The following is a 72,089-nucleotide window of genomic DNA, read 5'->3' on the forward strand; positions in this document are numbered from 1 at the left end:
AACTTCAACCCCAATAAACGGGAAAGTAACGCAAAATGTATCGCGATAACCGATGAACCGACGATGACGATGAAAACGACGATACAATTATCGACGATGACGATGAAGGCGACGATACATTATCGTTAACGGAGTTTCCGATGACGTTGACGGATGGTTAACGTTATCGACGATGACGATTAATTATCGATTAACAACCCTGACTAACACTAAAATAAACAAACACTAAAATTTCTCACTAGGACGAATTTTTTTTTGGGAAAACCAGTCTTTGCACTTGAAGGGCACAAATCCTTACTTATTACTTTAGTGCGCTTTGACTTCATCTCATCAGAAACCGACACTAATTTAGGGATTTGCGTCCAGCCGGCGCTAATCTATTCCGACAAAAAGTTTGTGCCGGTTTCTGATGAGACGAAGTCGAAACGCACCCAAGTAATAAACTAAACGAATTTTATTCATAAAATAAATAAAAATTATCTAAATAAAATAAATGATTGAAATAAATTCAATATTAATTCTTCAAAAGGGCTAATGAGATTTTTGTAAACAAATTTATTTCGCTCATTATTCCGCTGCCGAGTTGAATTTCATGAAAAATACACATGAATCAACATCTTTACCCTTGGTATAATCAATTTCAAATGTTTTCTCTGCAGTCTACTTTCTACTTCTACCCAAGTCAGACGTACAATCGAACTAAGTGAACCATAACTAGCAACCTCTCGATCTAGTGTGCATTGTCTCGAGAACAAAGGAAACAATTAATTTATTCTTGCCGTCATGAGTAAAATTGACGAAAAACCTCTGCTCAGACCCAACACAGCGGTCGTTGACTTTAAATTCTGTTCAATACGATTGAGTTTTAGTGAAGTGGAATATCTGCCGAAGGTGAAGATGCAGCTTAGGCTCAAGGAGGTTATCTACCTCCAGTATCATCATCTTCGCAATGTAGTACTCATATCATTCAACACGTTAGCCAAAGCTGAATGTTTCGTTTTGCAGAACAACTTGAAGCACGTGGCTGAAAGTGATAAAGTTGGAATTAAGATTCCCGTGTATATAGAAAAAGATTATGTAGTTGTAAAGCTACATGACCTAACACCACGTACCCCTCCTGATCTAGTTGCAGAATACATGTCGCAATACGGAGAAGTAGAATCCGTTACACCTGATACGTAGAGAAATTTCTTCCCGGGTACACCCAACGGTGTTCTTGTGGTGAGGATGCGGATCGAAAGACCTATCCCCTCCCACTTGACTATAAAACCTAAAACCCGCGAAGCTACTATTAATCAAACTACGTTATGCACCCATGAGGGGCAAACTCCTACGTGCAAGTATTGTAATCAGACAGCACACCACGAACAACCTTGCGCGAAAGATACAGAGGAGAATGCATCTCAACCGATTGCCAACGAATCCATGGAAAACCAACCCAAAAAAGAGTTTTCAATACCAGTACCCGAACCACAATCGGTTGCCCAATTTGTGGCAGCTGTTCAGTCCATATTGACAACTGCCAAAGCAGCATCCAGCACCCCAAAAACCACTGCAAGCAATATCGGCGAAGAAGATAAAAACAATGATGACGGATTTACACTGGTCACCCGTAAGGGTAATAAGCAGGAAAGAACATCTGATCGCGAGCACCAAGACACCTTTAACGATAGAAGAGAATTAAGTGATCCCCATGACGCAGTAGGCGAGCCGCGAAAGAAGGTCTCCGCTCGCAATAAAAAGTTGCGCGCACGAGATCCAACGGGTAATCAATAATATTTGCTCTTTTATTTTTATTTTGCACATATTGTAAACCCATGAAATGGCGAGATGGACCGTGATCGGTCTTAGCCGTCTAAGGACAACACAAAAAAAACCATGAAAGATCCACGGCTCCGTTAAGCTACCGCTATGAGCCGTATCAAATAAACGAAATAAAAAAAAATGTTTTCAGTGTTGAAAGTATAACAAATTAAGAGAAATCAGCAAAACAAAAGTTTGTTTACATATCTTATTAGCCCTATTCAAAAGTTGATATGGAATTGTAAGAATTCCGAGCACTACCGCGCGAAATTTCTGAAATGTCTGTGAAAATCCCATTATGCGAGAAATGGCTAATTAACATACTATTCACTTTCCAGTTTCCAATTCTTTTTTGTTTTCATCTTTTTGTTTTCGTTCTCCTTTTCATTGCGGTGTCGTTTAAGGGGGACGTCTGGTGTAAAGCGCTCATACCGAAAGTTATATTGTTTCACGATTTTAAAGGCAAGTCAGCAATGGATTTTTTGTGTAATGTTAATATTTATTTATATATTCATTGTAAACGAAAAAAAAAAAATATTTTCGGTCACGCAAAGCAACACATACGAGCGTTCCAAGAGAAAACGTCCAACCATTTCCATGGCGAGGAGCGCCGCGGCGAACACGATAACTCTTGATAAAATTGTACGACACGGAAAATGGCTTCATGAAAACCGAAAAATCTCATATTTTACTGAAAAATTCGCTAATTTTTCTTCAAAATACTAGGATGATTTTTTTTTTTCAGTTTTCTGTGGCTCATCGACAGACTTCACATATTGTGCATACTTATCAAAAAAAATCAACTCAATTCGTTGATTAGTTTTTGAGCCATCGTGTTCGCCAATTTGAAAAACGCTATTTCGAGAAAAACGCTATTAAAGGGTATCCCACATCAAATTGCATCACAGAAAAAACGCTGTAGACAATAACCCATTGGTATTTTTACTTGAAAATTTGGGGAGAAGTAGTTAAGAGTGTATTGTTTACACCGTATTTTTATCGATGTAAATTTTTCGAAAATTGTTGCCGATAGATTGAAATCTGCGCGAGGAATGCATGGCTGTTTAAAACAAAATTAAGCGGATAAAAAGAAGTTGATTTTTTGCCCACACCAGACGTACCCTTCTAGTGTATACAAGCCCGCTCTGAAATGAATGAATATCCAATAAACGACAAATGCTTATCCAAGTATTTATTGTATTAAGGAAAAATAATATCTAAATAAAATTGTTAAAAAAAAACCAATACAAACCACGAGTTATTCGAGATGAGCCACGGGAAGGAATCGAACAAAAAAGCAACCGATTCTACTGCATTTGCTGTTACAAATTCGACTCGAATGCGTTCGCTACGCCAGGTTGCTTTGCTTCATTTTCTACGCAAGCAGAATGCTTCATAGGCGAAGAAAGCTTGAAAATGGTGAACAAATGGTTGCGATTTTTCCCTTGCTTGCGAGCAATGAAATTGTTTTGTTCATTCTCGAGTAAGCAAAAGAAAAAACTACTGGATTATGTCATGAGAACTTTTAGTCGAGTGATTAAAAAGTAGTAGGAAAATTCCTCCTCACAAAATGCAATTGAAACGTCGAAGTGAAACCATTTATAATCAACTGCATTTTCCAAACAACCTAAGGTCATACCGGAATTGGTTTTCCGGCTAATCTCAACATCTCAGATATTTATTTGGCCCAAAAACTGAATACTACCCGCTGAACTGTTGGCGAAAATTCTACAAATGTCACAGAGAAAATAAACAACCCAAACAACAAACAGTGGTCAAAATATGAGCCCGTATGCTGTACAACCAGGTGCTCATGAAACTAAATGGATGTGTTTTGATCGACAATGAATCATATGCGAAAGAAGATTTTAAATAAATCTATCTCGTGGCAAATTTCCTAGCAGGTTCAAGTTTTTTTTCACGAAAAAGAATTAAAAGTTTGGCAAGGGATCTGTTCCTGTTGCAAAAAAACGAGCATTTTCCTGACTGATAAGACTACGAATTTGAAAATGTTAAAAATGGAATACCATGAAAAACAGATTTTACCTTTCATTAAGTGTTATTATGTTGTAGTTACGTTATGGCCAGATCTAGCCAGTTGCCATTTTAGCAAGGACGTGCGACAATGGATCAGCGGCAATGGAGCTTATTATTCGCAGTTTCGTTTAATAAAGCAATAATAAAGCGGCATCAACACAAAAGAACGAGAATTTCTCTGAAATAAGTATGAAATATTTGTTTCTGCGATTTTCAAGAAAAATATGTGATCACTTTCGTTTTATTTTTCGTTTTTCGATTGCATGAAATATGTGGACATTTGTAAGGCCCCATATTATCAATGAATAAATACTATTTTTCGTTCTTTGAGGAATATGTGCATCAACAATTGAACAAGAAACGTGCTGAGAGTTTAAAAGTATTGTAACTATGTTGCAAAATATTTCAAAATACATAGTTTGCTATGACTAATAACATCAATTCTCATAATAGCTACATTATCCAGACACCCAAACCTCTTAATGCGTGCAAATCAACAAATTCTATCGTTTAGCTACACACTATTTAAAATTCGATACATTATAAACGTTATTGGCATACACTGGAACCATTAAATCTTCATTCGTGAAAATTTACTTATATTTAGATTAAAATGTCGGCCATTTTGCATGCGCCATTTTGAATTTTGAAAATCTGACATCAAAATCGTAATCTGCGTCCCGTGATATGCACCTTATCAGATCAATCAAAACCATTTTTGACTTTTGGCCAGGTTTTTAGGGAAATCCGCCACTGTGCGTCGTTTAAGGGGGCGTCTGGTGTAAAGCGCTCATACCGAAAGTTATATTGTTTTACGATTTTGAAGGCAACACATACCGGCGTTCCAAGTGAAAACGTCCAACCATTTCCATGGCGAGGAGCGTCGCGGCGAACAAGATGACTCTCGATAAAATTGTCTGACACGGAAAATGGCTTCATGAAAACCGAAGCATCTCATATTTAACTGAAAAATTCGCTAATTTTTCTTCAAAATACTAGGAAGAAATTTTTTTTTGTTCAGTTTTCTGTGGTTCATCGGCAGGCTACACATATTGTGCATACTTAAAAAAAATCACGTCAATTCGTTGATTAGTTTTTGAGTAATCGTGTTCGCCAATTTTGAAAACGTTTTTCCAGAAAAACGCTATTAAAGGGTGTTCCACATCAAATTGCATCACAGAAAAAACACCGTAGAAATAGTTTAGAGTGCGTTGTTTACACATTAGTATTTTATCGCTGTCAGTTTTTCAAAAATTGTTACCGATAGATTGAAATCTGCGTGTGGAACAGCGAATACGCGCGAGCTTTTGTTTAAAACAAAAGAAGTTCAGCGTAGCCACCGGTATTGCGGGAGACTATTCTAGAGGTTCAAAATTAACATTTAAGCGGATAAAAAAGAAGTCTATTTTTTGCCCACTACACCAGACACCCCCCTTGCTAATGATATTACCATTCTAGTGTATACCGGCCTCTCTGAAATTATTGGATATCAAATAAACGACAAATGCTTATCCAAGTATTTATTGTATTGTGGGAAAATGATATCAAAATAAAACTGTTGATAAAAAAAACCCAATACAAACCACGAGCTATTCGAGATGAGCCACGGGAAGGAATCGAACAAAAAAGCAACCGATTCTTCCGCATTTGATGTTGCAGTTTCGGCTCGAATGCGTTCACTACGCCAGGTTGCTTTGCTTCATTTTTTATGCAAGCAGAATGCTTCATAGGCGAAGAAAGCTTGAAAATGATGAACAAATAGTTGCGATTTGTTCTTTACTTGCGAGCAATGAAATTGTTTCGAGATGAAACTACTGGATTATGTCATGAGAACTTTGAGTCGAGTGATTAAAAAGTAGTAGGAAACTTTCTCCTCGCAAAGTGCAATTGAAACGTCGGAATGAAACCGTTTATAATCAACTGCATTTTCCAAACAACCTAAGGTCATACCGGAATTGGTTTTCCGGCTAATCTCAACATCTCAGATATTTATTTGGCCCAAAAACTGAATACTACCCGCTGAACTGTCGGCGAAAATTCTACAAATGTCACCGAGAAAATAAACAACCCAAACAACAAACAGTGGTCAAAATATGAGCCCGTATGCTGTACGACCAGGTGCTCATGAAACTGATAGGATCAACAATGAATCATATGCGAAAGCAGATTTTAAATAAATCTATCTCATGGCAAATTTCCTAGCAGGTTCAAGTTTGTTTTCACGAAAAAGAATTAAAAGTTTGGCAAGGGATCTGTTCCTGTTGCAAAAAAACGAGCATTTTCCTGACTGATAAGACTACGAATTTGAAAATGTTAAAAATGGAATACCATGAAAAACAGATTTTACCTTTTATGAAGTTCATCATGTTGAAGTTACGTTATGACCAGATCCAGCCAGTCGCCATTTTAGCAAGGACGTGCGACAATGATTCAACGGCTATGGGGCACTAAACGAGCTTATCATTCCCAGTTTCGTTTAATAAAGCAATAATAAAGCGGCATCAACACAAAAGAACGAAAATTTCTTTGAAATAAGGATGAAATATTTGTTTCTGCGTTTTTCAAGAAAAATATGTGATTCGTTTTATTTTTCGTTTTTCAATTGCATGAAATTTATAGACATTTGAAAGGACCCATAATATCAATGAATAAGAAATCAAACAACGCGTTACTGAAAAAAATCCGTTCATAAGTTCATGAAAACAAGATCACGATTTCATAAACTGAAGGATTTCCGAAAACCGTGACCAAGATCCCGAAATTATCAATAATAAACCTCGTATTCATGAAACTATTTGTGTTTCCAAAAAACTAGTTCGCGCGGAATATATACAATGGTGTTAAATTCGAATGTTTGGTAGGGTTACTGAGGTTGTTCCCAGGACATGTTTAATTTTTGTTGTGACCCTTGTTCATAGTTTGAGAATACACAGCCGAAAGTTAAACGATGTTCATGATTGAAAAAGCTTATTCGCGATTTTTGTGATTTCTCCTCAAGTTACCGTGATATTTTATTCATTTGCTATCGGATGTTTCTGTCAGAATAGCGTGATTTATGTTCATGATTTCAGGATCTTAGTCACGATTTTCATGATTTCTATTCACGTTATCGTGAGATTTTAGTCACGATTAGAGTGATTTATGTTCATGACTTCAGGACCTTAGTCACGATTTTTGGTATTTTTATCAAGAGTAATGTGATTTATATTCATGATTTCAAGATCTTAGTCACGATTTTCGTAATTTTTATTCACGTTATCTTGATATTTTAGTTACGAGTAGAGTGATGTTATGTTCATTATTTTGAGGATCTTAGTCACGATTTTTGAAACTTTTGTCACGAATAGTATGATTAATGTTCTTGATTTTAAGATCTTAGTCACGATTTCATTTGGACGTTATCATGATATTTTCGTTTCAAGCTTACTTTCGTATTACACCCATGGAATGATGTGACTGATGTTTACGATATCAGCAGTTTTACAATGATACTCGTAATTTCTTTTCGCCTTATCGCGATCTGTTATTTTTTGGTTATTATCTGTTTTTATACTCGGAGTATCGCGACAATATAAACAGGAGCGTAAATGTGTGACTAATAAGCAGGATATTGTACTATGAGCTTTATCACGAGCACGATTTGTCGCTCTATAATGTAGTTTTGGTGCTCAGCGCAGTTTTCTTTTTCTGTCTAGACCTCACACTGAACCGTATCAAATGAATAACGATGTTCTAAGTTCTAATAGTTTTCTTATATTTACTGCTAGCAACCAGGCATTTCAAGGAATAGTGCAAGGAACAAATATGATAATACGAATAATACTCTAGATTTTGTGAAATAGTTCCCGTGAAAACTTCATGACCATGTAGCACGAAAATGATTAAAGATGTCTTCTAAATATCACAAGCTCGCAAGATAGATCGTAGGTCAAGTGCTAGGAATCATGGAACTAGTTCACGAACCCATGAATAATATTTAATGCATCATCATTTCATGTATTGTGAAATATTATGAATTATGAACCAATTCACGAATACATGAAAAAATTTTAGGATTTCGAGAACTATTTCACGAGCACGAGTGGTAATTCGTGACTTTCAGTTCATGAATACATTAATAATATTCTATGATTTTGTGAACAGTTTCACGACCACGAATGGTAATTCGGGACTAATATACTAGAAATCATGAACCAGTGGACGAATTCGTGACTAATATATTAAGAATCATGAATTAGTTTAAGAGGATTTTATGGATTTATGAATAAAATTCCAAGTGTCGTGATATAGTTCACGAGAAAGTATCCAGATTGTTTTGATTTTGTGGACTAATGTTTCTAAATCTATGAATAACACCATAAGTCAGCGTTGGTTTAATGAATAATTTTCATAAAGTTGTGTACTGGTTCACGTACATAAAATCGATTTGGTGATGGCATGACAGAAAGCATGACTTTAGTTTACAAAACAAAAACAAGTATTTCCACTAATAAAAGCGTTACGCGGGCGTTACTGTAAAGGAATTCAACGAAGATCCGTCCGAAAATCTCTAAAATCATGACCGACCATCTTAGATTCCGATGAAACTTTACAGGTTTAACTGGCATGGAAGACAAAACATTATCCACAGTAAATAAGATTATTTTGACTCAAGCACAATTTTTTAAAAGGGCGTAGACGTTTCTACTTGCAATAATTTCAAAACTTTTTGATTAGATTACACTATTTTATACAGTAAAACTATCTGAGAACGAGTTACAGGTAATGAATACTTCTGCACGAAAAAAAATATACACTGAAAAATTTTTTTTGTCAATTTTCACAAAAACAAAAAATTATGATAAAATTTCAAATTGCAAAAAAAAACAATTTTGTTACAGAATATAATTCTAAGTCTCATTTTAAATCAAAATGCATTTAACAAATGTCTTCCAAAATGCGATAGTTTTCGAGATATTTGGAATTTTGCTCAAACAAAAACAATTAATTCGTGTAATTATGTCCTTTTTAAAAGTTGTTCGCGTTACCCCATCATAAATTGTCAAAAGTCTCATGTTTATCGTTTTACAGACATAAAAGAAGCTTTTTCAGTCTGGATCATGGAGAAGCTTGAATAAAAAAAATTTCCTAACAACAACTTTTGACAAATTTTTACAATAAATTCTATTTGCAGTCAAAAGTAGAATTTTATTTTTGAATATGATTCTAAATGCCATTTTATATCAAAATGCTTAAAACAAAAATTTTCTGAAATGTAGTAGTTCTCGAGATATTTTAAATTTTGTTTTAACAACACAATTATTTTGTTTTATTACGACCTTTTCGGAAGTTATTCGCGTTTCTCCACCAACAACTATTAGTTTATCGTAAGGCCCATAATATTTCATGTAACTTTCCCATTGACATTAAGGCGATACGGAAAACTTGTTTATTAAAAGCTTCTCCATGATCCAAATACACCGAAAAAGCTTCTTTTATGTCTTTAAAACGATAAACATTAGACAACATTTATAATGGACATTAGACAACATTTATGATGGAGTGACGATAACAACTTTTAAAAAGGACATAATTACAAGAATTAAATGTTTTGTTGGAGCAAAATTCCAAATATCTCGGAAACTATCGCATTTTGGAAGACATTTGTTAAATGCATTTTGATTTAAAATGGTACTTAGAATTAAATTTTGTAATAAAATTACAGTTTTGTATGTCAATTAGTATGAAATTTAAAAACATGTATAAAGTTATTGTTAGAAAAACTTTTTTGCGGATAATTTCTCCATCATGAAATCACATTAAAAATATTTCTTTTCTCTTTAGGTTTTTGTTGACAAAATATAAAAAGTCATAAAAAATTTTTTTTTTGCAATTTGAATTTTTACCATAAATTTTTGTTTTTGTGAACAATGACACAAAAATTTTTCAGTGTATATTTTTTTCGTACAGAAGTATTCATTACCTGTAACTCGTTCTCAAATAGTTTTACTGTATAAATAGTGCAATCTAACAAAAAAATTGAAATAATTGCAAGTAGAAACATCTACGCCCTTTTAAAAAATTGCGCCTGTATCAGAATATTGCAATTGCCAGAGAAAATCGTGGAGATTCATAAACCGAACACAAATTTAAAGTTTCGTTCGATTCCATGAGAAACCGGCCGAGTGCAAAATATGACCATCGCCGATGGTCATATTTTGCGATCGGCCGGTCTCTCATGGAATCCCTCTTTAGGGAAATTGAACATAATTTTAAAACCCTTGTTTTTTGTTCATGGTCCTGTTTTCGTAACGTAAAAACGCGATGGTTCCCGAATTCATGGCACTTTATTCACTTTATTTCGGGAACAATTTTTTCCGTGTGTAGAATGCATATTCTAAAAATACTAATACAACGAATAAAACTAATAAAATTGAAGTAGCACAAAATTTAATGAAATGAAACGATTGAATTGAAAAAATAGATTAAATGCATATAACTAATAAAGTTGAACATTTGATAAAATTGATCAAACTAAATAAAATTAATTAAATTGATAACAAACAAACAGAACAAAAAAAAATGAATCATCAAATTTAAATAAAAATTGAAAATTATAAAACATATTGTCTGCCATAAGTAAATACATGGTCTCCTTTTGCAGTGAGACATTTACCAATAACACGGTGCTACAGAGATTTTGTGTGTACAGGTTTCAATTGATGTTGCTGGGTGAAAAAATGTAATAAAATTATTTCTGCTATTGACGTTTCAGCCTACTCATTCTTCGGCCATCTTCAGAACTATTTATTAAGTACAAAAATACAATTTTTTTCGCAAGACATTTTTATTTGTTTCTACAAGACCACTTACATTTAAACCCGTTTGCTTCACGCTCGCGGGACCGTCCAAATAAAACTACATTTTAATTTCTCTCTCACGTTGGTGGCGTCTCCCTTTGCTGACTGCCTCTAAGTCTAGCCCCTTTTCACGTTACAAAGTAGCAGATTAATAATATTTTTGGAAAACGCAAAACTGAAATATATTAAAAAATATTTGAAGTACCTGGAGAAGCTCTTCAAAATCTCTTCGCAGGAATATTGAACCTCTGGATTACCAAAAGTATTTTTTCTGATGTTAATAATACTCGAGATATTCATTTATTTTTAGATGGTTGATTAAACTAATTTTATCTGTACCTTTTCGACTACAAAGAAAAGCTTCTGGTCGTCATTCTGCCATTAATTCCACATGATTGACAAAAGTTTAAATCTTCATTCGACTACCAATTATCGTTAGAGGTGCTCACTTTACCTTTACTAAAATAAATTTAAAAAAATCTTTTACTCGGGATCCTCTTAACTTGCCTCGAAGCAACATCGGCGCAATCCGGCGGCTTCTTTTGCGCCGACCCGCGAATGGGCAGAAAACAATATCGCGCCGCAGCCAAACTGGGCATCAAATACGACGTGTGTAATCGATATATTTTCCGACCTCCTCTTGTTCCTCGGCCAATTGGTAAGTGGAGTAAGCGGAGGTAAGCGCAATCTTGATGCATTATTTTTTGCTGCTGAGCTCTTTTATGTTTGGAGGCTATTTCACCATTGCATTGCCGCCACCGCCGCGCGCCGGTGCAATGTGAAATATGTCGCATGGTCACGGCACGGTAGCAGTTTTGTTTTTCTCCGGTTCACGCTTGGGTTATTGGCAAGCATAGGAAATTCTATGAGCATTTCTGTTTTACCATTGGAGGTTCCATAGGGGGGTTATTTAATATAATTTGTGATATCTCTTATAAAATACAAAATGATTCAACATATTGCGACAAAATCCAGAGAATATGAACTATCTACCATTAGATTCAACTCGTACCTGAATTATTCGGATTCGGTCACCCTCAAGTCAAATGACTCTCGCTTGGGAACAATATCTGAATTATCTGATAATTCCACCTCGTACTTCACCGCCTGGAAACGCCTATGCTTTTTCCCTTCTAGTCGCAGCCCAGCATCTGACCCGTCCATAAGATAGTAGCTCTGCGTTTCCACAATCGCCAACAAATCGCTGTCATTTGATGACTTAACCCTTTCGGATTTATATCGGACCGTTCCGAGCGAGCAACGTACGAGGACACGTGTGAGGTTGCGAATGGGATGGATGGGGACATAACCTTCAACAGATACGGTTTCCACTGTTGATCACGACCGTATAGTATATGTGCGAGTACGTCGCGGCATCGATCAAAGGAAATTGTAGATGCATGAAGAAAAATTGATTTCATCAGCCCAGATTCCTCCCGATAAAGGTGAGATATGTTTGAAATTATTGTCTCTGTGCATTGCGCAAACTGCATGCACAATAGGGTGACTCACCAATTACGTTGCAAGTTGTCGAATTTGAATTCAGTCAACTATGCGACAGCGTTGTCCGGGTTAATCGATTACTAAATAAGTAGATACTTAAGCTTAATCTTGTTTCCGTTCAGTTTTTTAAGGAATTATAAACTTTTATCCTTTGAACAAAAATAAACTAAACATTCGTTCTCAAAATTTCATCAGGATTAGAACCTTAGAGATTACACTATTTCTATTCATGACTCGTTAAGCACATTGCATTTAGAAGACTATCTTGAACATTGGAAGGGGCGCATAATGTTCGATATGCGGTTCTGTCGCCTCACTGTACTGATCATAACACTCGAAGATCTCGGAATCGTATATTCTTCAAATATGCCAATAGATTCAATTTACCGAACAATCTGTAATTTTGAGAAGTGTTCCTAATGTTGTACAACAACCAGTTTGTCAACGAATGGATTTTAGTTCGATTTAAAATATTTTTTTGACCGATAGGCAATCACAGTTTTGTAATCCGAAAATTGGCACTCGAAAAAAAAAAGTTACAAATACAGAAAAACTTATCAAAAAACAGACACTTTGCTTAAATCTTCATAGCTACAACTGATCATTACGAAAACTAACTCAATTTCTGCACAAAACCACTTTATTTACAATTACACTAAACTAAAAAATACCATCCTCAAAAATTACGGCGTACAATAAAACTCAAATATAATATTATACCGTAAGTGAGAGCTTCCGAGAACGTTGAAATTCACTGCACTCGTCCCCACATTACCACTTTCGATTTGCACGCTGAATCCGGTGCTGGATTCCCGGTCGGCATTCACTGTTACCATGGAGATAGTTTTTGTTGCCTAGAAATAAGTGAAAATTTTCTCATTCGTCCATCAAGCGCCCGGGATCGGATCCGATAAACTCACCGAATTTGTGTTGAATCCAACTTTCGCTGGAGTGGAAGTTCCTTTGGTAAGCGTTTTCTGTTGGCACAGCACATCCGTAACTGCCCTGGAACCGAAGAAATAGCTCTGCTCGTCGGCACCTCTGGCAGGTGTCATCAGCATCAGCAGCAGCAGTAAACAGCAGACTGAACTGTACAGCACGACGGAGGACATTTTTGGTGACCTTTGATTCGCTTTCGCAGATGCACCGAAACTGATAGGGCGACTGAACCGGTCAGGAGCAATGCAGTTACTCTTATATTGATTTTTGCCAGTTATGTAAGACCGATCTTTTTGGAGGTAATTTAGTGTTCACAATTGACATTTTTATGTGCATTATCACGTCATTGCCATTGATGATGTGGTTAGTGGTGTAATAACTGGAAAGTGAAAACTGTCTTGCGCAAAAAATTACTACTACTTTTATTACTTATTATACTACTCTCTTATGGTGCCGACGTCATGTCTAAAATAGGAACTTACCGGAAATTTTGCGATTAGGCCAGACATACTACAAACTAGGTTTCGATTTATCTCATCAGTACGTGGCAGCCGACTTAATCAACTTTAAGTTAAAAATGAAACACTACTTGTATTCGTCTGTGTAGGATATAAGCGAGTAGAAATAAAACATAAATAATAACTTATCGAGAAATCGTAATCTATATACGTTATAGTGTACTGGTTAAATTTTATATAAATTTTCTAGACCTTTCAATTGTATTTGTCTTGATGCTATAAAATCAAATGGAATAAACAATTTTAGATGTGCAAGCCTTGATTGTTGTGACAGACAACCAAGCTTGGAAGGATTTCGGCGGTATTGGCTATAGATTTTGAGGTACTGGACGTAGCCGAGATTAAATATTCTTCGCAAGCATTAACTGAGCAACTGTTAGCTGTTGTGCAGGTTATGCCGTTGGCTGTATGTTGTTTTTGATTGCTGTTGATGAAGTTTTCTTCACAACTACAGTGAGTGGTAACTCAAACCAGTGTTTTTAATGCAAGTAGAAACGTCTACGCCCTTTTAAAAAAATTGCACTTGAGTCAAAATAATCTTATTGACTGTGGAAAATGAGTAGTCTTCCATGCCTGTGCATCTTGTAAAGTTTCATCGGAATCTAAGATGGTCGGTCACGATTTTGGAGATTTTCGGACGGATCTTCGTGGAGTTCGTTTCATGTAAGACCCATATTGACGATAGTTTTCATTGTATTGTAGTTTTCGGAAGTCGCCATCTTTGTTCTCAAATTGACGTCAATCATCGAAATTGGCGCCAATTATCGAAATCGCCCCACTAATTACCATCGTTCATATGACACCCATATTGATGATAGTTTTCATCATTTCGTGGTAACCGTGAGCCGCACATGCTAAACAAATAAAACCACATGAATGGCGTCCTAAGGGGGCTAACCCCACATTGAGTCTTAAGGGAATTCAAGTTTTCTCGTTCATTTTCCGAGGAAAGTAGTCAATCGATTCGCAATCAATAAATTTTGTGTTGTAGCTTACATATCGGTGAACTCAATATAATACTGTTTTTAGTTGGATTGCATTGTACGTTGACGTTTCAGCCCACACAGTCGTTCCTGAATGTAAGGGCCGCTCACACACTTGCTATGTATGGCTATTTCCTAACTAATATATATTTCATGCACAAATATATATTATTGAGTACTCCAGTGAAGGTGTCATGTATCTACATTAAAAGTTCACCGAGCAATAGGGGATTAAGAGAAAAACGGTAAATTGTGCTCAAAAAGTTAAAAAACGTTGAATCAATTATTATCTTTCGTTATAGAGTTATTGTATATTCGGAAAAGTTGCTGTATGGCACTTAGCGCTTTATTTGGTTGAATCATACTAGTTCGGAATTCAGTCGCTAGTCAGTAGGACCTACAAAGTTGGTGTCTTCATATATACTTACACACTGCAACCTCCATTTACGAACCAAACCGGGGGTTCGTAAATTGAATTAGTTCGTAAAAAAAAGTGTTCGTTATTTGGGATTTAGTTCGTGAAAAAAGTTTGCTCCACATTCTTATTAAAAATATTCTCGATAACCCTAACAATATGGGCATTTTTGGAACGGACTTTACAAGTAGATGATGAACAGATGGACAATGGGAACCTGTTTTGAAATCCAAGTTGTCGACTTCCGGTTGAGCAATATTCTCGATAACCCTAACAATTTAAACGGGAATTCGCCATCTTAACTATAAAAATAGCTTCAGATATCGATTTTCGTCATGTACTAGTCCACCCCGTGCTGAAAATACCCATATTGTTGAGGTTTTAGAAAATTTATCTAAACCGGAAGTCGCTATCTTGGATTAATAATGGCTCAAGACATCGATTTCCGTCATGCACTCGTTAAGTCCCATATTGTTAAGGTTATAGAGAATTTTTCTGAACCGAAAGTCGCTATCTTGGATTATAAAATGGCTCAACAAAGCGATTTCTCTCATGCACTCGTCAACCCGATTCCAAAAATATTCATATTCTCGAGGATATAAAGAGTTTTTCTAAACCGGAAGACGCTATTTTGGATTTCAAAATGACTTCAGACATCGATTTCCGCCATTAACTCGTTAGCCCCATTCCGAAAATACCCTACTTGTATTGGTAACTGTTAGCTAAGGATATGTAAAATTGTAAACAACTTCTCACTCAAACTTTTTTTACGAACTTGGTTCGCAAAAAAAGTTCGATATTTCGAATTTAGTTCATAAAAAAAGTTACGTAAATCGAATATTACGTAAAAACGCTTTTAATCCACCTAACAGTGTGATGAGACATCTCTTATAACTCTTATCACTCTCTTCGGATATTATATCGTTTGAGAACATTTAGAACTTGATGTTTCGCGATGTTTTTGATAACACATACTACATGGGATTTTTTTATTTTCACTTTTCGATTTCGACTTCCGTCACTTGCGTTAATGCACTGGGTGCACAGTGCTCTGAAAATCTAGCGAAATCGTCTTAGGGCACCAGCGGGTCTAATTCAGAGCTATCTGCGCGGCGAGTTAAATCTGTAAAGAATATTAAAATTTAATTTCTATTCCATAATTTTCAGTTCAGCAATTCGAGAGATCGTGTTCACCGCAAGCCATGAAAAATAGACTACTTTGTGAAGCGATGGTCACTATTTATTAAAAAATCACGGTTAAATGAAAAATAAAACTATTAAAAAATTTCAAATAGTTTATAATTTTCACAAACTTATTAGGAAAAATTGTTTAATAAGCTTTCGTAATATTGTGTAGGAAAAAAGCTGAAAATTTCAGTATTTTCTCTATCTGCAACATATAAACCCTTAAGTATACCAATTAATTGGTATACGAATTGGAACAGGTTCGCCAAATTTTGGAAGAAGTCTATGAAATAACCCCTTGAAAACTACTTAAAAATTGTTGTAGTTCGATGCAATAAAAAAATCCCCAAAAATGAAATGTACCTATTAATGTGAAACACAGTGAATAATACATATAATAAAGACCCATTTTTATCAATTTTTTTTTTCTTTATAATAAACTGAAGCTGTTAATTGTTGCTTCAGTAGTCTTGATGTAGTCTGATAACTATTTCTGATTATGATGAACTTTTTATTTTAGCATATTTCCATCTTCATGATAAAGAAAAACATGCTCAAGAAAGGAGTTACTCGAATTCAGTCTTGTTCGTCTGCTAGAGCCCATCAAACATATGTTCATATTTGGCTGATAAAATCGGGGTTTCAATGTGTTATAATATATTCAGCATTCGAAGAAATTTCTTGTGAATGAGTGTAGAACGACTTTGTTTCCACTTACTTGAAGTCAGCGGCGTAGCCAGAAATTCGGTTTGGTGGGGGTTTGGTGAAAATCGATCTTTCTGTTAAAACGGCATAATTCCGAAACCGTAATTTTTGAAGTTTTAAAATTATGCAGAATTAATTTTTCAGAAAATAGTAACAGAGTTCGTGTCTTTAGCGAATTTGTTGAGACTTTATTGTAGTCATGAATATTAACCTGAGAAAATTCACCATAAATACTTCTTGGACGATATACCGTCAAAATTATTTTATCAAATGATGCGCTGTTTAACGTTTGTAAAATGGCCCTCTCTTGTATATTGAAGCTTATTTCTAGCCTTAAGATAGCTGTAAACTTTCTTTTCCGTTATAAAAAAAATTTCAACATTATAACCTCCTAGTTTTAAGATATCCAAAATGTAAAAACAAAAGCATTTGGCACCGCCAAGCTAACGGATTTGTGCCTATCAAATAAACGAAATGAATAAAAAAAAACGTTTGTAAAACTCATCAAAGATACTAAACCTCCGAAATTGGCGGTTTCAAAATGATGCTATCTTGACCTTAAATTACTGTTTTTCAACATTTGACCTATACATATAATTGGTCATACAACAAAAATCAAAATCGATCAGGACCTGCTAGAGTCGAATATAAATCGTCATTTTTCATAAATTTCTCTCTACATTCGGAAAGTGTTATCCACGTTATTAATCATATTACGTTTTCATCTCAACTCGACGCATTCCCAAAATAAAAACCAGTTTTAATTCACCTAGTGGTGCAATTGTGCTTTTCTCATTTGTCCAGACTACAATTCCAGTGCTGGTTATGTTCAATACAATGGTGGAAATGAATATTACATGTTCAGTACAATTTGCACATACGTACAATGGATCGACAGCCACGATCTTGAGATACTATGTGATATTGAAACATCGCTTGAAACCAGCGGCGGATCATGGAGAAAGATCCGGGAGGTCCGGGTCCTGCCGAAAATTTTCAACTTGTTAAGAAAATTTAAACCAGTTTTAATTTTAAAGTAGCAAACCCACACTGCATACTCCCTCCGGGCCGGTATGATTGACGATTTTTAGAGTGATTGCATAACCTTTCTATATGAGAAAGGCAAAAATGTACCAAAGTCCAAAAAAATCAATTTTTGTCAAACATTATTTTTTTCGAGTTTACATCAAATCTCAATGTTTCATTCATTATAAAGCCATTTGGCATCAAAAATACAAATTTGATTTTGAAAATGTTTCATTTCAGTTTATATGGGAATTTGCTGTGTGATTGCACTCTTCAACTCGTAACTCCGGAACCGGAAGTCCAATCAATAAAAAATTCAATTGCAGCCGATGGGGAGGTTGTACCTTTCATTTGAGACTAACTTTGTGCAAATGGATCCAGCCATCTTTGATTAACAGAGGTCACATTTTTTTCCACTTACACACATACACGCACAGACATTTTCCGATCTCGGCGAACTGAGTCGGTTGGCATATGACACTCGGCCCTCCCGGTCGGGATTAGATTGACAAATTTTAGAGTGAATGAGAAAGGCAAAACATTTCTAGCAAATGTTGAAAGTTATGCATTTTTTGGTGAGCAGTTCTATGTTTCATAGACATTCAATCAATGTTAACTTAGCTTTCTATTAAATAAAGACCCTTATTACAGTACATCTCTACAAAAACGAGCTCAATTTGAAAATAAATATGAGAATTATGATTGATTACAGAACTCTGGAATTTTCTATTGGAATGTTTTCAAGCAGGAATTTGATATTGATGCTATTAGACAACTGTGAAATCAAAACCAATAGATAAGTTACATATCAGGACCCCATTCCGACAATTTATCAAAAGTCCTCATGATGTTTACAACAACAGGTTATTAATGTACGGATCAGATAATTGTTATTGTAATATTGGATTAAATCAGTCAGCATCAATAAATTTTCAACTTCAATCCAATATTTTGTTTATGTGGTTGGGGTGGGGGTTGTATGGTGTTAAACCCCCAAACCCTCTCTTGGCTACGCCGTTGCTTGGAGTAATTTACTCCGCTTTCATTTTCCGGTATGTTTCAGATCGATCCGATGGTCATAAGTTAGAAAAATTGCAGTCAGAAGGTTCGTACAAATGAACATTTTTGTACTGATAAGTTATCAAGTTCCTTCCAGACAACTTGGAAGTGTTCGGTGATTATTTCTAGCGGTTGTAGATAGAAAAATGAAATACAAAATTCGTTTTATCGTAATAATGCTTGGCTTATTTAAATGGATTATTACTATATTGAACAATGAATAGGCGACAAAGAGTAATCCACAAACAACAAGCCATAACTTTTAAAGTATTCAAAATAGATATTTGAAGTCTTCAGTAAAGTTATTCACAAAAGTAAGAGCTACAAATTTGCTGAAGACATTATTTCGATATAATCACTTCCAAGAAAATTTGTGAAAATATCTCACTCATAGGGGGATTAATCAGCAAAAGCACAATACCAAAAGAAAGGGCATATTACCTCCATTAAATTCTCCGAAGATACTATTGACCTAAAATAAGCCGTTTTGGCGTTAATAATAGATTACATGTTTTTGGCCATATTACTGGCTATGGGAAATGATAAAAATCTTTCGTCCGCATTTAATGTTAAATATCTCTTTTGGTAATAGTCCATTTCATCAAGCTATAGCTTGTTCGAAAGGTATTCCTATAAGCTGCCTAGAAATATATAAATTATTAATCTATGCTGTCAATTTCATTTTTACACATTCAAACATTAATATCTTGGAAACTAAACATTAGAACAAAAACGTTCTTACTGTTTGATAGTTCTTTCATTTAAAATTGGTTTGGATAAGATCGGTTCAGCCATTGCTAAGAAACACGAATGAGAGTTTGTCCGTTACATACACACACAAACAGACACACACACAGACATTGTCCCAAATCGTCGAACTGAGTCGATTGGTATATAAGACTCGGCCCTCCGGGCCTCGGAAAAAATCTTGAAAGTTTTAGCGAATTCTATATATTTCTTTTATAAGAAATGTAAAAGTGGGCGTAAAAACATCAGGATATGACGTATTATGCTTAGTGGTTCACCTGTCCCCGTGGTTCATCTATTTCCACTTTTCCTTCTCCTTTATCTACGCCCAGCACATCGTCCACCTTTCCTGACAATATTTAGAAAATCACTTTTTAACCTTTTTAACTACCATAGACATGGAATATTGTAGTTTGTAATGGTTGGAAATGTAGTGCTCTATTTTCTTTCGACACAACTTTTTATCATTTTTCGATTTCAGTAATACGGAAAACAACCTTACTAGTCCAGAATTGAAGGAGGAAACCAACAACCAACGAATCAAAACTGTGCATCACCGCTCGTAATGTTGTTCAATGAAGCAAATAAACGAAACTCAAGAATGAACAAATCATTCAATAATCACGAAAATAAAAACCAGTTCCAGGTCCAGTTTGCTTTCACCTCAATTGTGAACAACATATGCACTCACCCCAATAGCCCCATCAAACAGATGCATTTTACTGTTACAAAAGTCTGGTTTATTATTATTATTTACCAAAAAAGCACTATGTAGTTCCGTTTGTTTTTATCTTAAGCCGCACACCAATACTGAAAGACCACGTTGTATGGTAGCACTCGCTTTCCGGACATCTGGAAGGATATCGCTGTCGTCGCCACGGCTCCTCGCTCAATGTACACGCGAAAACCATACTTGGAGTACCTGTCCGCGTTTATCGTCACAAAGTTGATTACTTTGGCATTCTGGAATGAGCAAACACCATTTACGATACATTTCACAGCGAAGCAAGCTTTCACTATATAGCAAACAAACAAAAACTCTCCTCACCGGATTTGTGTACTGCACTTGAATCGGTGTTACGGAACCTTTGGTGACGGTTCGCTCGTAGCAAAGCGTGTCCGTTGCCAATCGGGATCCGAAGAAATAGGTTAAATCCGCTGTCTGTGCCCCGGTAAACTTATTGTATCCATCTGCCGTTGGATATGCACCGAGCAACACTAGCAAAACGAGTCCCACGGACCAATAGGAAAAATTACAGACAAAATTAAGGCTCATTTTAAAAACGCTACGCACCAGAAACTGTTCCAAGGGCATTGGCCCTCAATGGTTTTTATAGTGGTCAGCTTGGTGCGCCCGGTCCTTCAGGAACAAGGACTCCCCGTCCAGAGCGAAGCTGGGTCATGTTCGATTAATTGCTTGTCATTAATCTAATTATTTAATTTGGCGGCCTCTTTGCTAGTTTGCGAAAAATTGAGGCGCAGCGGTTTCATATCCTGATATGCAAATGAATTAATTTTTCGGGTATGCCAAAGTATTTCCCGGAATATGTGTGTCACTGGGGCAACCTAATTTTAGGCACCATAATGAAACTTTCGTTTATCGTGGTGATGTTCAGTGAACGGTTTTCAAAATGTGATGTACGACTTATTTCACGGTAGACTTTAAATCATAAATCTGAAACCTGAAAACAAAAAAAAACTTCAATCAACTATAATGACTAGGTCTGAATGAGGAAAAAGTCATACATATTATATACTAATCAGATTCAGTTTCTAATAACGAAGAACGAAAGGAAAAAGCACGTGACAAATTTTATAAAACTCGCCTACTGGGCGAACTAAAACCGAGTCATCAATGCGGTAGTATTCCAAACGGTGTTTGAAATGGGTCAATCTATTGGCGTTTTCGTTTTTTCTTGATGCTACACCGGTGTAGTGCAAAGAAAGAGATAGACTGATTACACCCAAGTTTGAATGAGTGTAGCACCGACTACACCGGTGTAGTGCACTGTCAAAAACGAATATGCCATATGAAAACACAATTGTGATGACCCCTAGATCCCTAGATGGTGAAAGGATGGTTGTGAAATTTGAAACGGACCATATTCATAATTTTTTCAAGTGGCTGTGTGATGTTTGAACTCAGGATAATTTACTCGGGTAGACATGAAATACGTGATTTACTTGGGAATCTAGTGTTTCTTAAAATTTAAAAAGATTTAAAGGATGCACTATAGCTACCTTAAACTCTTAAACCCTGAGTGCACCAGTGCTTTGCGTTTGCCTACGATTAAATCAAATGCTTTCCTAGTGAAAAACTTACACAGGAACTTGCATAAATACTTAAAAAAAAACAAACAGTACCCGCAGTTCGTGGGTAAAATTTCGGAGCTCCACAGAGAAAAAAATCCTACCAGCTGAAGTTTAAAAGCAGCACATTTCCCTGTATGTCCCAGATGCATGTTACCCGGTCTCGACGTCACTCGATTTCGACTTTTACGCATTTTCACTGTCTTGCCATTTCACCGAGACATTGCCAAAACTGAGAACAAGCTGCGATTTTTTTTTCGTTCCTGGTATGGAATCTGGGTTATGTGTTCGTTCGGTGTTTATTTTCAGCCCAACCTGATCCCGGTTCTCATGCGGGACTCACAAAAGCCAGTTTCCCGGCGAAAGTTGGCCAAATTAACAATTTTATAAAACCTGCTAACTGAAATGCAACACTTTTCAGTGCAACATATGATCTTCGGCAGGGATCATCACTATCATACATAATCGCGGTGCCCAATGATGGCCAATGTTCGGTATCTGTTCGGTGTTACTTTACTGGTGCTACTGTTAGAAGTGCGGTGTAATGTGATCTATGACACTCCGGATTACCAGCTGTTGGAGTTTGGGCAGTATAATTCGAACAATAGGATTTGTTTCTACCAAAAAATTCTTGCTGGAAAATCAAGCCCCGTGGTGCTAAGTTTTAACAATGTAAGTGGGTAAGTGGTAACACTTGGGAAGTGCAACATTTTTCGATGGAAATCACAGATGTTTATGTTTATTTATCGTTCAATATTTTGAGTGCAAAGTATATATGATAAACTGTCGAAAAAGTCAAAAGATTTGTCTTACTATTGAAGCTTTGAGCTATAAAAGTGAATCGAAATACACAGGCCAGGCACGTAGCCAGTAGCCCGCCGAATTTTTTGCCAAAATGAATTATAGAAAAACAAATTTGTACCTCGATTGGTTTGAAAAAAATAATTTGAAAATGCTAAAGAAAAATGCTGTTTCCAACCAATAAGACTGCTATCCAGTGCGAAGCGAACGACAAAAACAGTTGCTTTTACATTGTGAGCCTTGTCGGAAGAACGCAAAACTAGTTACTTTTATACTTGCTGACGAGAAGAGTGAGTCGCAGAAGCAAGAAATGGTGTTCCGGCTACATACGGATATTATTGACTTTTCGCATAAAACCGACTTTTTGTCAGGTATCCTGCTTATAACATTTAATAAATTTTTGCCGAGACAAAACTATTTGTATTGCATTAGAACTTAAAATACGTGGTTGTGTATATCAACGCTATAATCAAGATCATCATATAAATGACGGTGATAAATTCAATCTTCGACTATAAGAACTGACACCACTTACCGGCACCGTGCCCTTTTAAAAGCTCTTGTTACATTTGGAAGAATTACGATGGACACATATAGTAACTACTACCCAAATTCTTTGCACATTCACAGTCTTCGATATCGTTATACCCGATCAGAAGAGAATAACAGATTATGGAGTTATTTATTTCAAAAATATTTTGAAACAGATCCTGTTATAAATCCGGCTGGGTAATTGTGAAAATAACAGAAAAAAAAACAAAAAACTGGTTAATAATAACAAAATTGTAACAAAATTTGATATGATTTGATCAAAGTTAAAACAAAATAAGATATAGTTTTTTTTTCCAAAACGTGAGAGACTAGATAAAAACTGTATTAGATCTAGTCATCTATTGACAGTGATCTAGTAACAAACTATCAATTCATAAATTGATCGTTTCATAACAAATAATGTTATAATATTGATAGTATAGAAAACTGTCCGCAATCCACTTTTAGTTCCTTTATCTGAATATAACCCCAGTTGTTATAAATATCAACCATAGTTATAATTGTGATATTGTTTTGTTATGCTCTTCTGATCGAGTATTGATAAAAGCAAGAGCTGCGTCCAGTACCTCAAAATCAATGGCCAGCAACACTCATGACTCTTAAAAGGCAAGAAGTAACAAAGAAATTAGATGTTCGCGAACGCGAAGGCAGCAACCACGATGCCGACAAAAAGGCGTACGAGATAGAAAGAAACGATCCCTAGGAGCTAATGAGAAAAAATTTCCGCCGCATCATAAATAGGTTTCCACACGAAATGGCAAGTTGGTTGCTAGAGATCTGCAGGACATGCCTTAAAACTCGTTTTGTTATTTTTTTTTTGTTTAAATGATCCACATTGAACCGAGTCCAATAAATAAATTATTTAAAAAATAGAAGATGTTTTATAGAAGCACCTAAACTCTTCAAAAATGAGCACTTCATCGAGTTTAAAAAAAACTCGGATGTAGTACTAGCCAGAATAAAGCTAATTATTAAAATGTCAAATTAGTTATGAGGTTTGCGTTTTGACTTCGTTTCATCAGAATCCGACACTAACTTGGGGACAGGACTAAGCTGGCGCCAGATTGACGCCAACTATAAAATGAAAACACGATTTGTATTTCTGGGTAAACCCCTAGTCCTACGTGATGTGCCTGGGTTGCTCAGCAACACAAATCGTGTTTTCGTTTTTGGAGCTAGCGCCAATCCGGTGCTACACATCAAAAAATTATGAATTTTAAACCACATGTAAACCAATACGAATGAAACATATAAACCTTGAATCAAAAATTAAATTGAGAATTAAGTTGAATTCGAAGCACTCAATGGGAGCATCAAAAAGCATATGATTTTACACTTTCGTTCGTGTGATATTACATGTCGTTTATTTTACAGCAATATTGGATTAAAAATACATTAATGAAACTGTAATTTTCAAACAACGTGCAAAATTATAATAAAATGCGTTGAAGAAAGCACGACAAGTTGTGTGTATTTGTGGTGGAACTTAATTTTACATTTATATTCAGGCTCCAAATATGTGCATGAAAATAAATCTTAAAAATACAAAATATTTTTTTCTGTGTAGCTTCGTCCTGCCACTAAGTTAGTGTCGGATCCTGATGATACCAGGCCCCGTTTGCAGAAAATTCTCATGGGGAGGGTTTTGAATTTTTACGTGTCTTATAAAAGAAAGGTATAGAAACCCTTGAAATTTGAAGTTTTTTTTTCGAGATCTGGAGCGCCGATTCTTGTATACCAATCAACTCAGTTCAATAGATTGGGTTAATTTCTATTATCGAGAAGGAAGCTTCAATGGACACCACTGCTTGCTAGCTCGTAGTAGTGTCGGATTGGTTTGTAGTGATTAAGCCAACCAAAAAGCTAAACCTCCTGTATCGTTAGGTACTACTTCAGTAGGAATTGTGGTTTTGCTCTTGTGCTGCTAGTTGATTGTATTAATTGTTCATATTTTTTCATAGATGCTTTTTCTAGCTTACTGCAAATGTAGTGACCTGTTAAGACACGAACCGATTCGGATGTGTCGACTATAATGATTTGCATCTCTTTACAACCATCTTTCTTCTTGGCTATGCGTTCCTATTTATCTGTAAGCTGGTGCTGAGAGTTCCTCGGTGGCAGTATTTCTCCTGATACCGATGCCAACTTTTGTAAACCATTTATTTTTCAGCCACTCCTTTCCAGCCACCTTCGCACGGTTTCTTTTTGGTTTCTGCAACGACTTGTTTCTAGAATGACTGAGCTCTAATGACATTTTATATGTCAAAACAGCTCGCAATATAATTTTTTCATGAGCAGAAAGTTAATAAAAGCAATTCATAACCCTCATGGGAGAGGTTTTTTTAATCCCCAAAATCCTCCTCAATGTGCGAATGTGGTTTTAAACTATTTTCTCCTTAGTGGAGAGGAAGTAGTTTTTACATAGATTACACAAATATAATAACGCTTAAAATGACGAGTTTACATAATTTTAATTTCTGTTGTGGGTCAGCGCACTGTACTCTTAGTATAAACACCAGAGATCACACGCAAACGTGCTAGGCAAAAGGACAATTTTCTGAGAACGAGAACATTTTCGCGTCATTTTAACCCAACCATATTTTTATTGACACTCAAATTGATACTCATACAAGAAATGCTTCCCACACTAAAACACTTAATTCGGAAAATCGTGATATTATTAGCAATCGTATAATAAACAAAAAAGTGTAAAATTGAACAGAAAAAAAATGGTATCTACGACCAACATATACTCGTATATTATAACCGCTCGTGATTTTGTCCGTTCTTTAGAATATCTCGGAATCACCATATGTTAGGATTTTTTGTCATGCACATTTTGATTTGAAGTGGCATTTAGAATATTCAACAAGCAAATAGCAGTTTTGGCTGCAAATATCATGAATTATAAAAATATGTTAAAAGCAGTTTTTATTCAATATTTCACCCAACCTAGCCCACCAACATGCCCATCACATATATCAAAATCCAGCAAATGCCACGAAGGCGCGCTGGAATATTAGCGGAAATTTCCAGTGGCGCAATCGGTACACCATCGGTCGCAGTGACCGTTCAAGCATCGCAGAGTCGACATTCCTTCGGTGGCGATGTTCGCGTAGAAATGATGTGCACTCCTCCACCCCCCACAACTACAATCAGTATAACGCCGACGATGACACCAGTAATGACAACTACAACAACCGTAACACCTACCTCATCTACGACTCCTGGAAGTACAACAACCGTTTCTGGAACCACTAGTACTACAGCCGGTACGACAACAACCGTTGCTACAACATCAACGACCGGTACTGGCACTACTGCTACCGTAACACCAACGCCATCAACGACTTCAGGAAGTACAACAACCGTTTCCGGTACCACTAGTACTACAGGTGCGACAACAACAACAACCGTTGCTACAACATCAACGACCGGTACTGGTACTACAGCTACCGTAACACCAACGCCATCTACGACTTCAGGAAGTACAACTACCGTTTCTGGTACTACTAGTACTACAGGTGCGACAACAACAACAACCGTCGCTACAACATCAACGACCGGTACTGGTACTACAGCTACCGTAACACCAACGCCATCTACGACTTCAGGAAGTACAACTACCGTTTCCGGTACCACTAGTACTACAGGTGCGACAACAACAACAACCGTCGCTACAACATCAACAACAGCTGCTAGTACGTCAACCACAGCGGCACCCACAACATCAACGACCGTTGCTAGTACTACAACCACAGCGGAACCCACAACATCAACGACAGCTGCTAGTACTACAACCACCGAAGCACCCACAACATCAACGACAGCTGCTAGTACTTCAACCACAGCGGCACCCACAACATCAACGACCGTTGCTAGTACTACAACCACCGAAGCACCAACGACATCAACGACAGCTGCTAGTACTACGATCACAGCTGCACCCACAACATCAACGACAGCTGCTACTACTACGACCACCGCAGAACCCACGTCAACGACAGCTGCTAGTACTACAACCACCGAAGCACCCACAACATCAACTACAGCCGCTAGTACTACAACCACCGCAGATCCCACGTCAACGACAGCTGCTAGTACTACAACCACCGCAGCACCCACAACATCAACGACTGTAGCTAGTACAACAACCACCGCAGCACCAACAACATCAACGACTGTAGCTAGTACTTCAACCTCAGCGGCACCCACAACATCAACGACCGTTGCTAGTACTACAACCACCGAAGCACCAACGACATCAACGACAGCTGCTAGTACTACAACGACCGCAGCACCCACAACATCAACGACAGGTGCCACCGGCAGAAAATATCCTAAATAAAGCCAATAATAATAAGCTTCTGGTACTATAATTACCGCTGCAGATACTGCTACTACTACTACTACTACAGGGTCTACAACTACCACCGATACCACAGCATCCACTACAGCTTCTAGTACTACAACAACCGAAGCAACGACAACTACTACAGGAGCTACAACAACAACAACCGATGCTACAACATCCACTACAGCTTCTAGTACCACAACGACAGGGGCAACTACTACGACAGGTGCTACAACAACAACCGATGCTACGACATCGACGACAGCTTCTACTACTACAACAACCGATGCAACGACGACTACTGCCGGTACAGAGACAGATAATGCTGCGATACTGCATTTTAGACCGGCATAGCAAACATCGAACATATCAGATCCTAACAAAACTTTTATCATGTTGCAGGAACAGTAAATTATGTATTTTCCACAGATGAACAGACCCTTGTGACACGAAAGCTAACAAAGGCGTGGTACTAAAATTTTCCAGCGGAATGTTGATCTTTTGTTTCTTCGGACCTCCCAGACAACGATTGTAAACGTACATAATTCTTTTTAGGTTTTGACGAATACTTTTGGTATTTTCTTACCAAAAACTCGACAGAGATATGATTGAATTAAATGGGAGAAATGTGAAAAAACAGCTCTCTCTAGGACAATTTTCAATAGCATTTCACAGGTTCAACTCTTTCCTATATTGATATTTCTATTTTTCGTTCAAAGATAGTATTTCCAAACATTTCTTCGGTACAAGAACTAGCATTTCTTATCTTCAAGATTAATTTGTGTTACATCGATCTGTTCACCTGTGGAAAATATAGTATTCCGCATTTGCCTAATTTTGTTCGAATCTGAGGTGATCGAATGTTACTGTTAACCATTCTGATTTGTTATTTTTTAATACATCTTCTACAACAGCCACAACTACTACCACACTGCCATAAGGTACGGAAACGAAATCAGCTACTGCGAATATTGCATTTGGATAAACGTTGCTGGTACGTATTATTCCGATCTCTAATTTTTTTTTGCAGTGCAGCGGACATAAATTGCACCGTTCCGGACAAACCATTCTGTAACTCAATCGGATACGAAATAGGTTGTTGCGTTTGAGCTGGGCTCCATACAGCAATCAATTAGAATTTTGAACCCATTTCCAAATGGTCTACCCGTATAAATAAATACCAACTTTTTAACTAAATATTTCCAACAATTTCAAACATCTGCTATATTCCACTCTATATACTCTGTTATTGTTACTCTGTCCCAAGGATGCAAAATGCCTACCTTTTCTGCGGCTGTAATTTTTCTGCCTACATTCTCATTTCTCTTTCGACGCTGCTGTCGTTCGCTAGTGCAGGACGCCCAGCGCTGTACGGCAGTCTGTAAGCAAAGCAGTAACGTGACAAAAAATACTGCTCCCAGTACAGCTACCAGACGGGAGCGGTATAGCTTCTCTTTCCTTATTTTACACTTTTTAAGATTTTTAATCTATTCAATATTTTTAATCACAAACGACGACAATGAATGCGGTTCGTTTACGCTATGTAGGTGTTTGGCAACTTCGCCAGAATCTGAACAAATTCACTAAAATCTGTAATAGACACAAATCTGGATGACGCATAAAAATCTGGGTGAACTCAGATAATCTTGGCACCCCTGATTCTAGGTTAACTATTCGGAAATTCTCCTCAAAGTGCACTTTTGCTTTCGGCTTTTACGCCCCGGTCATGTGTGCTCTAGATGTGGAATCAAATTTAATTTCACAGTGCAGATCTAGATACTCATATTTTTAAATTGATTGTCCCCGTCTAATACGAGTTATTACATTACCTATTCAATATTTCAGATGCTACTTTTACAACAAGAGCCATAACACGGCTAAATGGTGGATCAAACTGGGATAAATTTCAAATTGACCTTCAGCCGGGCCAGAACAACCAAGTTGAAGGATATGTTCTGCGATAGTGTGAATTTCGTAGCCTCATCAATGAAGAAAATAGTTTAAGTAGGTTTTAATTATTTATTGTTGTATTAATAAAATTCAAGATGCTGGTTACTTTCTTCAAATGACGACTAAGAGAAATGTGATATAGAAAATTGATATACGAATGGATATTCTAAATCGATTAAGTACCCAAGGAAAAAGATCATAAATATGTGCAAAAGGAAGTACTGTTCAAGTCGAACACTGATGAGATTCCTAGGTTGAGCTTCTGTAGTTGAAGATAGGGGCAGATCCAAGGGAAGGGCCTTGGGGGTCCGGATTTTGACTTTGATCTGTGAAACCTAAATCAATTGTTGATGGATTCCTTTCAAACGAATAGCACGTGGGTCCATTTGACAACAAAATTGAATAATAACCAGCAGATCAATCATTAAAAAGTAGTTAGCGTTAAAATCACCGATTATAAAGAATTTCGACCGATTTCTTGCAGTTTCCTTTCAAGAAATTAATTTGCTAGCCAGTACACTGAAATGGCAATTACGCTGCCGCAATAAAAACTATACCATCGGTTTCAACTTCGATACCCAAACTCTCGATTACCTAGGTGTCAAGAGACGGCAGAACGCAATGTTTGATCCTGCGATTAACCACTATTGCGATTCCTCCGCTGAATCCAACAATTCGATCAAATCGATGAGTAACAAAATTAGAGTTACTATTCAATTTAATGATAGGTTTTAAAATAGTTTCGGTCACAACGGCTATATACACATTATGAACCCTCAAGAAGTTTAAAAATTCCTCTTCACACGTTTTTAATAAATGAGCATTCAAATTTAATAAATTTAAATGATTATTTAAAGTCATTTTTATACTTTAAATTCATTACAATTATTTTAGTAAATTCCCAACATGAAGATAGAATTTAGCATTGCAGTCATCAATTGAAGCATTGATTACTGCAAAAAGGCAATCTTTCTTCTAATGCTACCTGGATCGGTTGCAGCAAAGAAAGCGTTGACTGAAAATGAAATTATATGCATGGTAGTTATCGTTCTTTTAGCCGTGTTTCCTGACTGAAGCATAAGATGACACAAAATGGTGTAACAGAGTTAGAAGATCCTTGTATAGGTAGAGAAATTGGTTTTCTATGTTGAGGCGGATTAACACGTTTAAACTTGTTTTCTTGACATGTATCTGAAGAAGTAGGTAAATTTTAAATATGTTGTTCTTGCTGCTTTGGACGAGAATTTAAATTTTTTTCTCGAATAGGACATGCCCAGAAATTCAATTTATGATGTTCGCTACAATTAGCTCATTTGAAACTAGCGTCCTTTGAGTGCGATTTATCACCATAGATCATACATTTGGAATCAAAACAACCATTTTTGTGTGCCGTGTCCAAAGCCTTGGCATCTGACACTGGGTCAAATTTTGAATTCTGCCCCATGTCGTCTATAATGATCCCACTTTACTCGTGCGTGGAATATAAAACGTGCTTTTTTCTAATACTTAATACTAATATTTACTTCATTACGGTTAAAATGAATTAAATAAAGCTCCTTGATAATTCCAGAGCGTGTTAGTGTTGCTAGCCTGTCGTAATTAACCGTTTCATTCCTGCTACTTGATTCTGTACAGCCACTTCGTCCACTTGGCTTGTCGCAGAAAACCAGTTTGCCCTAAACTGCTTCTCTCTTCCAATAGTTTTTTTTTGACTTCCGTCTGTTCCACTTGACAATCCTCCCTTAATTCTCGATTGAACAGAGCCTTGGCGTGCTGAGAGGATTTTTGTTCGTGTACACCAACTTCACATTATTGATGACATACTACACGTGGCCTTTTTCATAATTCAGGATGCCAAAGCTGCCCAAGTAGCATTTTATAGCACACTACAAGTACATGGGAAGTTTTAAAAAAGGTTTCAAAAGTGCCATAAAACCTCAGGTATTACGAGGGCCACCAAAACAGCACGGAACAATCGAATTCCAGGCACTCTTTCACGAAAATTACCTGGTTAACGATCCCGCTTGCTTTTCGCTTTTCAAGCAACAGGTACAGATAGCCTTCCAAATCACACATTTCTAAGTGAATTTCAACAGTTGCATAAGCTAAACATCCACCACCACTTCCTCCTCCGGTTACTGCATAAACTCCTGCCCCAGCAGCTGTTTGAAGTCTGGCTTGACCTATATTTTGTCGTTCATTACACGCAACCGAACTTCGTCAGCATCCTCGTGCACAGATTCCGGAATCGTGTGTTGACCGCCTTGTTTCGTTTATTGTAGCGATTTGAAGTCTCTACCTAAAGCCCGATCTAGGTTTTCTGGCTGTCGACAAGCGTTCGGATTTTTTGCGATGGACGAGCATACGTTGCTCCTCTTGATTGGACGTTAATTTGATAGCTTAAAAGCAAATGTCAACGGACATACCTACCAAATGAGAGGTTTTAAATATACGATTAAAGAAATGTGGGAAGTGTAAATCGATCAAATTTTAATCGTAATGCCCTTTTAGCGTATAAATGTTAGAATCATAGTACTCGTCACTCATATAACTGTGATTGCGAAGAGTGAACCTCAGGTCTAAAATCCATGAATAATATTCTAAATTTTGTGAAATTACTCAGGTGAAATATTAAGACAGTGCAGTTTCATATCTTATGAGCTTTATCATAAAAGTGGAAAAGTATTTTATAATTTTGTGAACTATTCTACGAGAACGAATTGTGAATCGTAACTAACATACAGTGAAGACCCGTTTTTATCATCCCCTTGTTGAATTTCAGGCTGATAAAACGGGGACATTGATAAAATCGGGACACATATTTTTCTTTCTTTTTACAAAACTGAAGCTCTTAAAATATTCTTCTTTGGTCCCTAGATTTAGCCTATTTATCATAAACTTCGCTTAAGGGGGTCTGAAATTTTTTTGCCTGTTTCAGATCTCTAAGATAAGAAAAATATCCTCAAAAAAGGATTTACTCGAATTCAACTTGGTTCGTCTGCTAGAGCCCATCAAACTACCAGCTATCAATTTTCATACGAAGCTGATAAAATCGGGTCAAAAAGCTGATAAAATCGGGTCTTCACTGTATTAGAAAAATGAATGCACAGAGAATGCACAAAAATGAATTAGATGCTGAAAGTGGAATCATTTGGCGGTATCATGGTTTTGTGAACTATTGCATTAGGTCGAAAATAAAATCGTGGTCTATGAATCCGGAATCAGTTCACGGAGCAAAATTGGATCGCTGAAAAATATTCCGATTTTCACGTAGAAATCCGACACCATGATCTGAGTCGCTTAAACTTCGTTCTAAATACGTGATTAATTTGCTTTAAGCTAAGAACCAGTTCAGACAACAAAAATAGATCCGTAAATTAAATTGTATGAATTGTGAGATTGCGGAGCATATAAGCTTTATAATGAAAGTAGAAACCTATTTCATGAGTTTGTGAAATATTTCACGGATATTACAATACATAATAAATCAGATACAAGCTGTCGAGGCAGGTATTAAGCCATGAAAAATATTCTAGAATTTGTGAAACAGCTCACGATATCAACACTGTTTTGATGGTTTTGATGTTGTAAACTAATTCACAACCACAAAAAAACAGATCACGATTAAGATGTGCTATATCATAAATCAGTTCGGATTTTATAGTCAGTCTGCAAAAAATGTTCCGAAATCTATGAATAAAAGCACGAGATAATATTTGGGATTTCAAAGTAATTAGATAAATTTCGCTCGAACATCGTGAAAATTAGAACGAGTCGCACGCCGAGTTGGCGAAATTGTTGTATGTAGCCAAATTAACTGTCACCCACGTAAAATGTTTATCGAGAGTCAGAATGACTGGATCGGGGGAAACCGAAAGCCACACAAAGGCTATAAAAGGGCCCAGCTATTTCAAGCGGAGCCCCATCCTCTCCACCGGAGATACGCAAGCAAGCCAGGAATGTCGTCTGCAAACGGACATCGAACTAAGAAAAGAGCCAGACTGTCAACTTATAAGAAGGTGGTGACTCCAAATCGATAATTAAAAAAAAAAATCGGCCAGAGAACAATCGCGGAAGCTATACATAAAGACGAAATTTGGTACAAAATGACAAAACCTACATCAAAGCAGACTATTATACGCCGACTGTAAGAGGGAAGGGGGAAACATTTTCGAACACATTAAGCTGCCGAAGTTCACAAACAAACATCTTGTGTGGCAGGCCATCTGTCCCTGTGGTTTGAAGAGCGACATTTGCATCACAACCGGGTCCATTAATCAGGAAATGTCTGCGCAGGAGTGCCTGAAAAACGCCTTAAGCAACACAATTGTTTTGTTCTTGTTTGTGAGAAACCGAACGACCGTTGGTGGAGTTCTTTTTATAGGGGTTATGTTCGGCTTCCAGTCTTTGAACTTTTTAACAAACGGAATATTTACTTTTCATCCGACGTTTCGGCTGCATGTATTGCGTCATTTTCAAGGAAATAAGCTAGTTACCGTGTTATCGTCAGCTAGTTACCGTGTTATGAAGGTGTGCTTGACGATAACACGGTAACTAGCTTAATTCCTTGAGAAAGGTGCAATACATGCAGCCGGATGAAAAGTAAATATTCCGTTTGTTAAATATGTCAAAGACTGGAAGCCGAACATAACCCCTATAAAAAGAGTTTTGTTCTTGTTTTGGCCGGATTTGACATCTTGCCATTGCGGAAAAATGCCACGGTATGCTGTAAATAACCTCCAGATGGTTCCCAAGGACATTACTACTCCCAACACGCCCAAGCTCCGGCCAAGAGAAAAATATTAGGCAATCGCCAAGCGGAACCTCAAGAAGACGCTAAAGACAGTTATTGGCGAAATGCAGTTCAAGACAAACTGACGTTCTACGGCAAAGAAAGTAAGCAAGGAGCTTATGCTACATTTGATGGAAGAAGTCAAACCAAAGACCCAGGAATTCGCATTCGCTGGAAAGGAAACTTCGGGGAATATTTGTTCAATATTATGATTATTTTCGTTATTAATCTTGCAAAAGAAGCAATTTTTGATTTAATCAAAAGTTTGACCGATTTACGCACATTCACACAATAAGGGATTCGATCAAAGCACGCGTTGCGCGCCGAGCGCGAGGAATTTTCACTCCCGTCAATTTTTTTTCTTCAAAATCGTTCAAAATTTTGAATGTCGGTGTTTTTCAACTGTTTCCGATTTTTGTTTTAGTGAGTACTTCCGACATAAAAAGGATCAAGTGCATCGGTTAGACGATGGATCTAACAAAGTTCAGTGAAGTACAAAATGCCCGTTGGTTTCAAGCAGGATTGTCATGGGTAAGGAAGGCAAATGTCTGCCGGCTTTAGGAAGCCCTTGCAACAGTCACGCGAATTGCATTGTATGGCCAATGGTCTGCTACGAGATGTTTTTGTCATCATAAAGAATCGAGGATTTGAAGAAATTTGTTTTTTACCCTTTGTGCTATAGTTATTTTTGTTTTCTCCGGAAGTATGGAAAAAGTATGTCTTTTAAAATTTCATGATTCACTAAATACGCGTCAATTCCATGAACACTTGAATACTTTGCAAGGAGTTGAAAGTTTGACTGTAATACTGGTATAAAAGTACTCGAATTATAATTGAGCGGAACTTATCGGAGGGAAAATGACCTCAGAATATACCGCTAGGTCTCAGTCATTCTGAAATGGGTCATTGAAAAATCGGCAGAGCTAACACCTCCTACATCCCGAAATCAAGTTGTTTGCAATAGGAAACCAAATGCAGAATACTTTGGAAGGTTAACACAAACACACGTTTACACAATTCTAACAATAAAGTAGGGGTGTTCAAGTATTCTAAATACGAATTTTGATCGTAACATCCAAAAGGGTAACCAACCAAATTTGGACCCCTAGAGGAAGTGAAATTACGTTAACGTCAATAATATTTGCTTGCCTATATTTTAATGCAATACATGCACGCATCTGCTCCAAAATTACTGTTCTTTACAGAAAACTGTCAATGGATGTTTTATACATTGATATAACTCTTTCTATGACGAATTTTTCACATTCCGGACCCTTCCACAATAATTTATATAAAACATTACAATGAAACCTGTTCAAACACGTAACAAGCATAATACCAAATCAGACAAACTAAATAAAATATTGAAATTATATATTTAAATCCAATTTGAACATGTCAATCAGTTCCTCTTGACGCTATCTGAAATATGAAATATGAAACATTTTCGGTTATATTTTTTAAAACCGTGGATTCTTTTTAATATTCAACAATTAAAGATGAACTAATTATATTGAAACACAACCCAAGTAATGTTATTGTTGCATCAAACCAAACAAACGCAGAAAAACCTGGCAGTGAAGGAGGCAAATACATTAACTGCAGGCCCGTGCGCACGGGGGAGGGGGAGGGGTTGGGTTTGAGGGTAATTCAAAACCCCTCATGAGCGTTTTGAATTACTTTTAAAAATTTATTATCCTGTTCAGAAAAAAAATATACTGCAAACCGTTTGAACACATAAAATGTCATTTGAGTTCGTTCACTCTAGAAACAAGTCAATGAAGAAACCAAGGACGAAACTTTGCGAGGGTGGTTGGAAAGGTATGTATGTCAAGTTGGACGGCTACTCTGAAGGATCGGTTACCGTTTCGACTAGCTTCGATATTAGCAAAAGTAGTGAGTAGACAGCAGATGTCGGTCAGCGGGCTAGCAACGGCAGTCAAGGAGGAAAACACGAATTTGAAGAAAATCGGGATATCGTTGTCTAGAGAAATTTTACCGCCGATGATTATTCCGTTAGAGTGGCAGCGAAATGGATCGCGAAAATGGGCATCGGTATAGGGTGAAATACTGCCGCAAAGAAGTTCTCAGCACCAGCTAGCAGATAAATAGGAACGACTAGCATCAAGAAGGATAAGAAACCCGGCGAAGGTGGTTTTTTTTCTCTGTTTATTTGACACGGCTCAACGCGTTAGCATAACTGAGCCGGACATCTTTTAATATTTTACAATATGTAAAAATAAAGAATTAAACATTATTTATTTTTTACTCGTGCCATTTTGTTGACGCAGCTTGCTGCTGCGTGTTGAGATTCGTTTCCTTGGCGGTGAAAAGTTGTTCGCCGAATCTTGAGGGTCATTTAGTCTGCCTTCTTTCTCGTTGTCGTACTCGTCCATATCCTCATCTGTGCTATTCGCATGCTGTTCACGATCGGTTGTTCTGGTTTGTGCTTTAATCGTATGGGTCGCTATTGTGTGTCCGTTCTCTTCTGATTTTGCTTCATTGTTGTTGTTGCTGGTTGTTGGCTTAGAGACATTAAACGCGATCGTTGTAGAATTCATGTTTGTTGCTTCTTGATCCGGAGAAGCTGGTTTTGCAGCTGTTAGTGGTTTAGCGTAAGATGGTTGTGTGCTGATTTCAGTTGGATTTGAGTTTTCCTTAACAGTTTCTACGCAAGGTTTTCCGAGGTGGAGCTTCTTCGTGCAGAACTGGCACGTAGGAATTTGCCCTGGGTACGTGACTAGTGATGTCTGTTGAATGAGAGCATCGTCCCTTCCTAACACTGTCAAGCTTAATTAAGAGGGAATTGGCTTGGTCACACGCATTCTCACCACATGAACACCGTTAGGGATGCCCGGGAAAAAATTCCTCCATGTATCATGTGTTACGGAGTCTACTTCTCCGTATTTTTGCAAGCATTTTTTAATCGCGCCGTCAGGGGTACGCGTAGCCAAATCATGGACCCGAACTTCTACAGCGCCGTTCTCGATGTATACGGGAATGCTATATTTAACATTGCCGCATTCGGCGGTGTGCTGCATGTTGTTTCGCGAGGCGAATGACTCAGCTTGGTTAATGTTGTTGAACGAAATCAGGACGCAATGTTTGATATGATGCATTTGTAGGGTTTTCACTTCAGCCAGATTGAGTTCCATCTGCACTTTTAATAACTGTTCCACTTCCCGAATGGCTAGTCTTACGGGGCATTTTGAAAAATCAACAGCATCAGCAACACAGTTCGGCCGCATCTGTGTTGCTTTTTGCTGGGCACCGTCACTCATCACTAAATCGCACAGTAGGTATAGGCTATTGTCATATGGACTGCTTGTGTGATAGACACCGATTGATTTTTAGGTAGAATTGACTGTTTCACTTGCGCGGGACGATTTTTTGCTTCTGCTCAGGGCGAGATATGAAGACAAACTGGCGAAGGTGGTTGTAAACAGATGTAAATTCTTATGGTCGACACTCCCGGACCGGTTCATGTCCCAACAGGGTACGATATTTACAGCAGACCTGAGCTGGTGAGATATATCGCGAAGGTTTGACAGCAAGTAAGGAAAAGTAGCTATGAATAAAACATGACGATTAACACAAAACAAAATAAGCAAGAACACAATCCTTACTAAAGCAGTACTTAACGGTTGCCCCGGATGGATGAGGAATACGAGATACAAGAGGTTTAAGTTTAGTCTGTTGGCTTAACGACTACTAAAAACCAATCCGAATCCACCACGAGCCAGCAGGCAACGCACAGTGGTCGGAAATGCCAAAAACGTCACTAGAGGGCAAACCATTGATTATATTCATAGGGTATCTTTGGAGGAATTGTTCGTAAGAATATTCCTCACAATCTGATAAAAATTAAATTGAGGCATGGCTTACTATGATTGAGCTAGACAAATTAACTTTTTATACTGACGAGGTAAAAAGATGGTGTCTTCGACAAAGTTTTAGAAATGCTCATAATCAAGAATTTTGTTGAACAACTTGAGCTTGTAGGACTTAATGTTATCGATTTATAAAGCGTTTTCTAAGGCAAACCTCTTAAATTTAGCTTTTTAATATAGCTTTTTTTGCTGTGATTTTTCGTGCAAACGATGTTCCAGATAAATGTTGAGGTATTAAAACCACATAATATTGTTGAAGACTACATGTAAAAATTAAATTATTGTTGAAGACTGCATGTAAAAATATTGTTGAACACTGCATATAAAAATTGTACCTGAAATCGGCGGCGCGGCGCACTCCTCTTGTAAAAATAGTCATTCGTTTTACAGTTATTGAAGAATTTTAAATTTTTTTACGCCAAGTTCAACTGCGTATAAGAGAGAAAGGTGCAAACCAAAATGGACGAGCATGCACTATTTTCAATGTCCGGACTACGCATAATAAAAGAAAGAATCTTTTAAGCTCATTTTGTAATGTTTTTACTTGGGTATTTTTACTTACAGTCTTCAACAATATTATGTGGTTTTAATGCCTTTGTCTAGAGCACGGATTGCACGAAAAGTCACAGTGGAAATAGTTATTTAAAAAAAACTAAATTTAAGGGTGTTGCCATAGAAAACGCTTTACAAATCGATAACATTAAATCCTACAAGTTCAATTAGTTCAACAAAATTCTTTCTACGAGCATTTCTAAAACTTTGTCGAAGACACCAACTTTCTACCTCGTCAGCATAAAAAGTTATTTTTTTTTTTTATTTGATCGTAGTAAGCCATACCTAATTTTAATTTTTAAAAAGGTTGTGAAGGAATATTACGAACAATCCGTCCAAAGATACCTTGTGAATATATTCGATGGTTTGGCACCTAGTGAATTAAGTTTTGGGGTTTCCGATCACTATGCAGCGGTGTCTTTTGATGACTCCTTCTCGATAACAAACATTTTCCCAATTTGTTGAGCAGAGTTGTTTGATTCACAAGATAGGTCCAGGCCTCTGAAAAAATCTTCAAAGTTTGAGGGTTTCTAGACGTTTCTTTTAAAATAAGCGTTAAAAAATCCCCTTGAGAATTTTCTGCACACGGCCCTGATTAACCGTGTCCAAAATATGTAGGGGTTTAAATTAGGTTTGTTACCCTACTTATATAATATTTTTGCTTCTTTTAAACTTTAAGTGGACCATATCCATATTTTCAATTCTTTAAGTTGAAAATTGAAAAATTCTTTATAGTTGATACAACATTTGAAATTGCCTTACTATTGCTGCTCCAAGTGAGTATTTCATAGTGATTTTTTACGCGCACATATCTATCGCGTAAGAAAAGATCGAGTGTATTGCGAATAACTACATAGTGCACTGTATTGCATCTGTCGATAACCTTTCCTAAACCCGGATGCTTCGCGATTCTCGTGTACTCAATGAATGTGATCGATAACGTAAATGGTCCCCTGATACGCAATTAATTACCACCAAAGATGGGCCGGCATCGACAGGGAAAGTTGCCCGATCGATTACGTATTTTACAAGTCACTTGCTGTGTGAGGTACGATCGCACACTCGAAAATCTATATAACCGACTGAAGCAAAACCTGACCTCTTCAGTGTAAGGAAAAATTTCGTGCATTATTCAACATGAGTGTCCGGTACCAGCTTGGAAAAGGATTAATTCTAATTCTACTAATGGTAGCTTCCGTGCATGGCGGCAAAATTATCAGCGGTGCATCGCTGTTGCGTGAATTTGGAACATTTAACGCAACCGATAGAATCTGCTTCTATAAACAAATCCTTCGGTCGAGCTCAAGTCCCAGGTCATTTGTTTTCAATAACGTAAGTGAGCTCGTGTTTCAGTTCCGATACTTTGAAATATATATATTTTTTTTTATTTTCAGCCAACCCAGAAGCCCATCAACTACATCAAAGTGGAACAAGTTCAGCAAGCGATCGGTGGAATAAATGCCGAAATTACGCGAGGTGCCATCGGGACCTCTTCGGTCACCTTACAGATTTCTACAATTAACAATAAAAGTCATTTCGTTGCCGATGTTCGTATACAAATGATGTGTTCACCCTAATTATGAACTGAAGCTGATATAGTGATTTGCTGTCAACTAAAAAAGTCTAGTTTACATCTTGCTGGGGTAAAAATTACTACAGTTCTACGTAACCAATGGAAAGGATTTATTCCGTTTAATCTATTTCATAGTTTTGTTTTATTTTTTCTGTATGCAGCAAATGAGTATTACTGAATGTGAGTGTGGTACTAATGACAACAATGATTATTGACAAAACACGTGTCTGTAAGCTCTCCAATTATTAGTGGTTGAATAAACGTTCCTATATTTATTGTAGCTCATAAACTTTTATTGATTTCGAAATACTACGCAAGATACTTCGTCCTCATCAGTACCACAGATCCAATAAGTTTCGGAATTGGTTAACTCCTCTGGGTCTTGGAACTTCGAAGTTGAGGTCAGGGCTGCCGCTTTGATAAACTTTTCTATTTTCTCAGATATTTTAAACCGACATAGATCCTTTCCCACACATCGCATTTTTTCTGGAAATATCTTACCTATTTGAATCTGTTTTGAGTATCGTAGAATAAAACAGATATGAATCACAGATTTCAATGTGGCGTCAATGTTTGAGAATTAGGACTGGAATTTAGATATTAAACCTATCAAATTTTTACTCAAGCATCTACTGCATTAAACCGAGTGCCCATAAAAATCCCGACGGAACATAGCCGCTATATTTCGATTAATTTAACTCTACCGTGCGGCATTTTAAATCATCCAACTTAGCATCGCCCGAATGCACTCACAATCCACCGGAAATCTAACGCCCTTTTCAAATTCCCGCTTTGGTTCTGGGCCTCAATTTGTCCAATAAATTTAAACTGATATCGCAACCATAAATGTTTAATTCAAACTGGCGATAACCGAAATGAGCAAAGGGGAATTCAAATTAGTAAATAAATTAGGAGAAGCACAAACTCCCAAAGAAAACCGGCCACAACGCATCGGAGTGGCGAAGCCATAAACAACTGTTGAGTAAAAAATTATCTTCACTCACTTCCACTTTGGGCATTCAATACTTCTTCAGCTTCCGTACAGGTACCGATGTACGTACGTGGCCCCATGCCGGGCTGAACGGTTCCCGTTCTCGTCGAGGAGGACCGACGCCGCCGAGCTCTAAAAGGACCGTGCGCTTACGATGTAATAATAAGTCATTGAATTTATGCCTGCCGCTTGCATTATATTCCTCTCCTCTAGGCATGGTTGGGACGAGTGAAACCCACCCGGATAACGGGATACAACGGCTACAATATGGTCATAAATTGCTCAAATTTATCTCTTTTCGACGACACAACTGCTAAGTAGGCCCCAAGTCAGAAGTCTGCCTGGGTCCGGCCGCCGAAATGCTATAGCTTATCTGCTGCGGGGGATCTTCCGTGGTCGATCGCCGATCGAGAAGGCTTGCTGCCGCATATATGCAACAGAGTGTTTAATTTTTTTTCGAAGGGGTATTTTTTTGATGGCGGGTTGTGCCCGATAATGGCCGCCGAACAAGTTGTGGTATTTGATTGTTTAGAAGGGACTACTCATGTTCCTGCTGACTACAGGTCCCGTCGATGGCTTCATTCACGAACGTTTTTAATTTTGCTGTTCTATCTTTGCGTTCTCGAAGAAAGGATTTGATATCATGCAAAGAGAGGAACCGAAATTTTTGAGAGTGTATAAATTCTCCGTTCTTCAATTTGAAACGATTATGTACACTGATATTCACATATAGCTGCTAAAGCTATATCCAATCTGTTTCCGTATTTAGGTTGTCAAAGATATTTGAATTCAATTGCGATATCTATTTATCCATCTATTTACACACTAAACTCAGCCAGGAAATTTCCGTACAGTGATGTAGTCAATAAATTTAGAAACTTTTATCACAACAAAAAACATTTGCTTACTAATTTTCGGTGTTAAATAAAGAGTATCCCACATCAAATCTCTTACATCAAACGCTGTAGAAAATAACCCATTCGGTATTTCCTTTTGAAATTCGGTAAGAAGTAGTTTAGAGTGTATTGTCCGTATTTATATCGCTGTCAAATATAACCCGAAAAGCAACGTTGTGAATTAATTTTGCGCAAACACCTGGAAAACTCTCTCATTGGGACATCCTCAGCTATCTCATCGGGATATCGGAAAACAACGCTGAATCATGCAGTCAATTAGGTTTTACACTAACCGACATAACCCAACAAAATGAGCCGGATGAACTTCCTTTGACAATTCTCGGTGGTTTGTTTACATGGGAGTTATGTGAGTTCAAATGAAACAGATGAGCATCCGTTGCACTCGAACTCACGCAACTGACAGAGTAAATAAACCACCGAGAAGTGTCAAACATGAACTTCATTCATCATGAGTTCATTTGTGTCGTCATCTTGTAGAACTTAATAGTGAGCAGGGATGCCATTTTCAAAAAAATCTGTAATATTTTAGGAAAAAGTCTGGAATTGTCTGGATGACCTAAATTCTAAATTAACCTGATTCAGTCCTCACCGATGGGGTATATTTGTTGAATTTTATTTAAGAAACATACTTGTATGTTAACAAACATATCTTGGCTTGCTGAACATTCGGTAATTGCGCTGCCAACCAGGAAATTTTTAAAGGTTAATTTCAGCATAGAGTACATAAATTAAATTTAAATCTCAGAGCTTACAGAATCTTGAATTGACTTTCAGCGAAAACACTTTGGTATGTTGTTTTCAGCTTTTTCAAAAAGCGGGTCACAAATCAAGGATTTGTGTTCTTGCAATTTATTTTTTATGTTTCGAATTGTCTGGAAAAATCTGAACAAATTCTCCAAAATCTGGATCAGACAAAATCTGTATGTCTGGATGACGCATAAATGTCTGGAAGAATCCAGATAAATCTGAAAGGTTGCCACCCCTGATAGTGAGTCGTGTGCAGGGTTGCCAAGAAAATCTAGCAGTTCAACTAAAAATGTTTGACAAAATCTGGCATTTGACAACGACTTCAAAGTCATCGAAATTTGGCATAAATTTTAGTTTTCATTGAGTTGTTGTCGGCCGGTCTCACGGACACTAATGCAGTTTCTTGATTGGAAACAATCCCATTTGCTTTTATTATTTTCCACCAGCCAGTGATGTAGTATTGGTGTCATGTGACTTGTACGTACATGAGCCGTAGAAAAGTCTATAGAATGTGCAACAATTTGGGATATTATTACCAAAATTTCCAAAGTGTGCTTCTAAAACTCAAAAATCTGGTATAATGAGAGATTTATCTTTTTGTCTGGAAGCTGCTAAAACTTCTGGCTGTGCCAGATAAATCTGGCATAATGGCATCCCTGGTTGTGTGATTAAACGCCACTAGCAAACGTTGAGCATCGAACGGAAGGAGAAATATGGTGAATGGATGTTCTATTAGTGATCAGGTTCACAGGCGTGTAGTGCATGCGTTTAAACGCAATCACAACGCTTCGGTCAGGGATGTGGCCAAAAAGTTGAATCTGTCCAAGTCTTTCGTTCAGAATGCCAAGGACTCAGTACCGTTTTTACGCGTGGGCACACTGGGACCAGGCCAGAAGCCCCGGGATTTTAGGGGCGCCGCGATGAGGATAGGCGCAAAAAACCATACTGACTGTCTGCACTACTGGCGCCATAAATACTTCAAAAGAAGAGAGCGGCCCAATACATATACTCGACCAACCAAAGAATCGTTATTTATTATCCCGATTCTAAATCATCTGAAAGGGATTCGAGATTTAAAAGCCTTTTGCTCGCGAAGTGGAATGTTTATTGAAAGATGATATATAGCTTTACCATGGCCACATTATATCCAGTTTCATCACATCAGGAAGGTGGTACAGCTCAATTTGTTAAGAATAACTCTTTTGTAAATCCGTTTAAAGACATCTTCATGTTGAAATTGTAACCAATGCATAATTCTAACAGTTAAAGTTTTTTTTGACATATTGTTACAAATCCTCGGTACATGTACTTCTGATTCCAATTAGCTCAGTCCGAAGTAAAACGCGCCAAACTGGCTGCTATTGATGTAGTTAACAGCGTATGCACTTCTAGTGCATTAAATATTCTTTAATTTTACAACCAAAGGTTGTCGACGAAATTATTGCACTACGTAGAAACCGTGACCAAAAATTTATTGATTATCCAAATTAGGAAAAAAGATTCGGTTTGTGAAATGTACTATTTAAAACAGTTTTGAATGGTACTCATAAACTTTTACAAAGTAGTATCTGTAATTTCCTTCCCAGCTACCTTTTACTTTCATTAAATTTTCATTTCATTCTTATCAAAATGCTGCTGCTTCGTAATTGTCCAGTATTTTTCGATTTACTGAAGTTCTTGGCAGTTTAGCTCATTGCAGTCTTCGGGCAAAAAAATTTTTTTTTTGATTGCTCTATACAATTTAGAACTGATTTTTCATAACGCACGATATCAAATCGGGCCAAAACACACGAAGAAATGTGACGTTTAAAGAGCATCAGACAGTCAAGCGGAGTGATGGTAGCGGTAACGAGGCTCTGCATGACCAGGATAGTATTGGACCAATTCAAACGTCAATACAACATTTCGATTCAAGTTTCAATTCATTTTGAGCAAAAACAATGAAATTTTTACTACAACACTTATAGAAAGTTCGAAAGGCACCAAACAGGAGCGGTAACCAACAAGGTGGCAAAATTTGTACAAGGAAGAAGATGTCGAAATTCAATACACAATCCTTGTTTGGCAAGCGATCCGCGTAGGTGGCAAATTTTCATTTCTTCATCACATCAGGGATTGTGAATGGACACATCTACATGAAAACCTCTAAAAATGACTCCTGGACTTCGAGACTATGCCGTCGTAGTCTGGTACAGAACTAATTATGATATTTCTGTACAGCACTCCACTTTAACAAAAATATTTTAGGCCGTCAGAATCAGGAATCAGAATATACTGGCTCAAATGAAACGTATCCCGTAGGTAGTCGAGGATTTGTGCCTCACGGCAGCGTATATTCGATGTGTTTCCTATTTCGACTGTTTTGTATTACTGGTATTAAAATGAATTTTTTAAACTTAAATTGTATCATTTATGTTTGGGTTTACATATTATATAATATTGCAGTTTAACTGATATAGCATTTGCTTTTCGCCTTTGGTGAGCTTCGTTGGTAGATGGTTGCATTTCTGTATGTGGCTGATAATGAATGAACTGCCAATAGTCGTGGTAGTGAATTATTGAAATGAATTGTGTTGCTCATATTAATAGGTTGGAGTAATTTCGATGTTTTACTATGTTTATTCGTTTACGTACCAATGAAGGTATTGATTTTGTACATCTGTACTTTCGAAAGATGAAAAGGCTAATTATTGTTATTGTTTTTTTTCTTTCTTCGGTCTCTTTCTGCACTAAGTGTCTATCACCGACATCAGCGAGGCGACTCTACCATCAAAACCTTATACTTGCCACTTAACTACCGGCGCCGTCATTGAGATACTAATTCGTTGAATATGAAAATGTTAATATTACTTATAATGTACTTGTTTGCTATCTTCGACTCTTAGAAACGTTCACTATAAAAGAAAGCACAAAACTTATGTCAGAATTTATAACAAAAATCTACCTTACCAGCAATTTGTGCATGAAGAGACACTATTTCAAAGAATCGTTCTATTCTCGCAGCGAAAAATGTGAATATCTAAAATGAATGAACCTAGAATCACGCACTTAGATTCGACATAATATCGATTGATTTCAATGGTTACAATATTCAATATTGTCATCTGTAAATGTAGTTGAATTATGCTTTTTTGTAAAGCTGTCAATTGACTTGTTCCAGCTGCATCATATCAGGAACAGTAAGAAATTGAGAACAATGTAATGTAACTTTTGTAAATCACGTAGTCGTCATCTATTAACAAGTTGAATTTTATTGGCATATTGCATGTTGGTCAGATTGGCCAGAAATGCTGATATCTTTTTGAGATCTATCAAAATCATCTTCCGTTTTTCGTCGGTGCGTTTGGAGGGGTCATGGACATTTACAATTACCTATAGTGATGGAAATCTGAATTATTTTCTGCGCATATTTAGATTTCCACAGATTTGGTTGAATGATTAGGCTTAAATTTGAAAAATAAATCTCAAGGTGGTATAGATGGCTCCCTGATGATGGATATCATTTTTTGATCATCCTACTCTACAGCGTTTATACCTGTTCAATTATAGAAGCTCCTCAACTCAGTTGTGCCCGGGGCCCCTAGTATTCTTAAGACGGCCTTACGGCAAAATACGGTGGGAAAATCACGGGACCGGAAACTGTACACCCAGAGGCTGATGAAGCCTCATTGTCTCATCATGGATGATGAGACTTACGTCAAGGCGGACTTCCGTCAACTTTCGGGGCTACCGTTCTTCATCGCCCAGCACAAGTTTAACGTTCCGGAGGAAGTAAAAAAGCAGAAACTTGCAAAGTTTGCCAATAAATACATGATCTGGCAAGCGATCTGCTCATGTGGCAAACAAAGTGCGCCGTTCGTGCGTGGCTACCTGGACTGTAGTGGAGATATACCTCAAGGAGTGTCTACTAAAATGTCTGCTTACACGAAGCAACACGAGGCCTTACGATCTTTTGGCCGGATCTAGCTTCGTTTCACTATTCAAATGTTATCCTGGAGTGGAACAAAGCCAACGGGTCCACTTTCGTATCCAAGGAGATGCCCCCCCCCCCCCACAACGCACAGGAACTAATGCCCATCAACAATACTGGGTATTTATGGAGCAGGCACTACGGAAGTTTCCGTACAGAATTGTACAAAACCTAATGAGTGGAGTCAAGCGTAAGGTGCGAACATAGGTTATGACATTGAAGTTGAAGGAAATAAATAAAGCTTGCTAATTTCCGATCTCAACAAACAAAGCCGAATAGTATAAGAGACTCGGCTCTCCGGGCTTTGGAAGAAAGTCGAAAATGTATACCCTCTCTGTATGAGAAAGACAAATCGGTTCAGGGAATTTTATGTGTGATCGCACTCTTCAACTGATAACTCTAGAACCCTTCCTCCGATCCAAATGAAATTCGATAGCAGTTGGTAAGAATACTATACCTTTCTAAGTTAGTAAAAATCAAGTCAACAACACCGGAGGAATGTATCTTTAATTCAGGGACTTTATCACTTCCTTGAAGCTTCCAATTGCATCGTAGGTGGCCAAAGTAGCCAAAGAGGGTTTAATAGAGCGCCAGTTAACCGAAATCACAACAATTCAGAAATTACATGAATAATTGTCTCATTTAGATAGCAAGGTAAACCGGTTTATAAGAGAATTTGATGGGTGACCGCACTTTTCAACCCGTTTCTCCGGAACTAGAACTCCGATTAAAAAAAATCAGTAGTAGGCTATGACATGTTATACCTTTCGATTGAACCAATTTTTTATGGATATCGATTCTTCCATCTCTGGAGAAAATTAGTGACATTATTTGACACATACACACATACAGACATTTTTTGGGACAAGCAAGGGCAGCAGTTTAGGGACTTAACGACCCCCCCCCCCCCCCCCACACAGATCTACTGCGAATTGGAAAGTCTTGCTAGGATATGGTGAGATTTGGGCAGCATTGGACTCTGCTTAAGGGGTTATATACAAAGTTGTGGCGAAAAAGTGAGTTAGGTTCGTGATTTTTTTAAAGCGCTTTATGCATTTTTTTTTGAAAAAGCAAAAGACAGCTCGTTGGTAGTGCTATCGAAGTTCGAAAAAACAAGTTGAATCAAAAAAAATATTGAAGTTTTGCGGAGTTATGGCCCATTCCCCGAAGCGAGTTTTTTGGCAGAGGTTAACGATGAACGCTCTCCAAGCCGAACGCAACTGAAATCAAAACAAAATAAATAGATTATTGAAGAAAAATGTACTGTGGTGTACTTGAACGGATCGGTTTCCCAACAAAAAATATTTTCCTGCGAAAAAACGTATTTACCAAAAAATTGAGTTTTGTGGTATTCAAAATTTTAAACAAAAATTCATGACAAAGAATCAAACATTTTCGGATGAAAAAGGAACTATTCAAGTACACGAGAATGTAAATACAAACAATTCAAAAAAAATTTTATGAAGATCGAATGAGTAGTTTTTGCGAAATCACGTTCACAGTAACGGTACTTTTCAAACAACTTAGTTCCGAAATAATTGCGTTTAAAGTTTTGTGTTAACTTCATACGCGGAAGAACCAGCGCTCTGCGAACGGCTGCAGTTTGTAATCTAGTGCTCCGATCTGGATGAAATCTCGCACAAATATTTTCAAAAGTATGTACTTTCAGAATATTCAATAATTTTTTTTCGATTTTTCGAGTTTTAACTTTATATATAACCCCTTAACCTCTAAAAATGCCATAATCCTCATAGCAACTCCGACGAAGCGAGTCTTAGCAATAAAAGCACCCTAGTCGAGCCGGAGTTGCAATCAGTACATTAGGATCGATACCAGCAAGATCTATATTATGGCATACTGGCGGTAGAGCACGGATGTGAATAAGGATCGTCATCGAAATTGTACCACGGACCGACACCCTAGCTTAATAGTTTCATTGTTAAAGTAGTCAGTAAGATCTTTACACGTACCAATAGTAAAACGAATTCGAAGATATGGTGTGGTTTCATACTTGTGCATATATCTCCTAATGTTACAGAAAAAATATTGTTTATTTTAATTTGTCTACGCTCGATAACACAAGGAAAATTATCACCATAATCACAATACCTTTTCCATATACATCCGAAGAGCATGTTCTGTGACGTCATGCTCGATTGGCTCCGGCATTTGACGTGTTTAATGGGCTTCGCCCGGTGTCTCCGCCTAACTATGAATATAGTAACTGTGGAGTAATGGTACTGGCTGCCCCCCGTCCTGTTAAAACTTTAGAAGGTCTCCAAGGACGTTCGAAACTTGGCACCTTAGCTGGTGAAAGTTGGCTCAGTTGAACGTTCCTGACTGGCACCGATCCGGCTCAGAACGCGGTACCCCATGGAGGACCACGTCAACCCTCGCATGCAACCGCACTGATTGCAAAGAATCATATAGAGGCGACTACTTACTACGGGTGTAGATAGCGGCTTGGAGTTGGGACCCAAAAAGCATGGAAGCCGATAAAAACGACTAAAGTATAAAAAATTACAACGGAGCAAGTGTGGTGAATCCGTTCGATGCTATCGATCCAGCGAAACGACCAAGTGCTATAGGCAATGCAACCGCTACAGAAGCGAGAGCAGCCCAGGTAGGTCATACCGAGCACGAGCAACGCTAAACCAATAAGACGTCGAACAAGAAAGCTAGAGTTTAAGGTGCGTACGAAGAAATCCAGTATCACTCAAGAAGACCACCAGTGTGGGATCCAGTATCACTCATGAAGACCAGCAGCGATGAAACTGAGGCAAAAAATCGAAGAGCTCTACGAATTTGTGAATAGCAAGGGCAACGTAAACGAACAGATCAGGGATGTAACGATTAGCATCAAATCCGCCGTAGCAGCAGCCGAACGCGAACAGAGAAAAGGCACTGAAAACCACGGCAGTAGCGAAAGCAGAAGCCTATAAGACGCCGATGGGTGGCCGGTATTCTAGTTGCGTGCAAGGGAAACATCAGGAGAGGAGGAAGAACCGAAGAAGGCCTAGAAGGTTGGTGACAGCGAAAAAACCGACAAATGGAAAGTGGATGGCGAACCGTAAAAACGTTGAAAAGAGGAAAAAACAGAAAGAAAAGGAAAAGAAGAAAAAGAAGAAGGAAGACTGCCTCATATAATGGATGCTCTAGTCGTCAAATCAAACGACAGCGAGCGCACGGTGCAGTCCTCAAAAGGGTGAGAGAGGATCCCAAGCTGAAGGAGCCGGGAGAGAACGTAGTAAGAACCAGGCGCATTCAAAAAGGAGAGATGCTGTTCGAGCTAAAGAAAGATCATTGATCCAAGAGCTCGGCCTATTGGGAACTCCTGGCAGAAGCGGTGGGATGAGAAGCGAACGTTAGAGCTTTAGTTCAGGAAATAATGATCGAGTGCAGGTATCTAGACGGGATCTCATCGTACGGCGAAGTAAGGAGAACGCTAAAAGAGCAATGTAACCGAAAAAGAACAGGTATAAATCAGATCGAAGAACGCGTATAGTGGCACACAGACAGCAGCGGTACGCTTATCGCCAGCCGCAGCCTACTAGCTTATGTCGACCGGTAAGATCAAAGTGGAATAGTCGGTATGCTCGTTACGTTTGATTCCTAGAGCCACTAAACAAACGGAAAGGTGTTTCAGGTGCCTGGATTTCGATCATCAGGCAAAAAACTGTGGAGGCCCGGAGAGATCTATTGCACAAAGGAAGGCGGAAAGCACCACATGACGGGAGGCTTTTTTTACCCAGAGTATAAAAAGGCGAATGCAGGCCAATGATAATGGAGATAACCTATTACATATTGTCTTCGAATTAATAAATTTTCATACAGACTGAAATACTATACTAACTTAAACCTATTTTCAATTTGAACATTTCTCTACTTAAGTTAAAGTCAAAATGATGAAAAACGCTATTGCAGAGCTGACAACAAACATCTACCGGGTTATTCTGGCCGTACTGCGTGCGATGAGTAGAGCGCCGAAAGAAGTCCATTCTCCGCAGAGACCTACCAGGAACGTTGAAGTCCAGCTTAGCGAGAAGCATAGGGCAGTCAATGTTGTCAGCGAGAAGATCGAACACAAAAAGTCGCTGCAGAAAAACTCTCCTGTTTCGTAGCGTAGGCAGGTTGATAAGAGCACAACGATGCTCATACGGTGGTAGTTCAAATCGATTTCGCCAGTGAAGCCGTCGAAGGGCATACCGGACGAAGCTCTTTTGCACCCGTTCTATGCGATTAATGTGTACGGTGTGATACGGGGCCCAAACGATAACTCCATACTCTAGAATGCTGCGTATCAGACTGATGTACAGTGCCTTCAGGCAGTAGACGTCGTTGAAATCTTGGGCGTTTCGTTTGATGAGTCCTAGTACTGCAAAGGCTTTAGCAGTAACTGCATTGAAGTGTTCGATGAAACGTAGCTTACGGTCAAGTATAACACCAAGGTCCTTGATTGATGAAACTCGTTTTACTGGGGCAGCGCTCACTGCATACTCAAACGTAATTGGCGAGAGTATTCGTGTGAATGCGATTATGTTGCATTTCTGAATGTTTATAGTCATTCCGTTTCTATCACACCAAATCATGATCCTATCTATGTCCATCTGAAGTGCACAACAATCTACCAGAGTTGTTATGATGCGATAAATTTTCAGATCATCTGCGTACATCACCTTACACGATGTCAATTCGCTGAAAATGTCATTCACAAAGAGCACGAAGAGAAGAGGTCCAAGGTGACTCCCTTGAGGTACACCCGATGTGATGTCGAATGGGTCTGAAAGTACAGTTCCAAGTCGCACAGATGCACTGCGGTTTGTAAGGTACGAGAAGATCCAATTGGTCAGCCAGTCCGGAAATCCGATTCGCCTCAACTTTTCAACAGCTAGCTGATGAGGAAGGCGATCGAAGGCTTTGGAGAAATCTACATACACTGCATCAATTTGTTGTCGTTTCTCTAATTTATCAATCAGCGTTGACACATAGCTCATTCAGTTCGTCGTTGTTGAGCGCTTTCTAACAAACCCATGCTGATCTGTAGTGATGATGTGTTTTACTGCAGGGTAGAGAATATCTAACAGCATACTTTCAAAAACTTTTGGGAGGCAGCTCAGGATTGAAATTCCCCTGTAATTTATGACGTCATGGACGTTACCGGCTTTATGAATTGGTGTTATTATAATGCTACGTCATTTATGGATGGGCCCTTGTGTGCCGCTGATGTATAACATGAATTGGTGAGTTAGTGAGTAGTTCAAACATAACGACCACTAGGCAATCCACTATACCATTGGTCGGCGGAATTGCGCTATAAAGCGAAGAGTGAGGACTGGCGAGCGGAAGTGGAAAATAAAGGACTTTGACAAGAACCTTCATGTGGAAGCAATTCGTGTTGAGGATGAGCTTTAGGAAACATTAGCGAGAACCTGTGACGTAACAATGCCGAGGAAAATAGAGTCGACGAACCGCAGGTATCCGACGTATTGGTGGTATTAAAGGCTCAGCATTCTCCGTGTTGCCTGCCTAAAAGCGTTCAGAGAGAAAGATGTGAAGCAGCCAGAGAAGAGTGTAATGTGACATTCCGGGCGTCTGGGGCGGCTTTTAAGTCCACCTGCTACAAGGAGTTGTGCAGCCTTGGGGCAACGCTTACCGTGTCGTGATAACCACGCCACAAGAGTCAAACGACACCATCTTAAATGTGAGCTAAAAACTGAAAATTATTGTGGAGGGTCTATTCCTTAGCCCTCCGGAAGTCGCGCTTATGGCCCACTGAACGAGCAGCCGCAGCCTAAGACGATTTCGCTAGATGTTGAGAGCAGCGTGCACTCAGTGCACTAGCGCGACTGCCGGAAGGTTAAGCACGACCCAACCTCATGGCCACCCACACCGCACGTTGATGCAGACAGGGGAAATGTTGGTGATAATCGAGTCTCCAACGACAAGCTCCTTATAGTAGCAAAAGGGCTAAAAGCGACGAAAGCTCCCGATCTGGACGGTATCCCCAACGTGGCACTGAAGACCGGAATCCTGGCGTCTCCGGACATGTTCAGGATAGTTCTACAGAAATGCCTGGACGCAAGCTATATCGCAGATAAATGGAAGATCCAGAAGCTGGTGTTGCTGCCAAAACCAGGGAAACCGCCAGGAGATCCAGCATCGTATCAGCCTATATGTCTGCTGGATACTCTTGGTAAACTTCTAGAGAAGGTTATCCTCAAAAGGCTGACGAACTACGCTCAAAGTGAGAACAGATTATTGCAGAGGCAGCTCGGATTCCGGAAAGAGATCTCGACGGTGGATGCCATCCGCACAATCATCGCGAGCGCGGAGAAAGCATCGCAGAAAATGTAAAGAACGCAACAACGCGTTCAACAGCGCCAACTAGATGGTGATCGCCGTATCGCTGCACAGGGTCCCGAACAAGGTTCTGAAAAGTTACTTTCAGAGCCGAGTACTGGTCCACGAGACGAACGTAGGGCAGAGGCCGATTAGAGTTACGGCGGGAGTAATACTCTGGAACACAATGTACAACGGAATGTTAACTCCGGAACTGGCCACGGGAGTCGAGATTGTCGGCTTTGCAGATGACGTTGTCCTGACGATAACCGGCGAGACCCTCTAGGAAGTGGAGATGTTCAGGGCAGAGACAATAGGTAGCGTGAGAACCTGAAAGGCTGATGTCAAGTTGTAGGCGAAGGTAGTACTGATCAGCAACCAAAAAAAATCCAGCGTGTCGTGAAAATCGTCGGCGAAATACCTTGGTGTAATAGTCGACGATCCTTTAAATTACAACAGCCATGTCGCCTATGTATGTACGAAGGCTGCGAGGGCAACTAACATATTGACAAGGATCATACCGCACATCGGAGGAGCAAAATGCAGCACAGGAAGTCTCCTCCTTAATACTGCGGTATGGCGTACCGGTCTGGGCTGCTGCGCTGAACTCAACGCGGGACTGGACACATGTTTCGCCTAATGGCTGTTCGTGTCGCGAGCGTGTATAGAACGATATTGTCAGGGCCGGTATGCATCATTAACGGGATGATTTCCATCTGAAGCAAATAATAAAAAATTTAACCAGTTTAATGTATACACGATACCATCATTCGAAGGTCAAACTGAAAAAGAGAGCCAAAGTAAATATCTTTCGAGAGGGCCATAAGACCACGCTACGGCTCTAATTGCACTTTATAAGTGATCAGCCCTGTAGATCTACATTTTTATCTTCATAAGCCAGAGGATAGTCAACAATAATTCTTCAAAAGGGCTAAACCGATGTTCGTAAATAAACTTATTTCGCTCATTATATCTCTGCCTAGTAGAGTTTCAGGAAAAATACACGTTAATCCACCACTTTACAGACTAGCAATTTCCAGTTTACTGCGCTAGAATCATAGCAAACTAGCTAATACCCATCGCGCGTTGCTGTGACTTTCAACGAAATAGGAGGAAAACTCTTTTTTGTTCCGAAGCGCTTCTTTACATAGATAGATAGATAGATGGATAGATAGATTAAGGGAAATGAGCCAAACAAAACATTGTTTATAAAATATTTTAGCCCTTTCTTTCATATAAAACTCTCTGTTTTGATTACACTTCCGTAAATGCACTAACCGTAGAAAGGTTCCGTTGCACTGCTTGGCACTGTGAGTCAGGGGTTTGATTCGCGGTTGAAAGGAAACAGTTGCGTCCCATTTTTCGAAAGGCGTTGAATTGGGGTGTTACACACGGTGGCTCATTCGGACCCCAAAACGAAGTAATTAGTGGGACGTTTGGACCGGGAGGTATTTTACGGTCGATAAACTGCGAATGTGTTGGAACGGCCATTAGGAACGAAATTTATTGGCCAATTGTTTTACTCTTTGAAATTTCTAGCTTGTTCTCGCTTTTTTATTTACACCGGGAAACTGGCTCCGTATTTTCCCCCTAACTTTGTTTAGAGACCAGTCGGGATTATGTCCGCTGATTGATGCTATTAAGCTACGCGAATGTCTGTTTCATGCTCGGTTGGAGCTAAAACTGGACGAATGGAGACACTGCTGCAACATTGTTGTCCGGGTCGCAGCTTTCGACTTGTGTACTTGATCATTAAGAGTCAAGCGCAACGCCTGCTGCTCGATCATCGGGCTCGCTTCGGGCGCCTGGAGCGCGATACTTTGTTGAGCTATAAACAAGATTTATGGATATGGTAGGTCATTTAAGCATAAATATTTACGATTTCACCTGCAAATTAGTGTACCAATAACTAAGGGCGGACTGTCGAAAAATAGCTTCAATTTTTTTGCAAAGATCGTGGTAACTGCGATAGAGACGTCACGGAAGTAGTGCCGCTGGCTAACTCGTCTCATTCTTGATGATAACCTATTACAACATTGAAACTTAAGGTTGCACAGAGAATGCGCAAAATTCGCAAACGAAAAAAGCAGTTTTTTTCCACACCGTATGTCAGATCTTAATAAAAATAAATCAGCAGTACTGTAACAACATTCTACACATGCTGATTGATTTTTATGAAGATCTGACATACGGTGTGGAAAAAATTGCTTTTTTCGTTTGCGAATTTTGCGCATTCTCTGTGCAACCTTAACCGAATAATAAATGTAATCTTTTGTGTGGAGGTTTTTGGTCAAATAATGGGTTTACTATACGTATACAATAAAGTGTTTGTTGCGCGGAGGATAAACACCTTGTAAGAAAAGCACATCAATTCATTTTTGAATAATAATAAATTCATAGATTTGAATGACCTGATCATCAAGTGATCACAAAAATGTTTAAAAGCAATTAACCGTTTGTGCATTGTTGGAAAAAGTGACTACATTCCTTTCAATATGAACATCGAATTTCTTAGTTTAGAGATAGGTAATCCTGAATAATGCCCTTAAATTTTACACTGCCCAGGAATCTTCAACAGTCGCTGGTATGAATCAACCCAGTTACACCCATGACAACAGTCTTCCAATGACATGTAGGAATCCAGCTGTGGCTCCGCATCACAGCGAGACAAATTATCGTCTCAACGATAAGAATCGTCAATTGAATTTACCCAGACCCATCATTTCGGGGTGCAGGTTTCATTGCATTCTTGTTCAGTATGCAGGTCCGATTCGCACTAAACCCTATTTCTGCAACAATGTAATCCAAGAAATAGACGGAATGCATGTTGCATCGCTAACGATCACGACCCTTGCCTCAGTGCTCCCTTGCGCCAAACCATCTAAGCGGGTTAAGCCGCAAACAATCAGGTGAATGACGCGGATATTTTCTTTCAGGGACTTGGAACACTCCCTAACTGCAAACGGGTATTAGTTGCTCTATCTCTCTCTCTGAAAGCGATCAAAGAAGGATACAAAAAGATTCCAGAAAGTGGTTTGGGGGTACGGCTGCTAGTCCTAAATGGTCAATAAAATATGCCAAGTGACAGGTCTAGTATCAATCAAAATCCAATAAAAAGGTGCACTCTGGACTGAGATATTATACTCAGCGCGAAAATACAAACGTGTTGGGAGTGATACAAAGTGCTGCTCGCGGATTGTTGGTCATATTCCAAACAAGGATGGAGCCAAAAGTGGATATGCTAATACTCTGACCGCGATCGGTTTGCCACTACAATGTTGCGGTATTTAATCGGTCGTAACAGAGAATGTATTTTTAATTGTCCGTTTGTTGAGATGCATCCGGATCACATTTCTTATCGATCAAAGTGCTCGTAAGATTCACTATCTTCAACAGAAATAGCTAGAAAATCAATTTATTAAAGTGTCAAGAGATGCTTGTGGAAGGCCTCGGATAACCAGAACGTAATTAACTGCAGAAAGCTCAACTGTAAAGAAGCAGGAAACAATAAAAGTAAATACAAAACTGATTAGGGCATCTGAAATGAGTATAAAATAAAATAAAGCTTTCAACCGTTTCACGTTTAAGTTAAACCAGGTCGTGTAATCATCGTCAATTTCACTAAATCGTAGATTTTCATAAATTATATTTTATTTTATAGGGGACATGATATGTAGCCGTTGTAATAAATATTTTTTTTAATTAAATAATCAACTATTAACCCTAGAACGTTGCACTGGGGTACAAATCTACCCCACACCTTCTTATATCAGTCGTATAAAGACGAGAATTCGGCATTTACCGACATGGGACCTTAATCATAATCTTTTTAGAGTCCCTAGTAAGAGTAGAAAAAGGTGGTATAGCCAGTTTGCTTATAGCCTTCGTGGAAGCAGGTGCCAAAGTTGGTGTGGGGTATATTTGTACCCCATTGTACGGTTGCCGTTAGCGTTTCGTCAGGTTTCGTGCTGTCAGTGGAAATGTGACTCGTGACAATACCAGTTTAAATATTGGTTGATTTACAACTTAAGAAATAGTTAGTATTATAAAATTGTTTTTAATCATTTTTTCTATCAATGTAATTTAATTTTGATGTAGCAAAAAAAATCGTTCTCATTTTTGCTGATTTGTATTGATTTTATTGTTAATTTTATATAGTTTTTCAAAATAATAGCTCGTAAGTATAATTTGCGCACCGTAACTACTGTAACAGTAACGTTGCGTGTTACCAATGTATTACTGGTCAGAAATATTCTTTTCATTTCAATTTACACCCCATTTCGTTGTATATTCCAAAATCCCATTTTTAAACTTTCACTCTTCCAAATAATAGCAACCTTTCAAAAATATTAAAATTTCATTTTATACCGTTTCTAGACCATTCTTTTAACTTTTAGAAACTTTTGATTTTTTTCAAACTGGTTGAAAATTTGCAAAGTTATAGTAACTTTTGTGAAAAAAGTGAAAACCGCGATTTTGTCACTTTTTTGTTCAAATCAATTTCAAACTCCAACAAAAATAGTATCAATTTGATTAGGGAAAAAATCAATTTATGTATCATTGATTTAATATATTCCGTACTTTCACTTACATAGCTGTTAAAAAATGAAGCAAATGATGTATTATACATTTCTTTTGTTTGCATTTTTACCTGCGAAAATTCCGATCAAATGCGTGGGGTATACCAGTCTAACGTTCTAGAGTGGGAAACGCAAGTGCAACGTTCTTGTATTAAGCTTCAATACACAATAAACCTGGTATCTTAAGTTCTTTAAAAAAAATAGATGATATTTTGCTCACTTATAGAGTGATGTTTATACTGTCTTATAGATATGATGTTAATGACGAGGAGAGTCCGAAATACTAAAGAACCATACATGTTAGGTATTGTGGCCTTATGCACAATAAAATTAGATTTGTCCTAATTTTCTTCTCTTTATTAAATTATTTATTTTTAAAAATCAACAAAATTAAATTCATTGTCTTGCCATCAAAATAGAAATTTAGAATGTATTTAGCGTTGCATGTAACGTCAACGCCCTACAAGAAACTAGCTTTACTAACAAAACACAGAACGAAGTGGATCGGCGTAGGGCGTTTGTTGAACAGACTTGTCTGCAAGGGAGAGTAAAGTTGATGCAAAAATTGACCTCAAATGGATTTTTTTTTCAAAATTCTATCCAAATTTGATGTACATTTCAAAAGTGATCTGCCCCTAGTATCAGACACTGACTTCCCTTTTATATCATACACATTGAACTCTGATCTATTCTAAGGATTTCGAAAGAACTGACGCAGAAATGTCCATCGTAACAGTTTTTTCGCCCGATTCGCCCAATTAAGCTCAGAATTGTGTTTTTCTGACTAAAGTAAGCAGATTAAGTTACTAAAGACAAGCCTTTTATGAAGAACTACCGTGTCGACATGCCCGCTAGCAACGTGGAGATCGACGGTGTAATCACCGATTCGAGTTTGTCATGCGTGGATCTACTGAAACACGGAGTCTTCAGGTAAGTCAAGGAGTTTTCAGCGCTTCCAGGAACATTAAAAATCTCATGTGACATTTGAACCAGGAATTCAACTTAGTGCAGAACTCGTTGATGACCGACAACTTTGTAATATTACGGAACTCTTTCCAGCATCGAGTTGGCTTCGATTCTCACGGTACGCCGTACTGTTAACTTCTCGATTACAATTGATCTAGCTTACTACACGATCTTTGCTACAACTTTAAGGAGAAGGGCTGTTTCATTACCCATGACCACAAATTAAACCCATTGTATTTCTACGAAACTGAGGAAACTAGTAATAAAGTTTTCAATATTTTCGTTATTTTAAAATTTGAAGTCTTTGCAGTTGAAATTTTTGTGTTGTGCCACTCAAGCACGTTCGTTGTTTATTCTTTCATCCACTTTTCTTTTAAGAACAACACCATAGATTATGAACAAATCTTGGTGAGGCTGACAGGACCGTAGGGTAATTATTTTGCACCTTTGGTGCAGTTTCAGTTGTGCGTTTCTTGGATGTTTGCATTGGCTTTCTTTTTCAGTTCGATTTTCGAACAAAAATTTAGTTTGACTTATTTCAACTTTTATCTTCACTTATTATGTAAGCCAGTCTATGATTTCAGCAGCCTCCCTAAGATTGGAGCCGTTGGCGGGAGCCAACCCGGTCACCCGCACGCTACGGCTCTGAAATGAAGTCAATAAGCAAGCCTCGCTGGCGCCATGGATAAGCACAATTTTTTTCAATCAAATATTCACCATTTTGTTCAACTACATACTTATATCTTTTAACAAAAAAGGTACTAATATAGAATTTAACGGGGTTTTGAGAAAAATACTGATTTAAGTGTTTGACAGTCGCCAATGGATCTCTAGATCTGTTTTTTTTTTCAAATAGCTAACCCGTAAAAATTGAAGGATTTGGTTGAGAAGAACTGTTGTATCCTTCATATAATCCGGATCTAGCGCAGTCGATTCCTATAAAACTTTCTTAATTGAAAAAATATGTCCGCAGTCGAATGAAATTTTTTGTTGTGAGTTGCATGGATGGAAAAGGGTAAAACAAACGAAATGGTTAATACTTGATTGAATAAAGGTTGCCAGAGCATTGAAAAATCTATGTTCAGTTTGAATATTAAAGCTCTTAAAACATTCCTGACTACCTTCAATAAAGAAATGCAATTCATTTCATTCTCCTCCGTTGCCATGCGCTATTATTTAAGGGGTCGTCAGGTATAGTACACAAAAAACAATCGACTTCTTATTTATCCTCTTAATTGTTAGTATTGAACCTTTGAAGAGTCTCCGCAATCTCTGTGGCCACGATGAAGCTCTTCTGTTTTGAACAGCCACGTATTCCACGCGCGTATTTCCTGTAACACACGCACATTTCAATCTATCGGCAACAATTTTTGAAAATCTGGCAGCGATCAAAGTACAGTGTAAACACTTCTTCTACCATGTACTTCTACCCAAATTTTCAAGAGAAGATACCCAATGGGTGATTTTCTACAGCGTTTTTTCCGTGATGCAATATGATGTGGAACACCCTTAATTAGTGTTTTTCTCGAAACCGCGTTTTTCAAATTAGCGAACACGATAACTTAAAAACTAATCAACGAAATGACTTGATTTTTTATGAGAATGCACAATATGTGTAGCCTGTCGATGAACCACAGAAAAGTGAACAAAAAAAATTTTCTCCCTATTATTTTGTAGAAAAGTGAGCGAATTTTACAGTAATATATGAGATTTTCCGGTTTTCATGAAGCAATTTTCAAAACCTTTTTCTATTTTTTTATTCATCGAGTAACTTACAAGTCTGAGCTTTACAAATCTTACAGAATTTCCTGTGTTAGACAATTTCATCAAGAGTTGTCGTGTTCTCCGAAGCGCTCCTCAACGTGGAAATGGTTGGACGTCTACTCATAGAACGCTCGTATGTGTGACTTTCCGTGACTGAAAATATTTTATTTTCATACACAATGAATGTATAAATAAATCTAAACATCACACAAAATATCCTTTGTTACCAGGCCTTCAAAATGTAAAACAAAATAACCTTCGGTTTTAGCATTTTACTTCAGACGTTCCCTTAACTGTACTTTGAAAGTATTAAAGAAAAATATTTGAAATCTTCACCACAGTTATTTGCAAACCCAATCTGAGCAACTTTGTCAAGGGCACCAACCCATTACTGTATAATTGGAAGCAGCACTTTCAGTACAGCTACACACTGAAAACAAAACGCCTGCTAAAACGCTTGAATCGACCATCACTTGCTTCGAAACACTATTTAGAAACGATAATCTCATATTAAACATATTTCAAAAATTTCAAGCAAATTATTACAAAATACAGTTGCAGATGAGGGCTTGAAAAGTACATAAACTCCTCCGAAGAGTTAAAGTAAAAGCCAGCACAGAAAACTTCGATACGTTGTATTCATCGAAGTGCGTTGATGATGCTAATGAAATCATCACTTAAATAACGTTAAACTCATCGCATTATCAACCCTACCACTGGTGCCAAGAATCCTTCGTGTTCTGAGATTAAACATATGACAACTAACTAATAATACATATTTCTACGTCGACAATCGAAATGTAGTACATAAATCTGAATCCGGTATAACAAAACCACAGTATCAAGAACAACCTCATCGTCGTAGTACATTTAATTGCTCGACAGCAGCCTAGCTATGTGGGCCCTCATGACAAGGGAAACCTTGTACCTAAAAATTACTCAGATCCGCACCTTTTATCCATGATTCCATGGACAACAATGATTTAAATTCCTGCAATGCATCCCATTGTTGCAATCCAGCACCGCTGCCTCAGTCAGTGAGAGAGACTATGCCAGCAACAACAGTAGGACAAATAAATTATTCAACAGCAATCAAATCACAAGCCTGCAAAACAACAGCGAATCCATAAGCTTAGAAAGCTCGACGGTGCCCACCGTGACTTTATTTTTCCTCTCATTTAAACTCTGCATGCGCAGCGCACTCTAAGCAATTGACACACCAGAAACCTGGCGCAATCGTGGAAAAAATAGACCTACCTACCTACTTGCATCGGCAAGCAGCAGTGGAGTAGCGAATGCGATGCAATGCACTAATGCACTAATGCGCAAAGCAGGAGCAGCAACTGCTTCGGACACGTGAACAAAAGCCAAACGATTTTCATTCCGCCTCGGAATAGGTGGCATTAATTGACAGCTTTTTGTAATAGAGGCGTTTGGCGAGCGTAATTTCGCTAGCGACACCTAGCCACCTACCCACCACTGTAGCACTGCTACCTGGCCCACGTGATCTGGAAAGCTGCCTTGGATCCCATAAGGGATTTCTAACAAAGAAAAGGGGCATTAATTTGCATGGCATACGGAATGCATTCGCATAAATTCATCAGTAGCCCTGCTTATGAATCGTGTGATTCGATTTATATTCCAAAACATGGGTTACAATTGTTTGCATTGAACGGGGACACCAAGAAAATTTATGAAATATTGAAAAATTTAATGTATGCCGCAAAATACTCCACTGCACAAAAACTGAGTTCGAAAAAAAGGTTTTTTCTGTAAAAGGCTAAACCATATTTCTACTTTCAATTGCTTAGCTTGCCCTCAGTTGCAACAGATTTTGCAGTCGATTCATTAGTGTACAGGATAATCTCAGAGATAGTGCTACGATCCTCCACCATTCGCCCAAACCGCTTAACGCGTGGCTTGGACGAATGGTGAAGACGTTAGGCGGGTTATCCGACCAGAAGTGTGAGTTAAACCGCAGAAGCAAGAGAGGAAAAACCGGAAGGATGAGGCCTACATTCAGCTACATTCCGCGAACACGCCTAAGGAAGAGACCCTCCAGGTATCACCGAGTGCATGAATGGTGTTGGTTAGAGTGACAAGAAAAAATGACCCCTATCGGCCCACCCCTGACTCGATTTCTAGTCCCACCAGGAGTAAGTACTTGCTCCAAATTTGAAGGAAATCGGACAAGTCGAGCTACCGGACCAACGCTCCTGAAGTTTTTATGGGATTTTTCGACAATTTATATGGTGAAAAACCACAACCTCACATTTTCACCGCCAAGCGGCACGAATCATCACTATAAGTGAAAATAAGAAAGATAATTTAATTGTCTATAACTTTGTCGAAGACTGCTAGTCAATCCGGCTTTGTTAAAAGAAGTTATTACACTTTTAACGAAGTGATGTCTGAGTCAGTTTTGCATGGGGCCTAGCAGTGCATAGTTGTGTATCGGTACTCGATTCCCGCGAACTAAATATTTTTGTGAAATAACGGTTAGATTTAGCTCAATAGTACGTTCAGCAGAATTATAGTAATTAATACGAGTCATGTTTCGGCTATATAAGCGTTTTCCCGTTCTTAGCCGCTCTAAGTAATAAATGTCTCATGGAACATCCAACGAAGATGGATCGTAGAATTGGTCGATCCTCAGATTCGTCTAGTCTCGTCCCATGTAAGCAGTAATCGGACCACTTCAAATTCTCACACAGAGAATCAATGTTGATTGCAAACGATTTTAAACTTTCGGCTACCTCCAAAACAAATAAAATAAACAACTGGTGTTAGTTTATTAAGTTTTATTTTGCATCTCGATGTGATCTCCTAAACTTATATCCTTGACCTGATATACTGTCCTGTAGGGGACCGCGGGGCAAGTCCGACACCTTAAGCGCAATAATTTTTCTAAAATTCTACAAAGCTCCTAAAATTTGATATTCTGCGCATAGTCCTTGTTTAGGTGGTTCTTAACAAAATATATTTTTTTCAGCGTTTCAAAAAATTGAATTCAATAAAAATTATTGGTTGCCAAAAAATGGAGAAAAATGACATATTAAAAACGCTGCGGGTAAGACCGACACGCCAAAGCGACCCCCTTTTGAACTTTCTTTTTGTCAATTTTTTTCCATTAAAAATGTATTGTGTATGTGTGATAAAGTGTAATTATGTGTATATGAGTATGTGTGATGCAAACGCATGCTTTCTGTAGTTTCATCGCGTAGCAAGAGGAAGAGCATTCGAATGCGTGGTGTTATGAATAAATAATGTTTAACGCATGGTTTATATTATGGTACGGGTTTTCTCAAGTAATTCCTTCGAGCCTAATTGCCACTTGTATAGCCATTCTAAGTAGGAAGAGCTGTTATGCAAGCAGATTATATACGCTATTACTAGGACTCATTCACTTAAAAGTGACGCACGCTTCGTAGTAAGCTATCCGGTTCGTGTTGTGATTTTTCGGAACACTGTTGATCAATAATCCGGCGGTCAATGAAAATTTTTCATGAATATCATTTCAAAATCTCATATTAGATTATACTTTTCGTATCTGCTTGTAATATAACTATGAATCACGTTCAATTTAATTCTTAATTTTTTTGGTCGGCTTTTAGACAATACTGATAAATAAAGACAAAAAACATAGTTTCCGTGTATTTCAATTATTAACATGACGTAATTATAGTCTAATTGAACACAACAAATATACCCAGTTGTTTGTATCGATTCAAAAACGAACCCAATCAACTTAACACCGTGTCGGTCTTACCCCACCCATAAACTGTCGGTCTTACCCCAACAGCGAACATTTTCGTTAAATGCTCAATTAACAGTATTGAAATACTCAAACTTATCTTCAATTCACACAAATAACGATATGGAGACTAGAATAGAATGTGTGACACAAAAACTGGTCATTTTCAACGCTTTTGTGTTATTGAAACCTTAAAATGTATCAACTAAAAATAACATCCAAATGCGCATCAACTTTGCTTTCGCTTGTTTTGTTTATTTTGTTGACGTGTAATGAATCCATACGGCATCGATGTGTATCGAAATGCCTAAAATAATCGTACTAATAATATCCTGTCATTATTGTATGATTTAAAATTTGATATCTGGGAAAAGTCGGGGGGTGTCGGGCTTACCCAGGGTGTCGGGCTTACCCCCAGTTCCCCTACTGACAGATTTTCGTAACCAATAAAACAATAAATTACCAACAACTGCGGCACAGCGACTAATCATTTGCTTTGATATGTTCAGGGTAACCAGACCTACCGATTTAGCGGTAGTTAGTCCTACCATTTTTTCACGAAAAAAAAAATGAAAATGACGGCATCTTTATTCTGGTCATTTGTGAATCGGTGCCAATTCACAAATGACCAGAATAAAAATGCCGTCATTTTCCAATTTTTACCGAAAACTACCGATTTTTATTAATTTTAAACACAGACATATATCATAATTTGTATTTGGCGCAAAATTCGACGGGTTGCAGTTTGGGCTGGAAGTGGTCTATTATTTAATTTTTTTTTAACTTGTTCGATGCGTCGTTCGCCGTTTGCGTGGTTCACTGTGTTGCATAACTATATGTTCACTTTATGTATTTGAAACAAAAATAAAACCTACCAAACGACCTGTCGACAAACTTCAAATAAGTCTACCGATAATATGCATTCAATCTGGCTACCCTGAGTTGATCAGATAGACAATTTAAAATGGTCGATATACTTCAAATGCTTCGACCTCTATTTGGGATACACTGGTATGGTGGCGCTAGTGTTCCAACCAGGGTGGCCAGATAGAATTCCTTAATATCGGTAGGGTCACTAAAAGTTTATCGGTAGTTATCGGTAGGCCAGGTTGTTGTCCCAAAAACGTAGTTTTGACATAGAATTGTAAATACTGACAACACAGATCTCAGACCAAATCTAACCCAAAAAATGAATGTTGAGTAGGATGTGTCCAAAATCAATTAAAATCGGTAGTTTTCGGTAGGAATAACAAAATATCGGTAGTTTTGCCCTGGTCGTCTGTGAATCGGTAGGGAAGACCAAAATCGGTAGGACTACCGATAAATCGGTAGGTCTGGCCACCCTGGTTCCAACGTTTTTTCATTCAAATGTTTACACAAGTTTTTTATATGTACTTATTTGTATGAGCATGGATGTCTGTTCTCTGTGGTGCAACTACTTCATGGTGAACTTGCTTTTATAATAGTAGAAAATACTCTCTCGTTACCATTCATGCTATTTAGATTATTATTTATTTGGGAGCACTGTAAGCAAATTTGGACATATTCTTAATATACATATCAAAATATTTAACTAATGTTCCAGTACAGCAGAAAAACTTTTAAATATGAACTACCGTACCAATGCTTTATCGTTTAGTGAAGTGTATATAACTGCCGGGCGCCATGTTTGAAGGAAACGTATGTACATATTGAGGAAAATTATGCAAATTATGGCAAAATTCTTTCGACATCGTTGTTTCGTGTAGCTATGAAAAAGGGGCTTCATTTTCTTCCCTGTTCAGCATAAAGCAATAATAAAAAATAGAACAAAATGCAACCGCTTAACTGAAGAAGGAATGTCTTTCCATTGCCAGTCCAACCATTGGCTGCCGAGTGTGCCGTCTTGGTAGCAGCAGTGGTCTGGTGGCATGTCTAGTTCTTCCAGTTCTCGAATAGCTGAGGGCCTTATTTTGACAGTTTGATATATTTACGGGCTTGAAGTCCCGCTCGTGTATGTCTTTTTTTGGTACTACCGGGCGGGTTCTACAGTGTGTCGTGAATAACTTAACAACCGGTCGGTGGCAGAATGAAGGAACGAACACTGGACTTGTGGGGACGAGTGCCCATATCTCTTACCATTTGGACAGGACAGCCTACCGCCAGACTGAACTGGGACGGGAGGTGGGACCGGTTGTTCCAGTAAGAAATGAATGGCAGTAAGTCAGAACGGGACAACGAAAACTGGAAATCAAAACGGAACCACCACCACCATCGACTTATGCAGTAGCATAGCTACAAGTTCTTACAAGTGGAGTGGAGTCGATCGATTGACTTCCTCATCGAGACGCTTATGGTTTGGTTGTTTGCGAGAGGTTTCGAGGAATGTCAACCCGAAAGATCGACACGATGTGCTCGAAGAATGATGGTCATAAGGAAATAAGCTCCAGTTAATTTTGTATGCAAATATATCGTCACTGTTGTTGCATTGATGAAAAAAAGAGAACGATTTGTATATTAACGTGTAGTACAGGAGAACGCGAAAGATCGTCGACAATGGTTCAGCAATAGGATGTTCCTCAGCTCACACACATGCATTGGGGCCAACCGTCATCAAGCGGAGCGATAGAGCGATAAGTTCGTGGAACGGCGGGATCGTCATAACTGACAAGTGGGCCAACAATGGATGGACGAGGGTACTGTGGCCAAATGAAATGCGAAAAAGATTTATTGCAGTGCTGGTGAATGCAAATTGATTGCGCCTGGATCAACGTGGGTCCGTTTTGGTCGCCGGAGGGCGAAAAATGAACGAGAGAGAAACGATCATCAGAGCATCCCACTAGTGGTCGGCTGATGCCGATGCCGGTGCAAACAGAAGCAGGTCCCTTTCTTGTGCACTCTGCCTTGCCACTTTCGAACAGGCCCCGAACAGATTGAACTGTGTTGTGTCGATGAAGGATGTTGGCGGTGGCTCGTATGTAAAACCTTAGCTATTGATCTCCGGGCGAGGAGAGAGCATTGCTGACGATAAAAAATTATCTTAAAGTTGAGATTGAATGAAGATGTATAGAAGCAATGGCAGCAAGTGTGAAACTAATTTGAATTTCTAAAAAAAATATACAACCAGGAAACCTGTTACTACTTTTATAAAATTAATCGATTTTTTGACTAATGTTGGTGTTAGGGAAATGAATTGCTTTTGGTATCCGGAGACGTCAACGTGCGCAGGAGGTTCAAGTGATACTATTTGCTTTTTAATAGGGACTTTTTTCAGTATTGTGATGAGCGACGTTGGCTTGTTGAAGATCTGGAAACATATTAAATGTATTCAATTTGATTTCTTCCTGTTGTGGGAAAGAGAAAACCGTTCCATAAATTTTATGCAAGTACGTATCAGAGAAGAAGGTAGGGTGCTAAAATCCTTCCACTATATTTTTCAAAAATGAATTCAAGAACAAGCCCGAATTTCAGCGACTCTTAACCAATTTGTATCTAGTTTGGTTTGAACAAACTGACTGTAGAAGATTGCTATTTCCAAGCAGGACACAATACTCAGTATATTTTCTGCTTCTGCTCGACCCAGCGTGAAACATACGGCAAAAACCGCAAAAACAGTCACATTTACTTATATGCCTTGTCTGTAGAACAGAAGAAACTGTTATTTTAATTCTTGTCGTGATGATCTGGTGAGATGTGTAAGTCAGATGTGTAAGCTTAGGCTCACGGAAGTTGCCTTTATCGAGTTCTACCATATCGGGTAATCAGTGTGGATAACGCCCCGGCGAAACAATTTTCTGTTGCATAGAACTTAAAACACGTGGCTGTGAATAACAACAGTATAATCAAGATACTCATATTTATAGACCATGAGAATATCGAGGTTCGGCTATAAGATCTGGCATTACTTACTTGCACAGGTGTCATTAAAAATCCATTTTACGTATGACACATGAAGGAACTTCCCGGTATTTCAAATGGTGTTTGTGTTGTGTACCTGACTTGTAGCACAGACTAACAGACATAAAAAATTTATCAGGACACCATCTTATTTAAAATCCTACCGGTGAAGACCGGCTAAATCGGCTTGCGTCGGCACAATATCCCGACTGTACAACCAATTAATCGGTTAATTGCTTCACCGAATCTTATAAGTGTTTAGCATGGACGTCTGCCGACGCAACAACAGACTATATATGACCGACGGAATCTACTGAAAAGGCCAATTTCATTAATTCGGTGGAAACTGTTTATTTCATTAAAGCAAGCTATAAATAGGTAGTTTAAAACTGGAACCAGTTTTAAGAAGATTAACTCCGGCGATTAATATGCTGTCAGTTACTTAATCGTTTGACCCCGAAGCTCCCGATTTCGTCGGTCGACTAGGAAATTTCGCAATTGTCCTATTTTCTGTAGGGTAGCTCCACGGTCCCAAACACTCATTAGCTGGTGGTTTATTTCTCTGGCATGGGAACAATTTTTCACTAGCGGTCCATCCTTCGCATACTTGTGAATGTATCAGTGGTACCATCATCGCAAATGCGTCCATAGTCTCAACTGAAAATACTTTTAAAATGTTCTTGAAAGTGAGTAAAGCATTATTTTCTAGTATTATATCTGTTAGTCTGTGACTGTAGTACAAATTATAATGCGATAGTACCATTACACAGAGAATTCTCTGCACATACTAAGGACACACTAATCGTATCAATTCTGTGAAAGGGCAGCACATCAAAAACAAGCCATCATCTAGCAATGCAAAACCTTTGTACTATATTCCATCGAGGAACATAACCTTCTATATTGACATCCTCGGATTCTTAGTGTACAGGCAAATGCTGGGATAGTATAGGATCCTTCACGGAAAAAAATGATCCCAAAATCATTAATAAAGTGCTATGAATTTTGGAACAATCATATTTTTACGTCACGCAAGCAAGATCTTGAATAAAAACGTGTTTAATCCACCTAACAATGTGATGAGACATTTCTTATAACTCTTATCACTCTCTTCGGATATTATATCGTTTGAGAACATTTAGAACTTGATGCTTCGCGATGTTTTGATAACACATACTACATGGGATAGTGGCAGAGAATCGCTCAAATCAGCATAGGACAACATCAGTGCTAGAAATCTCAAACCAAATCAATGGGAAAGCGAAAAAATGGCCCATAAAGTAGACATACCAACGAATTATTGTTAATGCTCTGTTAATAAAATATCTATATTGTGGTGGGAAAACTGAATTTTCCTAAAGGGGTTATATATTGTACTGAGCCAAAAAAATCGAAATTTTTTTTGAATCGATTTGAAATTTATACTTTACTCAAATTTCCAACGCGACTGAGAACTAAGAAATCAACATTTTTTCTTGAAAAGGGCGACACCATTCAAAGAAAATCAACAGTGAATATTTCCAGAACTATTGTGTTTTTTTACATCCTAGATTGCATAATTTAGTGATCGAAACCCAAAACTTCATAAAGTATTTGAAATTATTAAATTAAAATTTGTTTTTGCTATTGAAATTGACAAAATGATAGTATCGCCCCTTTGGCGATTGTTTACTTTTTCGGTCCCACCTATCAGCATTGAAGTATCGCCCTTACGTTTTTTACAATAACTACCGTTTTACACCACCGATTTCGTCCGGGTTTTTTCAATAGCGATCATTGTTACTATTTATAGCTGGTATCAGCTTGATAATCCTAAAAAATACGAAAAACAGTTTCGCCTCTAAACTGCTAGCAAAAAAAGTATCGCTCTGTTTGTTTGCATTGAACGTGGAGGGAGAAACTTTAAGTAAACAAACAAAAATTCAGTTTCGCCCGTTGTATTTTTTGCTGTAGTTTAAGAAAGCAATATCGTAGAATCCAAATTTTTAGGTTAATTTGTTGCGTTTCAAAGCCCTCATTCGCATGTATGAAAAAAGCCTTATGTTTACATTTGTAAGTATCGCCCTTTTCACAAAAAAGCGTTGAAATGAAATCGCACTTCCTGATATCACGCTATCTCTGAAGTTCCAAATTTTACTTCGACATCGACTTTTTCTAAAGGAAACTTCCTAGTAGTATCCTTGATTTGAATTATTATCGCTAATCCTAATGTCACAGAACAAATAAAATCCTCTCGAAAACGAACCGTTTGGGAAAATCATCATCATTACTTTTTCATTTTCACGAAACTTTTCGATAACCTTCCGTCACTTGCGTTAATGCACTGGGTGCACAGTGCTCTGAAAATCTAGCGAAATCGTCTTAGGGCACCAGCGGGTCTAATTCAGAGCTATCTGCGCGGCGAGCTAAATCTGTAAAGAATACTAAAAATTAATTTCTATTCCATAATTTTCAGTTCAGCAATTCGAGAAATCGTGCTCACCGCAAGCCATGAAAAATAGACTACGTTGTGAAGCGATGGTCACTATTTATTAAAGAATCACGGTTAAATAAAAAATAAAACTATTAAAAAATTTCAAATAGTTTATAATTTTCACAAACTTATTAGGAAAGATTGTTTAATAAGCTTTCCTAATATTGTGTAGGAAAAGCTGAAAATTTCAGTATTTTTTCTATCTGCAACATATAAACCCTTGAGTATACCAATTAATTGGTATACGAATTGGAATAGGTTCGCCAAATTTTGGAAGAAGTCTATAAAATAACCCCTTGAAAACTCCCTAAAAATTGTTGTAGTTCGATGCGATAAAAAAAATCTCCAAAAAAGAAATGTACCTATTAATGTGAAACACAGCGAATAATACATACAATAAAGACCCATTTTATCAGTCTCATGGTGTATTTTAGGCTGACAAAATGGGGACATTGACTAAATCGGGCAATTTTTTTTCTTTATAATAAACTGAAGCTGTTAAAATATTCTTCTCGTCCCTTTGTTGTAGTCTGATAACTATTTCTGATTATGATGATCTTTTTATTTTCCATTATTTCGCATATCTTCGTGATAAGGAAAACATGCTCCAGAAAGGATTTACTCGTATTCAGTCTTGTTCGTCTGCTAGAGCCCATCAAACATATATTCATATTTGGCTGATAAAATCGGGGTTTCAATGTGTTATAATAGATATTCAGCATTCGAAGAAGTTTCTTGTGAACGAGTGTAGAACGACTTTGTTTCTACTTATTTGAAATCAGTTTGGTGAAAGTCGATCATACTGTCCAAACGGCATAATTCCGAAACCGTGATTTTTTAAGTTTTAAAATTATGCAGAATTAATTTTTCAGAAAATAGTAACAGAGTTCATGAATAAAATTCACCATACATACTTCTTGGACGATATACCGCCAAAATTATTATATAAAATGATGCGCTGTTTAACGTTTGTAAAACTCATCGAAGATACTAAACCTCCAAAATTGGCGGTTTCAAAATGATGTTATCTTGACCTTAAATTACTGTTTTTGAACATTTGACCTATACATATAATTGGTCATACAACAAAAATCAAATGCTCATCAAAATCGATCAGAACCTGCTAGAGTCGAATGGAAATCGTCATTTTTCATAAATTTCTCTACATTCGGAAAGTGT

At 37.9% G+C, this 72,089-nt stretch overlaps 1 protein-coding gene across 1 annotated transcript; it reads left to right on the forward strand.

Annotated features, from left to right (window-relative positions):
* Positions 1-22,549: 22,549 nt before the first annotated feature.
* Positions 22,550-53,512, forward strand: LOC131688187 (mucin-5AC-like). The gene is made up of 5 exons (XM_058972356.1): positions 22,550-22,741; positions 26,379-27,702; positions 27,904-28,083; positions 34,470-34,622; positions 53,364-53,512. Exons 1-5 carry the CDS (start codon positions 22,550-22,552, stop codon positions 53,510-53,512), a joined length of 1,998 nt encoding a protein of 665 aa, XP_058828339.1.
* The last annotated feature ends 18,577 nt before the right edge of the window (positions 53,513-72,089 follow it).

The sequence above is a fragment of the Topomyia yanbarensis genome, chromosome 3, assembly GCF_030247195.1.
Source record: "Topomyia yanbarensis strain Yona2022 chromosome 3, ASM3024719v1, whole genome shotgun sequence".
In the NCBI taxonomy this organism is placed as follows: Eukaryota; Metazoa; Arthropoda; class Insecta; order Diptera; family Culicidae; genus Topomyia; species Topomyia yanbarensis.

What these genes read in the sequence shown, in the direction of transcription:
- LOC131688187 (XM_058972356.1), top strand. Translation starts at nt 22,550, where the DNA reads ATGGCCAATGTTCGGTATCTGTTCGGTGTTACTTTACTGGTGCTACTG. An exon ending in GACATCAACGACAGCTGCTA is followed by an intron (nt 27,703 to 27,903) that starts GTACTACAACGA and finishes CAACAACCGAAG; the next exon opens with CAACGACAACTACTACAGGA. An exon ending in TGCAACGACGACTACTGCCG is followed by an intron (nt 28,084 to 34,469) that starts GTACAGAGACAG and finishes AATAACCTCCAG; the next exon opens with ATGGTTCCCAAGGACATTAC.